Source organism: Protomyctophum parallelum (assembly GCF_964188405.1).
Source record: "Protomyctophum parallelum genome assembly, chromosome: 2".
Classification (NCBI taxonomy): domain Eukaryota; kingdom Metazoa; phylum Chordata; class Actinopteri; order Myctophiformes; family Myctophidae; genus Protomyctophum; species Protomyctophum parallelum.
This window is the reverse complement of record NC_139699.1, coordinates 28,566,948-28,639,036: the sequence shown is the minus strand read 5'-3', so window position 1 is coordinate 28,639,036 and position 72,089 is coordinate 28,566,948. Positions and strand designations below refer to the sequence as shown.

General features: G+C 41.6%; 3 protein-coding genes across 4 annotated transcripts; all 3 read left to right on the top strand.

The window, feature by feature from the left end:
- Positions 1–8,847: 8,847 nt before the first annotated feature.
- On the top strand, positions 8,848–20,786 carry LOC310854946 (cytochrome P450 1A1-like). Of its 2 annotated transcripts, none has more exons than XM_083759715.1 (7): positions 8,848–8,950; positions 15,306–16,170; positions 16,325–16,451; positions 16,556–16,645; positions 17,845–17,968; positions 19,091–19,177; positions 19,657–20,786. In XM_083759715.1, exons 2-7 carry the CDS (start codon positions 15,331–15,333, stop codon positions 19,952–19,954), a joined length of 1,566 nt encoding a protein of 521 aa, XP_083615841.1. In that variant the 5' UTR covers positions 8,848–8,950; positions 15,306–15,330; the 3' UTR covers positions 19,955–20,786. The 2 variants fall into 2 exon arrangements, with proteins under 2 accessions (XP_083615841.1, XP_083615842.1); XM_083759716.1 differs by lacking the exon at positions 8,848–8,950 and adding an exon at positions 14,938–15,043.
- cyp1a (cytochrome P450, family 1, subfamily A) lies at positions 8,862–13,976 on the top strand. The gene is made up of 7 exons (XM_083759714.1): positions 8,862–8,950; positions 9,262–10,126; positions 10,289–10,415; positions 10,516–10,605; positions 11,197–11,320; positions 12,135–12,221; positions 12,817–13,976. The coding sequence occupies exons 2-7, from the start codon at positions 9,287–9,289 to the stop codon at positions 13,112–13,114; spliced, it is 1,566 nt and encodes a 521-aa protein (XP_083615840.1). The 5' UTR covers positions 8,862–8,950; positions 9,262–9,286; the 3' UTR covers positions 13,115–13,976.
- A 3,639-nt stretch (positions 20,787–24,425) lies between the features above and the next one.
- On the top strand, positions 24,426–59,879 carry LOC310854962 (enhancer of mRNA-decapping protein 3-like). The gene is made up of 7 exons (XM_083759744.1): positions 24,426–24,589; positions 26,373–26,549; positions 27,667–27,857; positions 38,046–38,399; positions 48,488–48,641; positions 52,949–53,166; positions 54,559–59,879. The coding sequence occupies exons 2-7, from the start codon at positions 26,383–26,385 to the stop codon at positions 54,891–54,893; spliced, it is 1,419 nt and encodes a 472-aa protein (XP_083615870.1). The 5' UTR covers positions 24,426–24,589; positions 26,373–26,382; the 3' UTR covers positions 54,894–59,879.
- Positions 59,880–72,089: the final 12,210 nt, after the last annotated feature.

Genomic DNA, 72,089 nt, shown 5'->3' with positions numbered 1-72,089 from the left:
GTTTTGTAAACTGAATGTATTCATTTTGATGACATGTTGCCTTTATGTGATGTAATGCCAAGCCTTGACTTCTGTTTTATTGTATTGAAATGTGAACTGATTGAAAAACTTGTAGAAATTCAATAAAATACTTTAAAATGCAAACATGTATTGACACAACGTAGCGTGCTTCCTAAAAAAGGGGGGCAGTGATTGTTTTGATAAAAATGGGTGACCGATACCTCCCTCGGCTCTCTTCTGTACACAAGCTACCGACCCTTGGCACAGGCCTGAGCAAACACAGTCTGCACGCAACGCTGGGGCCGCGGCACAATGATTATTAACCCGTAGATGGGCTGTGTCCTGTCCACGGCATGCCTGCCTGGCTGTAGCTTACACACTGACTGACACTGGAGAATGAAAGCGAGTGGAAGAGGGGGCGGCGAGGTTAATTTGTTTCACGCATGCCTTGTTTTGCGTGTCAACCTTATCCGTCTCTCCATATTTCAACTTATCTTAAACACGCGCTTCACATATATCCCGACTCTCCCTCCTGCTTGCTCACAGTGGGAATCAAACATGCTTCTGTCCTATGATATGACACACAAGCCTCCATACCCCAGAGAGAGAGAGAGAGAGAGAGAGAGGTGAGGTGACAGAAAGATGGATATGGCCGGGCCGGGGTATTTCCGCACGCAACTATTGTTATTGCATGCAGAGAGGGCAATGCGTTTGCGTGTCTAGCTCTGTGTACGTGACTGCGCCTGTGTGTGTGTGTGTGTGTGTGTGTGTGTGTGTGTGTGTGTGTGTGTGTGTGTGTGTGTTGGGGGCGGGCGGGGAGTAGGACGTTAGCTCAATTACTAATCTGGCATTCACGCATGGCTTGGTCATGAGAGGATGGTGATACAATTGGCCCCCGAGCCTCCATCCCTCGAACCACCCCTCCTGGCTCCTGCATGTCTTTCCACATTGTGTGTTATTTGTTTGTTTTTGTTTGCAATGCGTGTCCGAAAGCTATTTATAAGTACATCATCATCACGACCCGAATAGGCCATTAAACACCGTAATGGTTTAAACATGACATATTAATTAATATATTGAGAGTGACAGTGACTGCGTGTGTAGCTTGTTTGAATGTTTGCAAAGCCATGCACTCTCCCATGGCGAGTGTCGCATTCTCTCCATCCCGGCCTCTTGAAGGGATGAACGAGCGAGGCGGGTCATTGGTCAATGGGGGGAGTTGCGTGTTGCTGAAAGATAACAAGAACAACTGCTCAGCTGGTCCTGACAACTACCGGTATCTAGCCTACTGATTCTCACGCTATTGACCGCATGCAATGCCCGCCATCATGGCTTATGATAGCTACCTTACCTATAGGCCTATCTACATACAACGGTAGATCTATAATATAATAGGCCAATCAATCACCTTATATCACTGTTAAAATAATAATATAACTTAAACTTTAAGAGACCCAAGCCAGGACCCTTCTCTTTATTCCCCCTGCAGATAAACGGTATGTTGATTCCTTGATTGCGATTAAAATTCACCCTCTTATTGGCCATGCAGGCAAGTATAATAATAATAATAATAATAACTAGAAAAGTCGCAATTTTGAACAAATGCAAACTGTGGTTACCGCAGTCACAGCCGCTTACATATATGTCTTTATAAACGATTTATGTCTTTATAAATTATTGTAAAACATAGATTGGTTACGTAACCAACAACAGCCAATTAGCTACTACAAACCTTATGCAAAGCTGGCCAATCACAGCAGAAGTTAGGTATAGGTAGCCGTAGGTTACTCAATGACAGTCCTTGAGGTTACTCCGAAGAAGAATAATAAAAAATGTGACAACTAGAACTGCACTCTGTCGAGTGCCTTTGCGTTGCACACAAGTAGGCCTAGGCCATAAATGTGCTACTATAGTGCACAAGCAGAGCGCCAAGTACTGTCGACTGTCAACTGGCTGTCAATGGTGACAATATTGTTTGGGTAACAGGTCTATGTATTCTATACATGTATGTAAGTTGAAAGTAGGCTACTATAATGCAGTGGTCGACTGGTTTTTCATGCTTGGTTGGTAAGGTCCACTGGTCCAGTATACTGGGCTACTCACGTGCATACGTCCCAACACGACCACAATTCTTGCGCGCTCTTAATTGCTGCTATGGACTTTCAAATCTCAGCCTCTCTGTAAAACATTGGAATCAAATACTAAAGTATTTAGTATTTAATTCCATTATTCCAGGCATTACCTTTAATACATGTATACATAGAGGCATTACCTTATGTATATTTGTATATGTAATTTGTAAGTTGATAAGTAGTATACTGTGGTTACTTGGGTTGTTTTATGCGTATGCTGTGGCTGTATGATTTGAGAGTGACGTAATGAAGACATGTACCAACCAATCACCAATGCCAGGTTATAACTGGCTCTTGATGGTGACGTAATAAAGATATGTTTCAGTATCGGTTGGATTAAAGGTAATGCCTATATGTATACATGTATGTAATCTGAAACCTACCTTTATTACATCACCATCGAGAGCCAGTTATACCCCATGGCATTGGTACATATCTTCATATATACAGTACAATTAACATACATACAGTTGTATATATGTACAGTATATGTAATTTGTAAGTTGATAAGTAGTATACTGTGCTTTTATGAGTATGCCGTGGCTGCATGATTTGAGAGTGATGTAATGAAGATATGTACCAATGCCAGGGAAGAGAGAGAAGAGAGCATAATATGACAATTGTGTGTGCATAATAAATAAAGGGCATGAATGAATAGTATAAAAATGAGTATAAAAAAGAAGTCCCTATACTAAAACATGTAATGATTCAGTTTAGTATGTGCATCATACTACTTAGCTCTTTTTCAGCAGTCTAATTGCAGATAAGTCTGGTAGTAGTCACTGCTCCTGTAACACTTGCCTGGCCGTGGGTGCGGCAGTGGCTTGAACAGGCTGTGGCTGGGGTGGTGAATGTCCCTGATGATACTTTTCGCCTTAGCCACGCAAACGTCTCTCATACAGTATTTCCTGGCGGGGGAAGCTCCGCTCCCACGATGCGCTGCACTGTTCGCAGACTTCGCATCACTCTCTGCAGTGCTCTGAGGATGCGGGGGCTCACTCTGAACTTCTTCAGGCGGGCCGACGGCAGAGGCAATAGAGTCTTTGTTGGGCCTTTTTTGTTCCACTGTAACGCTGTAGATAGATCAGCTCTTTGGTCTTACTGATGTTGAGAGGTTGTTTTCCTGACACCACTGTGTTAGTGTGCCAACCTTAGCTCTGTAGACCATCTCATCGTCGTCGATGAGGCCCATCACTGTACAGTAGTACCTTTATTCTTTTGTCTCTCTTGCATTTGTATTATTGTCCACTTCACTTGGCACCTATTGCTTCCCTTCCTTTGCTTCCCTGGAAGTGGGTGCTCCTCTTTTGTGATCCTTCTCAATGTATATTCCTTTTATTTTTTATTTCCACACCAAGAGTCTGTTCTTGGGAGTTTCTCCTTGCCTGATTTATTGTCGAAGATTAGGTATGTTGCTTAATTTTTCTATTTAATGTGGGTCTGTAAAGCCCTTTGACACTAACAGTGATGAATGAAAATATTGTACAATTGAGTTGAATTGGATGTGCACAGCACTGTTTGGCATCGGCACTACACACAATTCACTTTGAAGTGCCTACTTTAGGTAGATCTCAGACTTGATACATTCGTGAACACAGTCTATATAAAAAAAAATTTTAGAGCATGAAGATGGGCAAAAACTGTCAAAGGACTTTAGTAGCTACTTTTTCACTTCCCCCTGTAGAATTTTGGCCACGCTACAGTGAATGGGACATGATTGCCTGAGCTCACAGGCAACATTCATTAGGTGTCATGACCTGTAGCCCAGCTTAATCCTATTATGCTTGGCCCGATCAGTGCACACGCAAGCCCAGGAGTCGGTTCACTGCTGTCCTACTGATTAAGGGATCAATCTCCCTATATCATAGTATTATTAACTACTACTACTATTATTATATGGCAGTTTTTAAAACAGTAAATATACAATCAATGCACCAGAACATAACACATGACATAACACGTACACACAAATACGCAGGAACACATGCATGCATGGCGCACACATGCATCCATGCATGCATGTATGCACGCACGCACGCATGCACGCACGCACACACACACACACACACACACACACACACACAAATGGATACATTAAGTAGGCAGTATGTGCAATGAGTATGTGCAGACTCATAATAAACACACCTTTTTTCAGGCATACATACTTACAGGTATGTGTTGCAAGAATTTGCGTGTGAAGAATCTGACAGCCTTTGCACTCATTAGACTCATCTTTATCTCACTCTCACTCTCAGTGGACATAGCATGGTGAGGGATATATAGAGATCGTCTATTTTCCACTGAAATTACCCAACCACTCTTGAGCTCAATACCCAAAAGAGAAATTTGGTGTCTCTCCTAACTTACAAAAAAATCTGCTATTTTCACGGTGTGTCCGGCTTTGTCGATCGTCTATACGAACACAACTGGCCCGTGTTTTTCACTGGCAGGTGCATGAGCCAGGATAACAGCAGTAATAGCACATACAGTAGACATGTGTTTGGGGAGGCATTCATTTCGCCTGGCATTTTCAGACTGATCACATGGGATCACTCACAAGTTCCTCCATCCCACGTGATCAGTCTGACAATGCTTGGCTGGAATTAATTGGCATAATGACTAAATTGGGGAGAAAAGGAAAGTAAAAAAGAAAAACGGGTCCATGATGCAATGTTTGGGAAACACTCATGTTTAAACACATGTTCGCCAGGCTCTATAGGCGTCCTATTTTTCTCTACACACTAAATATATTTATAGCAGATCTACAAGCTCACAATGTATTGTATTGCCACCTGTTGTGAGCTTGTAGATCGGCTGTTTTCGCCACATGTTGGACAACAGGGTTTAATGTGGTTAATGTCACCCTTCTTGCTTATTGATTTCATTACATCAGGCACGTCACTGGCCATAAGCCAGTTAAGGAGGATGTAACCTGGCATCACCTCAACAACCTGCTCACAACCACTTGAAATCATCAACACATAAGGTTGAAGGTTCACATTCAGAATTTTTTCGACCGTGAGCTGAGGTGTCAAAGACCTCACGATTGAATTTGAAACGTTGTGTTTTTTGTCTGCTGTGTCGCTGAATAAAATCTTTGGAGCCTCATAAAGTGAGGTGCGAGCCCCTGCTTGTTTCTATGTTGTCTGGTTCAAACCGTTTGGCTCAGCACCAAGGATGGAGGATGTTGCGTTGCATATTTCATTTCACATTCAGAATTTCACATTACTCTAGGTACAATCAATAAACAGTCAGGAATTCACTTCTTTGTCCCAGTGATGAGGACATAATTTGTCACGTATGCCTTGCACAAAGGGACTGTGTGCAAGGCATACTGCGGACAACAAAGCATACATTCCATACATAGAGGCACACTGTTGGCCAAGTATTCTCATACCACATGCATGCACACAGACCTAATTGCAGTTGCATGAGTTTGGATTCAGCTCATGTAGTACACGCACATCGCCTCACTTATCTTTCCTACTATTCTCAGTTGTTCCGTCCTGCAGTAAAGCAGAGATCCCATGAAGATAATCTCAATAAGAGACATGCATACTCCTCAACAGATAGCTCAAGCTCAACATATAGAATCACTATCAGAAACAATACACTTCATTAAGTCTTATAAGTAACAGTAGGCCTATACGTGGGATAATAATAATAATATCTCAAACTTATATAGCGCTTTTCTCAGTACCCAAAGACGCTTTACATGGGGGGGCTTTACAGAGGTAATAACACAAATAAAAACAACTTTATTAGAAAAAGAAACACTAAAATATATATTTTTTTAAACTACTTTGAAATACTAAAATATCTAAAAACACATAACCCACATTAAAAACCACAGGAAAGTGTTTCTTGTCTCCCAATGCATCATTAAAATAGTTTATTGTCTCCCTAAGGCATGTAAGATCTGGTTGAAAAAGGGATGAAGTGGCCCTTTAACATCATTATACTTTTAGCATCATCATTGTATATTATTCAATTTATTACAATTATTAAACCACTGATGCATCGGTGCATCATGCGTGTGTTGTCCAAAAGCAATTGCAAGAAGTTCAGGATGCCTGAGTGGCAGATTGCATGACTCAAAAGCTCGAGAACGGAGAACCTCGCGCAAATATGCACCTCCGTGCCCAACAAGAAAAAAATGGTCTCACGTCCTGACCTGCACTTCTCTTTGTTCTGCTAGTTTAAGACCCTTGTCTTTCCAGAGAGGCCGTTGCCTTCGCGTGACTGACCAAGCAGATTTAGGATTGTCCCGAAGACCAGCCCACCCCTCTCTGTGCCGGAGCACCACTTTCTCACGCGAACTGCTAGAGCAGCGACGCGCTGCTGAAGCGCTCCGCGCCGAGCGGGCACCGAGGGCGAGGAGTCCGGGGAGACCTTAGATATAACTCTATGATCTACACTCTTTCTCTGTGTAAAATGCGCACCATTCTGTTTCTGTAACAATGCCAAGTCGCTCTGGCTATTCATACGATGATCCGATTCCGAGTTGTCGGACGAGTCTCCCCCATAGAGTTATATATACACAGAAAAACCAAATACATGCGCTGGCAATCACCTGGACTGCATGGATAACGCCGTCCATATAACTTCTAAACTGGAGTTTGCGTTGCTATGTTGCATTTTTCTTTAAATCAGGTGTCGTGTCATATAGTCATAATCATTTTGGACGTGTGACATGTCACATCCTGTGTGTGAAATTATATATAAAAAATCAAATAGGTTTGGCTTACGCAGATCAGGCAAAAATAAAGAATAGGAATCTGTGTGTTTCCATGGCATCATTCGATTCACGTTAACAAGCAGTGGCAGTGCATTAGCCTGCAGGGTTTTAATTGATTAACGAACAATATAATATCGCAGGGTGCGTTTTCCCATTTTGAATCTAAATATCCTACTTTATCCCTCAGTCATAAAGAGCCTAATATCTCTTGGGCGGTCGGAGAAATGCGAGAAGTGAAATGAATTGCCTATAGTCCGCATGCCTGCAGCCTAATTTGCATGGTCTATGATGTGTTCTAAAAGTGAAAAAGATTTACATTTTTTAAAGACAAAAATGTCACTCAATTGGTAGCCTATAGTTTGATTGAATTAATGGTGTTTTTCGTGCGTAAAATGCCGTGTGTATAGTACAAATCCCATGGTGGGTAGGACGGCCTAGCCTCTTCACAGAGATATCATTAGGATATACATCATTATCATTACAATTACACTATACAAATGCAATGATCAAAGCATATAATTATCTCCTGATTGTGTCATGATAAGAGCTTGTTTACATTGTAATTCAGATTGCGAAGCCATCTGGAAAGTAAAGCCCTGTCCGGTTGATTGAGCAGAGCAGCTTCTCGCGGTTACAAAGCATATCACGCATAATGACCAGTCCGTCCCAAAAGGTAATGAACTCATCTGCCCTGCACTCCCCAACTCTATGGCACTCCCGCAGCGTTTGAGAACCCCCCCTCCCCTTTCAAAGAGCTGCATGAGGGAGGCGAAGTCTCGATCACTTCGCTCTCACGCAACGTGGTCAATCTTTAACCCCAGTTGGAGAGTCAACAGGTATAAGCACGCCATCATGGCATTTGACATTTTTTATCGGGATTTAAATCTGACTGCACTTGTTAAGTAGGCTATCGTCATTGCATGCAAACGGTTAGTCTGCATTTAACACTGTTGATTAATAGATGAGAGGGCGATGAATCAATGAATGAACACGCACGCGGTTTCTTGGCTTTGAGAACGACACACATGATTGACTGTAATTAAAACATCATGAGAACTTACATAAACAAAAAGCATCGCCTAATTATGATACTTTAGCCGAATAAAGATATAATAGAATACAAATAAAATATATACGCCGGCTTTAGCCTACATATCATGACAATTATAAATTGAATATCTAAACTTTAGATATTCAGTTTAGATTCTAAAGGACACAGCAGGAATTAAGTGTAGGTCCATGGGCTATACAAAACAGTCAACCGTTTTATTTTATATTTTTTACAAAATATGGCGATTAATATAGGCCTATAAGTACAATAAAAAAGATATATAGGCTACCCTATATATATATATATATATATATATATATATATATATATAATTGTTTAGCTGCGGCCGGCACACAAACAAATAGCCTATCAAGCCTGAGAGAACTTGTGCCCTTAGGCAATTTAGGAGATTGGCGTACCTTCAAATTACCATGCGGTTATTGCGGTAGCCTGCCCTGAAGAAGTGATGGTCATAGCACTTTGATGTAGCTTATGTCTCAACAATCTCATAGCTTAGGCTACTAATACTAAAATTAAATTTTTTAACAGCCTTGGATTTTTTTATTTGTGAATTTAGACCATTTTAAACTAATGTCCTATAGGTCTTTTTACATTCTAACTTCATCATTTGTTGTTCAAATAGGACATATAGGCCTACTTTTGTATTCTGTTTAATTTTCACTCCACCTTCCGTAGCTTCTGTAGTTGCACGTCTTCGCTTTGAAATCTTTTATGGCACGGTTGGCACCTCTGAGTCTATCAACTACCGCAGAGTGAGCGTGTGTGCGTGACACTGTCACTGCGAGAGAGAGAGAGAGGAGAGAGAGAGAGAGAGAGAGAGAGAGAGAGCGTGTGTTACGTCATAGACAACAACAACCAATGAAACCAAGGAAGGCTGTATATAAGAAAGAAGTGCCCATTCTCTGTTTTGGAGACAGAAGGGGAGTTAACTGGGACAATACCTGTCCTAATATTATTAACTTCGCATGCCTTTGCTCATCTGAAAGGATTACTAACTTCCACTATAAGGTAGGCATACTTTGTGCACATCATTTCTGAATGCGTTTACAGAACACCCAATAGCTTGTTGTTTATGATGGGAAATATATTTTAGGAGTGTTTGTAATTATATTGAAAATAGTAGAAATAGTAGAAATAATATAATATATTTTATCAGTGTTTTATCTATATAATTCTGTGATATGTAGCCTATACTAGATGTTTGCATACTAATTGTATATTTTTGCAAATATATAGAGTCAAATGATTACTAAAACCTGAATGATTACTTTCTTAACCCTAACATCTCCTGCAGTAACATCCCGTCTGTCTACTTCCAGGTTGTATTGAAGTGGAATTATAATCATGGCACTCATGATCCTGCCCTTCATCGGTGCAGTGTCTATATGTGAGAGTTTGGTGGCTACTGCAACTGTTTGTCTGGTTTACCTGATGCTCAAGTGCTTCCACACCGAGATACCCAAGGGGCTCCGTCGGCTCCCAGGACCCAGGCCCCTGCCCATCATCGGAAACGTGCTGGAGGTGGGCAGCAAGCCTCACCTCAGCCTGACTGCAATGAGCAAGCGCTTCGGCCCCGTCTACCAGATACAAATTGGCATGCGTCCTGTGGTGGTCCTGAGCGGGAGTGAGACAGTGCGGCAAGCTCTCATCAAACAAGGGGAAGAGTTTGCTGGCAGGCCGGACCTGTACAGCTTCCAGTTCATCAACGACGGGAAGAGTCTGGCCTTCAGCACTGACCAGACCGGTGTGTGGCGTGCCCGCCGCAAGCTGGCCATGAGTGCCCTGCGTTCCTTCTCCAGCCTTGAGGGCACGACCCCCGAGCACTCCTGCATGTTGGAGGAACACGTCTGCAAAGAGGGAGAGTACCTCGTCAAGCAGCTACACAAGGTCATGAAGACCGACGGCAGCTTTGACCCCTTCCGTCTCATTGTGGTGTCTGTTGCCAATGTCATCTGTGGAATGTGCTTTGGCCGGCGCTACGACCACGATGACCAGGAGCTGGTCGGTTTAGTCAACATGAGTGATGAGTTTGGGAAGGTGGTCGCCAGCGGTAATCTTGCAGACTTTATACCCATTCTGCGCTTCCTCCCCAGTATTACCATGAAGAAATTTATAGCTATCAATGACCGTTTCAATAACTTTGTGCAGAAGATCGTCAGTGAGCACTATGCTACTCATAATAAGGTACATGGAACTCTAAATCCTTACCAAAATGCCCTTGATTCCATTAAACTATATTTTACATAAAAGAATAGTGCTGCAAGACATGGCTGACAAAACTGTCTCTGTAATATACATTAGCTTACCCGTTGCTGACAGTCTGTTGGTCTGTCGGTCTGTTTTCAGGACAATATTCGTGACATCACAGATTCCCTCATTGATCACTGTGATGACCGGAAGTTGGATGAAAACTCCAATATTCAGATGTCTGATGAGAAGATTGTCGGCATTGTCAATGACTTGTTCGGAGCTGGTAAGTTCAGTTCCTCCATTTGTGAATGATCATACACAAACATGACAAAACGCAAAGAAAGAATATATGGTGGCATCATAGAGTTCTGTTTCTTTCACAGGTTTTGACACAGTCAGTACTGCATTGTCTTGGTCTGTAATGTACCTGGTGGCTTATCCAGAGATCCAAGAAAGGCTTTACCAAGAACTGAGTAAGTGTAACTGTATTTTACTCAAGACTGAAAGAGACATCAATAGGATTGATGGTACACCTGTATTAGTCACCTATGCAACGTACAAACTGTCATTGGGGTCTAATTCTCATTCATTTGTCAACCATGATATGCTGCATGCATACCATTTCTGACATGAAAGTTGTTCTACATTCCACACACACACACACACACACACACACACACACACACACACACACACACACACACACACACACACACACACACACACACACACACACACACACACACACACACACACACACACACACACACACACACACACACACTTAGTTTAAGCTGCTCAACTGAATGACAATAATGTCCTAATAACATATCCTAATTAATATATGGTATAAATCTACTATTCAATTATTCCTAAGTGCCAAATAGATGAATTCTCAGCATGCAGCTCACACATTTGTCTTGAGTGCAAAAATACATTATTACAAGCCACTAATAGTTTAGTGTCAGATCACCTACAAATAGCACAATGTACACTTTACAGTTTACACAATGCATTTCCCACCTTGCCATGATATTCACTGTTATCTCATTGTTTCTCAACAGAGGATAAAGTGGGATTGAATCGCAGTCCTCGTATTTCTGACAGATCAGGTCTGCCTCTCCTGGATGCATTTATCCTTGAAACCTTCCGTCACTCTTCCTTCCTGCCTTTCACCATCCCACACTGGTAAGTTTAATCTACACTATGAAACGGGAATGGTCAACCACCTCTTTTTCATCTGCCAGGTGATCAGATTGAGTTGATCAAAAATACATGCAACATTTCTCCCTAGATAGTCAGAAGTTATCTTAACGTTTGATATTTAATTATTGACTCATTATTTTATTAGTTTGTTTGTTGTGTGGTTATTATTAACCACTTACAATCAACAGAAATAAATGTAGCTCACAATGCATTGCATTGTGGCACATTGAGCACTACCACAAAATGTAGATCTAATTTACACTATAGGGCCACCAGGGTATACATATGTGGTTAAATTGTAAACATGTATTCTATGATTGAACTATTGTAATGACCAGCCTTATATATAAGCTTAGGTGGTTTTCACTGTGATCACGGCAGTGTTGGAAAATGGCGATGATCATGGCTACCCTGCCTACCCTGACTTAAATTGTTATTAAGATGGGTGGCCCTAATGTGAATTGGAAACCAGTTAGTTAGTGCTATACCCATTCAGCTTTACAGAAACACATACAAACCCTTTCTGGGGTTGGGGTGGGGGTTGGGTGGGGGGGTTTGTTTTTACTGTTTTTTGTCTTTTCCTTTTTGAGTTTGTCTTGTCTTGTTTTAAAAAAAAAGAAAAATAAATCATGATTCTGTAATTCATTGTTGTAAATGATATCTGCATTATCAATAAATAAATATTTTAAAAAAAGAAACGCATACAAACACACACACAAGAATAATAACAAACCATCGCAAATATCAGAGAGAAAATATGGCATATGACTTTAAATGCTCATTCTTTTATTTTTAGCACCACTAAAGACACATCCCTCAATGGCTATTTCATCCCCAAAGATACCTGTGTCTTCATCAATCAGTGGCAGATCAATCATGACCCGTAAGTGTGATGTCTAGTACAGAGCTTCTAAGCTTCTCAGCTTCTCAGAAACGTGAGCTTGTTTTGTAGTAAGATCCACATTCTGTGTTAAACATAGAAGGTACATTCAGAGTACCTGGACATGATAAAAAAAACAAGTGAAGAACCTATACAAGTGACTGTACATGTAACTCAGTAAATGCTCACGCAATAACATAGTACTTGTTTCTCCATCTGGGTCCTGGACTAGATGCCACTATATTCGCTTTGGTGAAATACATGTACAGTACCACTTGAGTAAAAAAAGAAGAAGACATTTTTCAAATAGTCTCTGTTCATGCTGCTTGGAGCATAAACAAAGCGATATAATGTCAATTATATGTCACTTAATTTATATAGGATCTTTACATTGATTTATTGAATCGTCACACAATGACACAACTAACCTAATTACACAATAATCCCTTTTTCAAATTATTTATTTGAGACCCTATCAGAGCATCTCATTATCCAATGCTGAGTGTCAACCCCATCGGTTGAGAAATGAGTCATGACAGTCTCATGTCTGTGACTCTCTCATTTCTCGAGCTTACTGTAGTTATCAAATTCTTCACAGTGAGCTGTGGAAAGATCCATCCTCTTTCGACCCAGCCCGTTTCCTGAGTGCCGACGGCACAGAACTCAACAAGCTGGAGGGCGAGAAGGTGATGGTCTTCGGCCTGGGTAAGCGGCGCTGCATCGGCGAGGTCATCGCACGGAACGAATGCTACCTCTTCTTGGCCATACTCGTCCAGAGGATACACTTCTACGCTATGCCTGGTCAACTGCTGGACATGACTGCCGAGTATGGTCTCACTATGAAACACAAACGCTGCCACCTGAGGGCCACCCTACGAGCAAGGACTGAGGAATAATACTATTATACCACACTATGTTTGTAGGTGGTTTATTATGTAGACTCTGATGATATTAGTCCAGTTGTGATTAATAAGCCGGGGACAATGCTTCCTTCACAGAGGGAGGCTTTATTTATGATGCCGCTGTGGGCACTGACTGAGGCTATTCCATGGAAGGGGCATCTTTAGGAATGGCAGACATGAGAATCATGTTGAGAAGTTCACGTGAGGAGCTTTCCATGTTTCAGTTCCTACGGGTAGCTGGTGTTTCTAAATTCTACCAGCAGAGGCTAGACACAGATTAGCTTTCCTGTCCCCTAGTTAAATGCTTCCACTCAGTATTAAGTCCCAGCTCATGTAACACATCCTCTTGGCTCAACACCACTCAGTAGCAGTTATAAAACACTTAGCCGGCGGAGACTTGCTGTTGGCTCCGTGTCGGGGATCTGCACATGACAGGCATGTTTGTCCCAGCAAATTTGACATTTGTGTTTTTGTATTTAAGACAAAAATAAAAGTACAATTATATGTGCCTATAAACTGTCATTCAGGTGATACGATTCCACGTCTAAGCTAACTATATTTTATGTTACTGTATTATGTAATACACTGAAGCTATGATGGTATCCCAAAATGTGACATTATTTGTGTATTTGCATTTTTGTAAAGTCATTTTTATGTTCCTAAAATTTGTTTATATTTGTGATGATGATATTGTTTTACTGTGCAGCTGTATGAATTGTCTGATTATCAAAAGAGTTTTACTGAATATAGCAGTGAAGTTGTTTTTGTTATTATAATTGATTTTGTAACATGCACTGAAGGACTTGTAAAGTGCATCATTTAGTCATTCACAGGAATAAAAGAAGTGTGACACATTTCCTGTTGTTTCTGTTTTCTTGCTTCAGACATTTCTGGGGGTATAGGACAGTTAAACGGTTAACCGTCAATCTATGTTCCTCATATAATATTCTACAATACCTAATAAAGGTAAAAACATTTGAAGAGAAGAAAACAACCTTACAGAATGACTTGTTCCTTTGAGGTGCGCATCAAAAATGAAACTTGTTGAAATGAGTGAAGTAAAATATTTAGGAATTACAGTATCTTGGATAAAAACCTAAAAATTTGAAAAGCAGGTAAAGCACATATGCAAGAAGGTTAAACCAAATTGAAATTGTTTTCGTCACATTAGAAGGGACAAAACTGCACAGCTGTAGCCTATAGTACATGCACGCTATGATTTTCTCACATCTATCATACAGCCTTACAACATGGTCACAATACTCTCAAACCAAACATCATTATACAAACGGGCTATAAAAATCATGGATCAAAAAACGATGAGATTTGTGGTATTAAAAAAAAAAAAACCTTTTTACGTTTGGAAATGTCGTGTTTTTTTCTACCATCAAATATATTTTCTAAATGTTTACATGGTCATGTTTCACCTTTGTTCTCTGGACTGGTTGATAGTCTTCCGAGCTCTGGTAGAGCAACTACACAAGCCTCAATAAGTGGTGGTAACTGTATTGTTCCCTGGTGTAACAATTATTTCGTTCTTTCATTTGTTCGAATAGGACATAGGCCTACTTTTTATTCTGTCTAATTTTCACTGCACCTTCCCTTCTTGGCTGAAATCTTTTATGGCACCTCTGAGTCTTTCAACTACCGTAGAGTGAGCGAGAGGTGCATGCGTGACACTGTCACAGCGTATGTATGAGAGAGAGAGAGAGAGAGAGAGAGAGAGAGAGAGAGTGTTACGTCATAGACAACAACAACCAATGAAACCAAGGAAGGCTGTATATAAGAAGTGCCCATTCTCTGTTTTGGAGACAGAAAGAGAGTTAACTGGGACAATACATGTCCTATAGCTAATATTGTTATTAACTTGGCATGCCTTTGCTCATCTGAAAGGATTACTAATTTGTTATCTTCCACTATAAGGTAGGCATACTTTGTGCAGTGTTTGGAGTGTTTGGAAATTATATTGAAAATAGTACTACTATAATAGATAATATAATATAATATTTCATTAGTGTTTTATTTATTTAATTCTGTGATATGTAGCCTACTAGATGTAAACTGCAATGGTTTGCATACTAATTGTATATTCTTCAACATGCAATTATATCAAATGATTACTAAAACCTGAATGATTACTTAACCCTAACATCTCCACAGTAACATCCCGTCTGTCTACTTCCAGGTTGTATTGAAGTGGAATTATAGTCATGGCATTCATGATCCTGCCCTTCATCGGTGCAGTGTCTATATGTGAGAGTTTGGTGGCTACTGCAACTGTTTGTCTGGTTTACCTGATGCTCAAGTGCTTCCACACCGAGATCCCAGAGGGGCTCCGTCGGCTCCCAGGACCCAGGCCCCTGCCCATCATCGGAAACGTGCTGGAGGTGGGCAGCAAGCCTCACCTCAGCCTGACTGCAATGAGCAAGCGCTTCGGCCCCGTCTACCAGATACAAATTGGCATGCGTCCTGTGGTGGTCCTGAGCGGGAGTGAGACAGTGCGGCAAGCTCTCATCAAACAAGGGGAAGAGTTTGCTGGCAGGCCGGACCTGTACAGCTTCCAGTTCATCAACGACGGGAATAGTCTGACCTTCAGCACTGACCAGGCTGGAGTGTGGCGTGCCCGCCGCAAGCTGGCCATGAGTGCCCTGCGTTCCTTCTCCAGCCTTGAGGGCACGACCCCCGAGCACTCCTGCATGTTGGAGGAACACGTCTGCAAAGAGGGAGAGTACCTCGTCAAGCAGCTACACAAGGTCATGAAGACAGACGGCAGCTTTGACCCCTTCCGTCTCATTGTGGTGTCTGTTGCCAATGTCATCTGTGGAATGTGCTTTGGCCGGCGCTACGACCACGATGACCAGGAGCTGGTCGGTTTAGTCAACATGAGTGATGAGTTTGGGAAGGTGGTCGCCAGCGGTAATCTTGCAGACTTTATACCCATTCTGCGCTTCCTCCCCAGTATTACCATGAAGAAATTTATAGCTATCAATGACCGTTTCAATAACTTTGTGCAGAAGATCGTCAGTGAGCACTATGCTACTCATAATAAGGTACATCTAACTCTAAATCCATACCAAAATGCCCTTGATTCCATTAAACTATATTTTACATAAAAGAATAGTGCTGCAAGACATGGCTGACAAAACTGTCTCTGTAATATACATTAGCTTACCTGTTGCTGACAGTCTGTCGGTCTGTTTTCAGGACAATATTCGTGACATCACAGATTCCCTCATTGATCACTGTGATGACCGGAAGTTGGATGAAAACTCCAATATCCAGATGTCTGATGAGAAGATTGTCGGCATTGTCAATGACTTGTTCGGAGCTGGTAAGTTCAGTTCCTCCACTTGTGAATGATTATACACAAAGAAACATAACAAAAAGCAAAGAAAGAATATATGGTGGCATCATAGAGTTCTGTTTCTTTCACAGGTTTTGACACAGTCAGTACTGCATTGTCTTGGTCTGTAATGTACCTGGTGGCTTATCCAGAGATCCAAGAAAGGCTCTACCAAGAACTGAGTAAGTGTAACTGTATTTTACTCAAGACTGAAAGAGACATCAATAGGATGTTACACCAGTATTAGTCACATATGCAACCAAACTGTCATTGGGGTCTCATTCTCAATCCCTCCATGGACTAATTTAGAACTTGCCATGATGCATGATGATGCATGATGATGCATTCATTTGATATGCTGCATGCATACCATTTATAACATGAAAGTTGTTCTACTCAGTGCAATTGGCAAACATAAATATAAATTGACTCTTTAAATGAATTCTCTCTCACACAGACGCACGCACGCACGCACGCACGCACGCACGCACGCACGCACGCACGCACGCACGCACACACACACACACACACACACACACACACACACACACACACACACACACACACACACACACACACACACACACACACACACAGTATAACCTGTATTGTCAACTGAAGGACAATAATGTCCTAATTACTTAATATACTGTATAAGTTTACTATTCAATTAGGGAAGTTGTATTTATACAACGTAGTTTCGGGAGAAGAGACCTCCTTCCGCTTGACCTTAACCACTCCTCCCTCATTATCAACAACTCCTCCCTCCTCATCAACTCACCTGCCTTTAATTATCACCCAGCCAATCCCTGGTGTAATCACCACAGCATAAATACACCTGCGATCTCTCAACCAAGTTGTTTGTTCTGCTCCACGACAGACCAAACATGGGTTGTGAGTACTGCACTTGTAGATCGGCTATTTTCACTACTCTTCAAAATCGCCATCCTCCTCCACCCCAACCTCCTCCTTCCGCCTCGATTCTCTAGGAATCCAGGGGGGGCAGTGACGGAGCAGAGACGACCAGCCGCTCATTCCGAGTATAGAGCAAAGATGACCGTCAGCTCCAGAGACTACGCCCCCACCCTGAGTCTCGCCCTACCTTGGGTTCCTCACTCCACTCCATGCATTCATCTCATTCTGTTTCAATAAACTGTTAATCTTGAGCGAAGGTGTGGTCTCTTACTAAGTGAAATCCTAAATGCCAAATAGATGAATTCTCGGCATGCAGCTCACACATATTGTCTGAATGCAATATTATTACAAGCCACTAATTGTTTAGTGTCAGATCACTAACAAATATCATAGCACAATGTACACTTTACACAATGCATTTCCCACCCTGCCTGATATTCACTGTTATCTCATTGTTTCTCAACAGAGGATAAAGTGGGATTGAATCGCAGTCCTCGTATTTCTGACAGATCAGGTCTGCCTCTCCTGGAAGCATTTATCCTTGAAACCTTCCGTCACTCTTCCTTCCTGCCTTTCACCATCCCACACTGGTAAGTTTAATAGACTATGTGACAACCGGGTATAGTGACGGGTGACAGCCGGAATGTAGACGGCACCCGGGTGAGCAGTATGGGTTAGCGCCCCAGCCTGTGTCCTCTGTGAGGAGGAGGCCCCTTTTAGGAGGGCCATTATAATCCACCACTCCTGAATGAAGTGCCTGGTGCTGGGAGTCTGGTGCAACACACAGGTCCTGGGCCTGGTGAGAGCAGGAGTGGACCTGGTGAGACGTAGGAGGGGTCCGGACAGGAGTCAACCCACATAGAGCCTAGTCCTTCCACGTGCCAGAATTTGGTTCTCCCAGTCCCGGCAGAGTAGTTCCGGAGCAACGGATTGTGTGGCCTTGCTCATTCCCTGATGGACTGATCGAGGGTAGCTACTGGGACGTAAGTCGGGATTTGATCAACCCCGGCTGGGTCGCATGAGTGAGGGGTATGATGTTGGAAACCCCGTTGACCTCAGGATACATCACTGAGGATACGTCCCAGATGCATCCATGCAATGTATTTTTTGTTATAATCTACACTATGAAACAGGAATGGTCAACCACCTCTTTTTTATCTGCCAGGTGATTAGATTGAGTTGATCAAAAATACATGCAACATTTCTCCCCAGATAGTCATAACGTTTAATATTAAATTATTAACTCATAATCTTTCTTGTTTTTTTTGTTGTGTGGTTATTATTAACCACCACAATCAACGGAAATAAGTGTACAAACTCACAATGCATTGCATGGTGGCACATTGAGCACTACCACATTGAGCAATACATTTAGAACATGTAGATCTAATTTACACTATAGGGCCACCAGGGTATATGTGGTTAAATTATTCACTTATTCTATGCTTGAACTATTGTAATTACCAGCCTATAATAATATGTAATATATAATGTGGTTTTCACTGTCTGGCACTGGGTGATCACGGCAGTGTTGTGAAACGGCTAAGTGATCATGGGCCCGCAAAGGTTGCCCACCCCGACTGAAATTTGTTATGCGTGGTCCTAATGTGAATTGGAAACCAACCAGTTAGTTAGTACACAGTAGGCCTATCAGAGAGTATCAGAGAGAAAATATGTCATATGACAGTAAATGCTCTTTCTTGTATTTTTAGCACCACTAAAGACACATCCCTCAATGGCTATTTCATCCGCAAAGATACCTGTGTCTTCATCAATCAGTGGCAGATAAATCATGACCCGTAAGTATGATGTCTAGTACAGAGCTTCTAAGCTTCTCAGCTTCTCAGAAACGTGAGCTTGTTTTGCAGTACGATCCAAATTACAGTATGTGTTAAACATAGAAGGTACATTCAGACTGCCTGGACATGATAAAAATAAGTGCAGAACCTATAAAAGTGACATTTGGTGAATGTATTGTACTGTAACTCAGAAAATACACATGCACAAATGTACATGCACAAAAAACCAATCTTTTAAATTGTCTCTGTTCATGCTGCTTGGAGCACAAACAAAGCGATATAATATCACTTATATCATTATATGTCACATAATTTATATAGGATCTTTACATTGATTTATTGAATTGTCACACAATAACACAACTAACCTAAGTACACAGCAATCCCCCTTTTAAAGCTCTTAAAGACTGTCACAGACAGTCTCATGTCTGTGACTCCCTCGTTTCTCGAGCTTACGTTAGTTATCTAATTCTTCACAGTGAGCTGTGGAAAGATCCATCCTCTTTCGACCCAGCCCGTTTCCTGAGTGCCGACGGCACAGAACTCAACAAGCTGGAGGGCGAGAAGGTGATGGTTTTCGGACTGGGTAAGCGGCGCTGCATCGGCGAGGTCATCGCACGGAACGAATGCTACCTCTTCTTGGCCATACTCGTCCAGAGGATACACTTCTACGCTATGCCTGGTCAACCGCTGGACTTGACTCCTGAGTATGGTCTCACTATGAAACACAAACGCTGCCACCTGAGGGCCACCCTACGAGCAAGGACTGAGGAATGATACTATTGTACCACACTATGTTTGTAGGTGGTTTATTATGTAGACTCTGATGATATTAGTCCAGTTGTGATTAATATTGGCCGGGGTCGATGCTTCCTTCACAGACGGAGGGTTTATTTATAAAGCCGCTGTGGGCACTGAGGCATGCATGGAAGGGGCATGTTTAGGAATGGCAGACATGAGAATCATGTTGAGAAGTTCACATGGGAGCTTTCCATGTTTCAGTTCCTACAGGTAGCACCTACCAGCTACCTGGTACCAGCAAAGGCTAGACACAGATTAGCTTTCCTGTCCCCTAGTTAAATGCTTCCACTCAGTATTAAGTCCCAGCTCATGTAACACATCCTTTTGGCTCAACACCACTCAGTAGCAGTTATAAAACACTTAGCTGACTAGCTGTTGGCTCCGTGTCGGGGATGTTATATGATCTGCATAACAGGCATGTTTGTTCCAGCAAATTTGACATTTGTGTTTTTGCATTTAAGATCAAATAAAAGTAAAATGATATGTGCCTATATATAAAGCTGTCATTCAGGTGATACGATACCAATTCTAAGCTAAATATATTTCATTTCACTGTATTATGTAAGACACTGAAGCTATATATCCCAAAATGTGACTTTTTTGTGTATTTGCATTTTTACGTTCCTAACATTTGTATATATTTGTGATTTTACCCTGCAGCTGATTTGTCTGAATACCAAAAGAGTTTTACTGAATATAGCAGTGAAGTTGTTTTTGTTATTATAATTGATTTTGTAACATGCACTGAAGGACTTGTGTAAAGTGCATCATTTAGTCATTCATAGGAATAAAAGAAGTGTGACACATTTCCTGTTGTTTCTGTTGTCTTGCTTCATACATTTCTGGGGGTATAGGACAGTTAAACAGTTAACCGTAACTTTAAATATAATCTATAATTGTTCCTCATACAATATTTTACAATACCTAATAAAGAAAAAACATTTGAAGAGAAGAAATCAACCTTACAGAATGAGATATGTTTAGGTCCTATTTGAACTGGCCACATATAGGACTGCAACCTTATTTATTGATATGACGTTATCATAGACTGTTATCCGCGGTTAACTGCCCACAGTCCAAAGGTTAAATGTTTATGTTTATTTTGCTTACAGTGTGTTAGCACGATCGTTTTCACAACCTGTCCACAGGAGACTTCAAAAAATACGGTAACACTTTAGTTAAAAAACAAGTAGCCTACACAAAATGGAATATATACTAATAATATTTTACATAAAAATTACACACACACACACACACACACACACACGCACACACACACACACACACACACACACACACACACGCACACACACACACACACACACACACACACACACACACACATTGGGGCGGCAGGCAGTGGCTCAGGGGTAGAGTGACCGGTTGCAGGGAACCGCAAGCTTCCCAGTTCAAACCCGGGCTCCCCCAGAGTTAGTGTCGAAGTGTCCTTGAGCAAGACTCTGAACCTCTAATTGCTCCCGATGTGCAGGTTGGTGCCTTGCATGCATGGTTTCCTCCGGCATTGGTGTGAGAATGGGTGAATGTAATGCACAATCTCTATAAAGCGCCTTGGATAAAGGTGCTATATAAATGCACTATTTAATTATATAATATTATTAAACAGTGACATCATTAGATTATTTTCTCTACGAAAGCATCAGTGTGTATGCACTATGCATGTTACTGTAAGGTGGAGCTTGTTTGAATTATTTTTCATAGCTAATTTAGTGTGAGATTAGTTTTCTATTAGTTTACTAGATTATTAGATTAGTTTAGTGTGAGATTATCAATATGATTAGAAAAGAAAAGAAGAAAAGTTCTAATGCCCATTTTGTTTTCTGTTTTTGGGACTTTTTCTTTCATCTTAGATATTTGATTTAAAAAATGATTAAAACTTGTATTGAAATTAACATATTTGATTTGAATTAAATGCTATTATGTATGTTGAGCTGGACACAATATGTATCTTCAGTGAGAACAAGAAATACCCTTTATCACAACATCATTGATTAAATATTTCTGACATTGAAAATCTATGATTTATGATAGCATGTGCCTATTAAAAGACAGAAGTTAGATTTAGTGAAATTGCCACCTATCTCAATACTATCCGCACAGATTAGAAAAAGTTTGGTCGAATTTGATTATGCATTAGGATCAAACTATCAGACCCTTTGAATGGCACCTCTAAAACACCCCAGAACTGGGTAATGTTATCTGGTGAGGGGTTTCATCCCATGCAACATCAGTAATGATATTTAAAAACTTCCATTCAGACATTCTTATCCCAAATACCCCTGTTGTTGTTTATCAAGTTTACAACTTGCTCTCATCCCATATTTTTCCTTCACTTTTAGGGAATTGAACAAGTACTATAGGCCTACAATTTCCAAGATGAGGAAACATTAAACAATGACAAAAGACAGTGTCAAGATAACTATTTTGGATACACACACTGGGCCCATGGGCTTGAATGTTTGTGTCAAATACTGTCATGGAGTTTCTGTGAGAGTTCGTCTTCATCTGCACTTTTTGATTCCTTATTTGTAAACAAAATACGTGTTATGATAAAATATCATGAAAGGTTTTGGAATAGGCCTATCTGATGATGTTAAACCCCAGCAGTGTTTACTATCTTACTGTAGGAAAAACGATTAACCACAAAAATGTGTCTCAGTGCGCTTATAAACATATTGAAAGGATTAGGTAGGCCATGTATTGCCTCTTCTTGGGGTACAAGTCATATTTTGATAAAGTATGTGGTGGTTGCTTCTCAAACTTGCATACAATATACCTTGCATATCTGAACGGGTGAGTTTTTTTATATACCGGTATGGTACATACAATTTACAATTTACAATTTAGGCATTTAGCAGACGCTCTTAATCCAGAGCAATTTACATTAAGCAAGAACAAAAAAGCATGGGAATACATCACATAAAAACATTTATCAAGAAACATGCGTAAGCTAAGAAAGTAACAGTGGAATATCTATATAATGAAGCTATACATATAAACTATACATCTATACTACTATGCTATACAATATGTACTATGACGTGCTGTGACTACATACAATGCAATTATAGTCCTGTCTACATAACATGCTATAAGTCTGTATCAAATGCTATCTAAGTCTACAGAAATGCTATCTAAGGGGGTGGGGTAAGTGCTATGGGCCATGATCTCTATGGCCATGATGGAGTCTGAAAAGGTGGGTTTTCAGACTACGGCGGAAGATTGGGAGTGATGCTGCAGTTCTGACTGCAATGGAAAGTGCATTCCACAGTTTTGGAGCCAGAAGGGAGAAGAGTTTGGGACGTGTGGAGCGTTGTCCCGGCGTTTTTAGTGAGGGTACTTCCAGCTTCCCTGCGTTGGCTGATCTGAGTGCGCGGGAGGGTTTGTATGGTTCAATCATACTTGCAAGATATGGGGGAGCCATACCTTTGGTTGCTTTGAATCATGCCAGCATCAGAGTTTTGTATTCTGTGCGGGCAGCGACCGGGAGCCAGTGGAGGGAGCGGAGCAGGGGGGAGACATATGTGAGAATTTTGGCTGGTTGAAGACCAAGCGAGCTGCGGCATTTTGGATCAGCTGGAGAGGCTTAAGTGCACATGCTGGTAGGCCAGTAAGGAGGGAGTTACAATAGTCGAGTTTTGACAAGACTGTTGTCTGGAATAGGAGCTGGGCTGATTCCTGGGTGAGGAACGGTCTAATTCGTCGTATGTTATAGAGTGTGAACCTACAGGATCGAGTGACAGCTGTGATGTGAGCTTTGAACGAGAGCTGACTGTCCAGGACAACACCAAGATTCCTGGCTGTTGGGACAGACGTTACCAGGGCGTTGTCTACTGAAATAGTTAGCTCCCGCATAGGGCAGGACTTAGCTGGGAAGAAGAGAAGCTCAGTCTTGTCTGGGTTCAGCTTGAGGTGGTTGGAGGACATCCACTGTGAGATGTCAGCCAGGCATGCAGTGATGCGCTCTTCCACCTATCTTCCACCTATCATTACATCCGATGGATAGGTCAAGTTAAGTCAATTTTATTTATAAAGCACATTTAAAAACAACCAAGGTTGACCAATGTGCTGCACACTGCACGGCATATAGAAAAATGTCACATTAAAAATATACAACGCATTCATTGTATGATTCATTTAATCCCCTGCAAGTGATATGCTTGTTTGATTTCGCCTATGTTGTTTGTGATATGACTTTTTTGTATATTATTTAAAGATATATTAATATTTTATTATGTGTATTTCTCATATGATTTCTTTTTGATATAGGCTAGTCAGTGTGCAAAAAAACCACTCAATATTGCAGGTACATATTTTACATGTATTAGCCTACTGTTGTGTATTTTTGGCTACTGTCATGCAATTTGCTCAAAACAAACCCACGTGAGTCACTCACCGGAAGTGAGGTTTAAAACCCGGAAAACAACAAATAATCCTACAGCTCATCAGGCTAAATTGGAACCAGGAGATTGTTTTGGATTTGTTTTCCTCATTATCTGGGTGACTGACTGTTGATGGACTTTTGTCTGCGCTAAATCTAATGTGTTCAGTCTCCCTTTCGCTTGGAAGAAACATTTAACGCCTCTGCAACAGGTCAGTAACGCAGTGCAATAAACCAGCTAGCTAAGCTAATGTTAGCGGTATGTTTTGTTAACTCAAGTTATTATTATGAAGGTGGCTGACTGTTAAATGCTGTTTTATTGATGCTGAGCATTGACGTTTTTGTTTGTGACTTTAATAGAACATGTTCTTAACGGGATTTACAGCTCAGATCACGACAATACTGTCGACACTGGCAGGTCGTTGTGTTTACTGAGTAGCTATCCTTGGATCAAGACTATCATAGATGTATTTGATCGAGTCTTGACCTTTACTTTCGTATGATAAAGTATAAAAGTCAGACTTGATGAAGTACATTGATAGTCTGGTTGGTTGATTACTTTTCAGTTTGCATTAACAAGCACAGGGAAGTACAATACAATACAAAGTCTGCTAAAATGATTTATCCAAGAAAGCCTATGGCTTGTTGGTAGCCCAAACATTTAGACTCTGACAAACCTCTACGAGAGTCTAAATGCAGAGTCTAAATGTTTGGGCTAGCTTGTTGGGGTCTAGCCTAGCCCCATATGTGCCCTCTCAGAGTGAGCTAGCCCTCCAAGCAGAACCCAAATGCTACTGAAGTTCCTGACATTTTGACGACCCAGATAGCATTGGGTCCTGTTGCACTACTACCATGCCACCTGGTACGCACCCATTCTTAAACATAAACAACATGTTTAGCGCCTCTCCGCGCTCGGTGACGACATATTTCAGTGTGAGGCTTTCTGAGTATGTAAAGTATAAGTACCCATACATCCCGCTGCGAATATCTCCTGTGGCGCGGAAGCCTTTAAGTATTTTTAATATATGTTTGCCCGATTTGGAAGCTTGGATTCTTCTCTTCCTTCCTTGTTTATTGACACCTCATTGTACCGCCTATCTGGCTAGCTAGTGGCGCTATAGCTATGACACAGCAGATCAGAGGCAGGGACATAGCCGCACAAGCCAACCGCACACCGGGAGGCGGTACAATAAACGGTAAACAAACAAGAAGAAATAAAGCGACCAAATCGGTCAAACAAAGATTAAAAATACTTAACGGCTTCCGCGCCACAGGAGATATTCGCAGCGGGATGTATAGGTACTTAAAGTTACCGAATTCAGAATAACAAAGGCAAAAAAATGCCGTCACATGGCGCAGCTTCTATTTTAGAGAGAATGATTACTTCCGCGTTCTGGAATTTCCATACGAAAATATAGTTCTGACCAGGGACCCAACATAAAACTCATCAAAATTTCAGAAAAGCTTTATGTAGGGTCCCGAGAGGGGCTAAGAGTGAGGATAGAGGATGTAAAAAGGGAAAAAAACACAATAGTTAGGGGGAAAAGGGGGTGGGTGGGGGATTCAGATTACGGGGGCCAGTAGGGAGAATTGCAGCCATCCGTAGGTGCCCTTTGAGAGCTGTTTTGAAGGAGTCAAGGGATTTGCATGTTGGTAGGGCATTCCACATTTTGGTGGCATAGGACCGAAATGAATTTAGTCCCTTGTTTGTGCTGAATCTGGGTTGCATCTTGGTGGTGTCGTCGTCAACACTAAGCCATTCCAGCCTGTCAAAATGGGCACTCGGGGAGTGAGGCCAAGTTTAACCTGACCTGTGTGTGTTTTTTTTTATATTCCAGAAAAGGCTGTACAAATATGAACAGTATACAGATGGGGGGAGGGTACCCAACATATGGGCTCAAATGCACCAGGAGGAATTCTGTATTGTGGTAATCTTGTATCCTATCATATTCATGGCACATATTTTTCGACATCTTGTGTGTGTTCATGGTGTAGTGTGAAGAGAATGGCCTCAGCAGACTGGCTGGGTAGTGTGGTGTCTATATACTGCGGGCCAACCCTGGGAGTTTACCAGGGAGACGTGTCCAGCGTGGACCAGGCCAAACAGACCATCTCTCTGAGGGAGGCATACCACAATGGGGTGAAGTGTGCCGTTCCTGAGATTACTTTCAGGTAAGGGTCGCCCTATAACGATTCAAGAATATAGACATCCATGGTCCACCCTGAGTGAGTAATGCATGTGTCGTAGTAGCAACCCAAGTGTAAAACAGCAGGAATTAAATTATAACGTTTCATTGGCAGCAATTATATACAATAAATATGTAGTGGGTGGCCCTGCTTCATCTTTCTCGCAGCTAAGGGGTCCATTGATGCTAATGGGTGCATTTTGCATCCCAAAACGCAGATTTTGATAATAGACCCATCCGTGGACGTTTCTGGGGGTCCCATGGACGCACTACTGTACTCAGCACTGTACTGTAATTTGATGCTATTTAATTTACTTTGTTTGCATATACTTTTAAGTTGCTTGATTCAGTATTTAGATATTTGGTATTCCTTTTTGCTGTCCTGCCAACTTCCTATACAAACCCATTATAACGTCAAACTCTATTTTAACCATCATCGAAAACACCCGTCCTTTTTTCTGTTGACTGATATTGTCCTTCTAATCCGTGTGATTACTGTTTTCATTTATTTTTATAATTCTTTTTTACATTTTGGTCTCCTCCGGCCTCCTCTTGGAGGAAGTTCGCAAATATATTCTTCACCCTGGGCCTGTTTGCATGCCTGTAATCAACATGTATCTTTCTTTTGCAATGTCAAATAAAGTGTAGCTGCTTAAACTATATCATACTTTAACAAATTAAATAAAATGGCAAAAATAATGATTACTCTCACAATGTGTCATTGCACAATTTGCAATGTGCTTTGAGCTCATTTGAGTTTTTTTTTACCAGAATACCATAAAAGACTGTAAAAAACTCCATATATATATTGCACACCGTTTGGGAACCACAACTCTAGCATGTTGCAGTAATTTCTTAATTTTAATTTTTTTCCTTCTTGCTACTATCTTATTTTGGAAAGCAGGTAAAATCGGCTTATGTAAAAAAAAAAAGGAATACGCACATCACTTGGTAGAGGTGCTGCATTCAAAAGTAGCAGTAGGAGTTTGACCAGATGAAGAGCCTTGGCTCTAAACGTCATCAATATAAAGTATAACTTTTGGAGCAGATGAGTGTGCGGGTTCTCTTCTCTTTTTCAAATCGGCTTGTGTGTCTTGATGCAGTGCCATGGACATTAAGGAGCTAAAGTTCCTAGATGAGAGTAGTGCCAACAGGACCAATGATGTTTCCCAGCCAGCTACAACAGAACCTGGCCCCACATACTCCACACCTGCTGGCCAGAGCAATAGGACCAGTCACTCGGCCAACAACAGTGTTCCAGTTGCCAGCGTTCCAGTTGCCAGCCAACGTAAAGGTGAGTGGATGGGCAGCTTGCAGAGCAGGGGTTATGAAAACGGTGCTTATCAGAATGATGCTAAATTATTCTGTGCTGTGGCTGAATGTCATATTTTGGTTATTTTTGCTTGGGTAGCCTACCTCATAATAGAGACTAGAGAGTCCACACACTGGATCGGTGGATCGTCCATTTTTTATAAATTACCAAGTTGCGTGACGTTTTAATTATTTCTGTGCCGCTAGCTGTTAGCATAAATGTAGTTAACCTATGCTACCATCAGCGTTCTCTTAACCCATTTAGGCCTGAGGCCAACTCTAAAAACGCCTTCTAAATCCTGACCTAAGTTTTCTGTAAAAAGATATATTTATATAGCAGTAAAACACCAAAATGGGTTTATGAGAGGGAGTTTCCATCCCCATACACACACTCAATGCACACACTTTGAAGAAGATACACCATGGACAGCTTTCCTTATGGAGGTTTGAAAATCCAGCTTGTAACCGAGGCAAACTGACATCAGATTTAACGTCTCATAGCTGGTGGTGACGGAGGCCAGATCTATGTTAAAAGCTGCTGTGGAGTATACGTTGGGGTCCATTTTTATACACACACACACACACACACACACACACACACACACACACACACACACAGACTTGGCAAATAACATCCCCTAGCTGGGCGATATATATATATATATATATATATATATATATATATATACGGACATGGGAGAGAAAGAATTAAGCATATTGGCTCTTCCTCAGAGTCGGACAAAACCTTTTTTTTCCATTTGTCTGTAAAACTCACTATGGGAGAATAATTCAGTGTGTGGACTCTGTTTTTCTATTGCAGTTTGTTCTTCTGTCTAGCACCTGGAATTATTCTGATGTGCGTTTATGTTCACTTATGACAGATGTGTCATATCAGTACTTATTGTTGAACCCCCCACAGGGATAGTAAAGCTCATGAAATGACCAATACCGGGGTGCCCTATTTGTGGCATTGGCTATCGTTGTTGTCGGGCAAAACCTAACTCAATATTTCATCTTTTTATTCATACATGAATGCCCTATTTTATACTTCCATTGTATGACAGTGTCGCACAAATGGCAAAAATAGCTAATCTACAAATTACAAGACATATTAACCCTTTAGAACCTGAGGCCAATTCTACAAACTAGAGTTTCGGTCCGCTATTAGACCTCAGGCCGTATGATGTTTTCATCATGGTATGATGATTATTTTGTCTAAGAAAATAGTGCTTCTCCAGTCCACTTGTTGTTGGTAGCATGACTTTGTACAGTAAGTCAACACACTTGAACACAGCAGTGAAATTGAAATGCTTATGCACGGGTTGGTGTGCATCTGCGGCCGCTGACATGGTAGGCTGTTACGGCGCGTCGGCGCATATAGTTAGTCATCCGAAAGCTTGCATCCACACTGTCATGCGCCTCTTCCTGGTTTTTAAACAGCTGGTGGATGGGAAAGCGTTTACATTTTTTTGCCGACTTCAATCCCAAAATACTTTGTTCCAGGGAGCCCCAGACGCAAAGAGCATGCATCAGATATGTCACATGGGTCACAAATTATTTGCACACATTTTCACCATTTTTGAATATCCAAAGTAATGAAATAATGGTTTAAATTGGTTAAAATCTAAAATGACACGGATGCTTTCCTTGTCTTGATGGGTTGAAAAACTAGTCCAGATTTGGGGCTGAAGTGAAATTGCTGTATTATGTTATACTAACTAGACCCTTTCAGCACTTTCCCTATTGGCACTTGCCAATGCCAATTATCACAGAGCGAAGACTAGTGTGAAATTGCATAGTGTCATAGAGTATTTGCCCAATCATGGTCATAACAGCTTTCATCTGTTGACCAAGCAAAACATGTATATTCTGTGGTGTATGTGTTTCAAAGGAAATGTAGCCTACTACTGTAACCTAAGCTCACACATTATCTAACACTCTTCCTCATCCCATGTCCCTGCACATTATGCAAATGCCACTGTGAACCTAAAGATGGGTGCACACATGCACGCACGCCACGTCATGAAGCAACTATTTTAATTACCAAACGCATAATGGTGATTAACATTATATGGATGGAGCAGACTGTTTGCCGATGCCATGAAGACTCATTGAGATTCTATATGGTTATGGCTTAGTCATCGGATATCGGATCTTTGGTGTGTCGGATCTGCGTGTGCATCCCAACCTGGTCACTATAAGCATCTCGTGAGGAAGTCTGCTTGGACAATTTCGGATTACGACCCTGTCTGCATAGTTTCCTTGCTTTCATACGTGTGTTTGACGATCAATGGAGAGGGGAGAGCCCCACATGACTGAATCGCTTGAAGCATTGTAATGTATACACTGTACATTTCATTTCACATCACTAAGTTGTGTATGTGTACTGTAGCTAGCATCTGGTTGAATCTGTCGGAATCGGTTTTATTTACCAAGGGAAATGTACATTAATTTTATGTGGCAGTAAAAGATGCTCAACAGTATAATATATATATTATATAATATAACGATGCATTGCCAATTGGCTAAACAAAACCCCAAACCCTCAAAATGTTGTAGTGTGCAAAGGCTTAAACAGGCGGGGAGTAGTCCAAGATTGCGCAAGTGACACTTTAGTAGTAGTAGTAAATAGCACGCAGTAGTAATAAATGGCACGCTAACTGCCAGTAACAATCATAACATCTATCTACAGTATATTCCTCTTATGTCACCAGTTCCTGATAACAAACCAGAGCGTGGAACCAGCCGCTGTTTGCTATGACTTCCCTCATATTCCCATAGCGTGCTAAAGGGTTGTACCAAAGTTCCTCTTTACAATATGTGTGTGACTAAGATCAATAAACACCCCCCCAGCCCACCACCACACACACCCACCACATACACCACTCTGTTTCTGCTCCTAAAGAGGAGGTTATGTAAAGGCTGGCTTATGAGCAATAGTGCCCTGGTTCTCCCCTCTCTGCTCCCTCCGTCCCTCACTGCTTCGTAGCACAGGAAACACCCCCCCACCCCCAATCACCATCCCCAGGAAGCTGTGTTGTGTCCCAGTGTGCTTGGAATGCCGAGGCGATATCAAATGTGGAAGGACTGTTTACCTTGTGATTTGGGAAAAGTCTTGCACTTTCTTTTGGGCTGCTGGCCCAGGAGCTGAGGCACAAATTGCAAGGGGCCAAAGTGCTGAGTAGTGTGGGCTGTGCTGACCCCTTTCACACGCAACGCCATGCATGCATGCATCCTCTGGCCACAAAGCTAGTGGAGATGAGGACACTTAATGAAGTTGCGGACTGCACAAGTTTCTCCTGATTATTCTACAGTATTTGACATATTTGGAAAATGGAGAGCTTTCATGAATGAGCAAACAACCCATGGACCCAGAAAGACCTCATTAATAATTGCACTTTTGGTGAAGGACTTCATCTGCCCTTTTGAAAATAGTTCACGGCTGTAACAGATTCACAGGCATTTGGACACAGGAGCCCAGTCAATGGTTAACTATTTATCTTTTCTTTTCTTTTTTTTACCCGCATTGTGATTTTTGAAAATGTTTGCCTTTTAATGACTGAACAAAGTTTGTGTAGTCATGGAACTGATGGCCCTCTGTTCACAAGCCAGCCAGCCAGCTCAAATCCAACATAGCTTCTTTGTAAAGGATAATTTGCTTGCTTGCCTAAAATGCACATTTTCAACTTAAGTGTTGAGGGAATTGAAAGTATTTAGTTTTTGTTGATAAACAAAAGTATAAATGAAACACTCATTTGTTGCAGGCTACGTATTGTGAGCTTGTAGATGGATTTATTTTTGTTGTACGATGAATATTATATAGACCCTCCAGAAAAACGTGATTATGCGATCGCATAATTCATTGCATAATCAGCCAAATGGAGATTACGCAGGGGTAAATTTCTTTCAAGAAAGTGCGCATTTTGAGTCATATTGGAACCACACTGTCTGCCACGATACTTGGAGGTTTTCCGTACCAACCTTAGATATCTTATGAGTGGATTTGAGTGGAGCATGCATGGGTCTGCTCTTGTTGTAATGATTTGGTGCCTATGATAACTGTTGTCTGCCTTTTTAATATATGTATTAATGTACTGTATGGATGTATTCCCTGATTGGGAGTCTATGAAAATTCGAAAGTCACTTATATGGTTCATTGTCCTTGTCATGTCTTTGTATATTCAATCTTTTTATTTATAATAGTGTTGTGCCTGAGCTGTTTTTCTTTTATTTTCTTTTGTTTGTTATTATGTTCTTGTTGTGTAATGTCTGTTTGTCTTTAAAAAACCAATAAATATACTTTATAAAAAATAAAATGTGCATATTCACTGCAAATATACTGCATATTTCCACGCAAAATATGCGGGCTCGTTTGATTTCACTTTTTGTCCCCATAAGGTTTACAAATACAGTTTACAAATAAAGTCATGGCCTTACCAATTCTTTCACGTTCACACACAGAAGCAAAACAAACCATGTTGGTGCTGTGAAAAAACAGCCGTGTGTGTGTGTCTCAATGTAGCCTAAATTAATCTGCTCCGCCAAAATTAAGAAACCTTCATAATAATGACAATTTTAAGTGTATCCTACTTGATGAGATGTCCATTGTACTCTTTGTTAACCGAGTTTGAAACCTTGAACCACGTTCAAAAAAGTATCCAGCAAACCATCTCCTCCTCAAGTTGTAGTATTCCATGGAAACAGATGGGACATAACCACATCATTGTAAATTATTTCATGAGTACATCACTGCAAATTATTTCGTGAGTACCTCACTACACAACATCTACACAACATGAATTTTATGCTGTGATAAAGATCACTCAGGTAGATGTTTCCACCACCATTAAAAGCATCAGCCTGTATTGAATAGTTTCCATATCATTCATAGGAGTTAAGATGTGTAAAGGCCCTGCTCTATCCCTCACCCCATACAGCTGTTCATGACCCGTTGCTGTGCATTCCTTTAGCTTCCTCTCCTAGATTTAACATCAGTCACACAGGTTTTTCTCAGGTTTTTGCATTGCATGTGAACACATTTCCCCCCCAGGGCCATGTGATGACAGTCCTCACACACCATCTCAATGTCCCGCTACTCCGGCCGCCCCTGCCTCCTGTCTCTCGCCATCGACTTTTTGTCTGCACCAGGCCGAAGGCATGGGGGAGAGAGTAGGTTTTGCACTCTGTCCGTCCGTCAGTTCGTGTGTCCGTCAGTCTGTGTACAGCTAATCTCTGGCACCATTGGCCGGGTCGATGCCAAACTCTGTGCACACACTCCCTAGATGCCAACGACTAACCTCTACCCCAAATTATTCAGAACACCCTGTTATAGGGCCACCATGAGGCAGATTTTTTACTAATCTGCTCCAGAGACCACATCACACCCGTCCTCCACGACCTACACTGGCTTCCCGTCAAACAAAGAATTCACTACAAAATCCTGCTCACCACCTACAAAGCTCTCAATAACCTGGCTCCCCCCTACCTCTCCGATCTTCTTGAACCATATGTCCCTCCCCGCTCCCTCAGGTCCAGTGAAGCTAACCTCCTGAAGGTCCGCAAGGCCAAGTACCGTACCTGGGGGGACAGGGCCTTTTATGTTTCGGCCCCCAAACTCTGGAATGAACTCCCCAACCATCTCAGAGCTGCTCCCTCTCTCCTCTCCTTCAAAACCTCGCTCAAAACACACCTTTTCAGAATAGCCTTCCCCAGTTGAGGTCTCGTTTATCCTTTTATCTTTTTAACTGTATCTGTTATGTTTTAGCTTTGATCTTTTTTTTTCTTAATAAAGTCTGTTCCTGGTGTTCCCATGTAAAGCGCTTTGGGTATTTAGAAAAGCGCTATATAAATCTGAGCTATTATTAAATGCATTTCATCACAAACTTTATCCATAAATCACGCAAATCGGTATACACGATCTCTATACTCATGTGATCAACACGAATCTGTCCAATTTTCCATATTCCATCCCGATTGGCTAAGATTGGCTTCCAAAGCTCGCAGGATTGGTCAGTTTTTAACAAAATGCCACAAATCATGAACACGGCGTGCAATTTCCGTGAAATTATACACACACATTCCCACTAGGCTGAGGACGAAATGCCACTTAAAAAATGTCATAACAGCCTCACGGTGGTGCTATATTAACCAGGCCAACTCCTGTTTTACCTAGAACTGCACCGATCTGTGTACAACGTTGTATGCAGTGCACACTCACAGATTTCATCCAAATCTCACGCAAATCAGTACACATTATATAGTCATGTAAATGGTAAATGGTGCATATATATAGCGCCTTTATCCAAGGCGCTTTACATTAGATTAGATTGTGCATTACATTCACCCATTCATACACAGATTGCGGCGGAAACCATGCAAGGCAGTGGCACCAACCATCACATCTGGAGCAATTAGGGGTAGAGTGTCTTGCTCAAGGACACTTAGACACTAACTCTGGGTTCGAACTGGCAACCTTGCGGTTACCATCCAGCCACTCTACCCCTGAGCCACCGCCACCCCCTGAGCCACCCCCATGTGATCAAGACGTTTGATTCTCATATTCCACCCTGATTGGCTATGATTCCCTTCCAAGGTTTTCAGGAGTGTCCATTTTCGTACTATGCCAGCCATTTATTGAAAACTCAACATGCATTCATCTTCATAACAATAAGCATTATGAATATACTGATACGTCACAATCTATCCTATCCTTGAGACTTGTGCCCCGAGGGGCACTTTTTCTAGCTCCCTCTGAGACTTGACTCATTTAATAGATCCTTGAGAGTACAGTTCAAGAAAGCCAAAACGGGTCAGGCCAGTGGCGTTTCCAGGAATTACATTTTGGGCAGGCAAGATGTGTTAATTGTCGTCTCCCCGCGCACAATCGTAGCACTAAAGATTTTCAAAGAGATATACCTGCCAGACGAGTAGGATACAAAGGCTGAAAGGCATGCAGATTGGTTGATTGATTTCTTTGATTGATTTAAGTGTCATGCTTCCGAAGAAGCCCAGCCCATATGGACTTACAGGACACTTTTTACAGTTTACATAAACAATGACAATAAACCGACATTTACATTCCAATCAGCTGTCTACTAATAGTTCTCAGGTCTTGTTTTTGTCCTCTCACTGTATGGATTTTGGCCAGGCAGAAATGGATTTGGACAGGTGGACGCCTGTCCTCGCCCTCATTGTAGATACGCCTCTGGGTCAGGCAAACCTTCAGACTTGGAGATTTATGGATAATTTGCTGCTTAAGCAATATTGCATGAGGGCAGTGCTTTGTCGCCATTATTGGCACCACAGTGATTAATAACCTGTAAAATGATCATGTTGAGCTTGGCTTCTGTTGATCTAAACCAGCCTGTGGCCTAATGCAATAGGGTCCTTGAAATTTAAAAGGTTCTCTATTTCTTTTGTCCCATTAGGTCGTTTCTCTTGTCTTGTCCTAATTAGATTTTATTTTTGTGTCTATAGCATTTTGCTTTGTCTTTGTGAAAGTCTTACTCAATACTTTGTTTCTTCTACTGTTTTGATCACTTTCATCTTTTCATGTTTTCTTTTTTTTTTTTAATCTGAAAAGATCAATATCACGGATTGTTTAAAACAATCACACCTGTGTGAACTGAGTGGTGCAACTCCCCTCTCCCCTGCCTCTCTCTCTGTAATTAGCACTAGGCAACAGTGCAACACAATCTCTCTGTTTCTGGCACAACAGCGCCACTTTTGCCCCTACTAGTACTCATAGTCACATAGCATAGCCACACACACAGCCAAATTGGCTTCTAAATTTCAGTGGTTCTCAAACTATTTCATGTCGAGGACCCCAAAAATTATATGTAATTGGCCCCTGTTTGCTCTGAAAGAATATATATTCAAATATTTGCGTGAATCAAGCTTGTAGCTTGTAGATCTGTAGCTTGTAGATTCAGGTAGATGCTGAGCTTGTATATTCCGGAGCCTCTGTTTTCTGTCTGCATAAAATGTTTGTGTTGTAAGTAAAATGATTTACACAGCTTTTATTACAAGTTACAACATTGCTGTCGATCATCTCCAAATTTCTATGTCGTTTCAGAACTAAGATTTCCATTATAAAAGTTCAGATAAAAAATAAAAGCCTGCTTTGCAAAAATAAGGAGAAGGCTTTCCTTGATTGTTAAGCTGCATGTCAAGTAAAAATAATTCACACTGCAGTTTAGACTAGTTATTTAGCCTCCTAGTTTGTCCATGGTTCATCCTTGAGCCTGACATCCACTTGTGTCATCAGTCCTGTATCCTCAGCAAACCACTGACACATTGCATGTCGACGTTGCAGCCACCAGTTACATTTAGGGTTAGTTATGTAGTTTGAATTAAAATCTACGTTTGAGTCAACATGGTCCGCATCTAGGCACGTTCTCACGCAATACGCACTTCTTTGCGTTTAGCTGAAGCATACAATGACAATGTTTTCTCTGGCATCCAGACTGATCCTTGGTGTCCTCATAAATCTCACAACTTTATTACTGCTATTCACTAGTTTGCTTGACTTGGAAAGCTGCCCAGTTCATTCAGACGTCTGGTTCAACCATTGACAAAAAGGTTTGTTGATGAATAGTCGGTGACATACATCCCTTTAAAAAAAGAAAAAAAAGCTTTTGTATGTATCATGGATGTTTTGTTTTGGTCATCTGTGATGTTTTGGTTAGTGGCGTTGCAGTGTTAAATGGTTCTTTGGGTATATTTCAATTGCAAAAAATGTGTGGCTACCTGTATTTTCATCTCACTTCTGACTGGATGCTGTAGAACATGGATCCGTTGTCTGTCATTTAAGACCGGGAGTTAGGTCAGGCTATTGTTGTTGTGTAGTTGTGACACAGTGGCAGGTTATAGATGTATAGTCTGATTGGCTAGTTTCTTTTGTATGAATGGCAGTCTATTTTGACTGAGAGTCGTCCCTGTGTCTTGCGTGACAGGGCCGAGAGCACCTTAGCTGTCACTGTGACATTAGCGTGCGACCGTGGCTTTCTTGTCTGTAGCTTAGCGTGAGAGCTCATTCACTGCGGCCTGTGTTGAATGCCAGGTTTTTCCAGTTTTGTCTTCCCATCTTGGTTCATTTTGTTTTATTTTTGTGCATGTATGTAAACTGTGAAAGTGGCACACTGTGTTGAGTGGCACATAGGAAAAAAGCACTACAGACACAAACACAAAACAATTATCCAACTATGTATGGGGACAAGCTAGCTGTTAAAAGGTATTTTTAATTACTAATATTTCTAACACCTTTACTGTGTGTCATTGACTGACAAATAGTCAATGACACACAGTAAAGGAGTTAGAAATATTAGTAATTTGAAAATGCCAACTGCTATTGTAGTTTATCCCATTCGTAATTAAATATGATGTAAGGAATGTGTAACTCTTTGATGCTTCCTTTCTTGGAAGGATGTGATTACTAGGAATGGCTTTCCAGGAAATGTTCATGTTTTGTGCTTGATATGACCACCAAGATGAGAAAGTAAAATTATGTGTATTATTAAGTGAAGTGGGGACCAGAAGGATTAAGGGGCCGTTTTGGTGGCTCACTGCAGCTTTATAAAACACTTTTCCTCCTACATGTTTTAATCTTATTTACATGGCTTAGAGTTCAGGCAACCATAAAAGCGCAACTAATTATTTACAACTACAGCATGTCCTATCGATTATCTATTTGCGATTTATATGAATAACTTTTTTGTATATCAATTAATCGGCACGAATACATTTGAATGGATTTTATTTTTTACTAAATCAATTAGTCTGATTAACCACTTAAGTTTTATACTTCATTGTTTAACAGTGTCATAAGTGTTCTACTGTCCACTGAGCAGCGCTGCTAGAGTAGATCACCCATTTTAAATCCAATATTCTTTTCAAATCTCTCTCTCTCACACACACATTGTGGTTTGTAGACTGTATTTTTGAAGAATTTAATAATAATAATGAGGCCATAAGTGGTTAAATAAATTTTTTTTTTAATTCAAAAGTTTAAAAAAAAAATTAATTGCTCATTTTGACCGAGTATTCTTCAAAACATCGGTAATCTGTCTCGACCCCTCCAAAATCAGGATCGGCATGGGACCGAAATAATCTAGCATGGGTCGGTCTGTATTCCCAAGACTCCCCAACGCCTCAGTTGTGTTCTTTCATGCAGGTTCCTCTACTAGCCGAGGAACAACGGCACAGGCCACGGCCAAGAAGAACGGTGTGAGGAACGGCAGCAGCACACACACGAGGCCCAAGAATTACGAGTGCTTCGGAGATGCCGTGTTCGAGGACCTGGATGAGGACTTTGACTTTGAGGGGAACCTCGCCCTGTTCGACAAAGCCGCTGTATTCTCGGAGATTGACGAAGCGGGTCAGAACAGCAACGGGGCGCGCCTACGCAGCACGACAAGCGAGCGGACCCCTGCCCGCTACCGCCACGACGAGAACATTCTGGCTGCTAAACCCGTCGTCTATCGGCAAATTACTGTGCCACAGCACAGAGGCAAGGAGTACTGTACAGGTAAGGACACACTCACACGTTGTACACATGAACATTTCACACAAGACCCACTCCGACAATATTGGCTTGTATTCATAGCGCGCGCGCGCACACACACACACACACACACACATACACACCCTAACCCCAATGGGTCCCAAAAGATTATTGGATTTCAGGTCAGCTTTTCATCTAGCCTACATCTCTGAGGGGGTGATTTTTGGCCTATTCTATGCCATGCAGGTGGGAAGTGAGAGGGAGATCCCATTAGCAGGCAGAGCCTAGCAGTCTAGCTAAACTAACTGGTCCATATGGAATAAAAAAAAATCATTCATCATTGAAATTTGCTGCCAGCGGGGACTGATCACATTAGTCATAACTTTGTTTGCCAGCATACTCCCCCTGGATAGCCATCTGACTTCATTGTGTCAGAAGGAGTTTGCTCAAACCTATGCGAGTTAAGCCAAGGGCGTGTGCTTTGATGTGGTAGATAACTTCTTATAACGTTCAATATGCTGTTAGATTCAGGCGAAATGTTTTGGCTAGCCAGCATGTGCGTAATATCACATTCAAGTCAAGTGAACAGCCTCTCGGAGCCAGGGACTCGGGTATCACACACCGCCGGTTCGTCTTGCCTAGTTAACCCTTTACTGGTTGTATTTGATACATTTTTTACAAGAGTTGGATTGAAACAAATTAAAAAATAAACAATATATGTACAACGACATGGGAAGATGGATCTACAATGCAGAAACACAGAGCTTTGAATCACACCTTCCCCTGTGCGTTCAAGCTAGTTTGTTGTGGTGTTTGGACAAAACCACTGCCTCTGTGTACGTGATGACCCTTGGTCTTTGAGTATGCGTGAGCCTGCGGACAGTGCTGACAATCCAATAATAGACCCCAGAACAAACATAGCGGAGTAAATTGCCGTAGTAATCAAACTTTGTGGATATTTTCAGCGATGCCCATCGGTCTAAGATGGAGAGATTTGGGGTCGGTCAACACACAGATTGAGAGGGAGGTATCGCCTCACCCCTTTCGTTCTAATCACTGCTACCCTCTCCCTAAGGTCAGACACACCCATCCCTGCTAGCTCACAGGGACAGCAGTGTACTGTACTGTAGATTAGAAGACCACCTCCATTCATGTAGTCAGTGCAATGCTGGATGGCAGACGTATGTCTTTTATTACACCAGAATTACCTCTCCACCTGACCTCACACAGCCCAGTGGGCCCACCCACCTTGAACAACGGCCAATCTGCCTTGTTGCTGCTTTACACACACGTGTGTGTGTGTGTGTGTGTGTGTGTGTGTGTGTGTGTGTGTGTGTGTGTGTGTGTGTGTGTGTGTGTGTGTGTGTGTGTGTGTGTGTGTGTGTGTGTGTGTGTGTGTGTGTGTGTGTGTGTGTGTGTGTGTGTGTGTGTGTGTGTGTGTGTGTGTGTGTGTAAAACTTATTTTTGTTTGTTACCTTTGGCACATCACTGACCTTTGTTCTTCAGGTCCATAATGTGTATTAAATACAACCTAGCAAACGGGCCATCAACAGGGAAGGCCCTGAGCCCGTTCTCTCTATACTAAAAGTGCACTGAGCAAGTATTGCATAACTGGTTAAAACGGGCACAAGATAAGGGAATGGCACGCTAGCCTTGCTACTGGAGTCCGGGGGAATGAGAACAATAAGTCAGCCTTTAGGTCTTTAAAACACTCCTGAGGGTGTTTGTGTACGTGCGGTGGGGGTCTTATGGAAAGTACTTTTGCGAAGGTGCTCGTTAGGCGGTCCAGTTGAGTCTGTGAATTCATATAAATTCTGCATTTACTGGTATATTTGAAGTAGCTAACTCATGATGAGAGTCCCAAGGGTCAATGTCTTTTTGCACATAGCTGGAGTGAGTCACATTAACAGTAGCTGAGATCAAACTAGCTAGCTTTATCATCAAAGGATGATCGCTGTACCCACAAGGCCTCGCCTGACACCTTCTAGCCCCATGTGAAAAGCACAGGAATGTAGGTTAAGTTACTTACTAAACCAGTTGACCGTTTTGGACCATACATAACCACTTTTTATTGTTACGTGATGGCATGTTATGTGAAGCATGTTTGTATGACTTGTTTTTATTGTCCAGTTTTGTACCTGTGCTTTGGCAGTTTTATTTATTTTATTGACTCAATACTTATTACCGGTAGTCAGAAATGTAAACGGCATGGTACAGTAAGACATTAAGCTAGTGGCTCAGGGGTAGAGTGTCCGGATGGGTACCACGAGGATATACTACACCTCATTGATAGTTTTGATCCCCATGTACCTACCTTACTCTCTACCCCCCCCCCCCCCCCCCCCCCATTTAATATTTTACTACAAATTAAATTGAATCAAATGGAACAGAATTGTATCAAACGGTACCATCCCCCTTGACGAGGCCCAGCTGCTTGCCGTGCAGAAGCATTCACCCCCTCCTACTGGGATGGGTAGATGTGCTTCTCATGGTTGTCATCTTAATCCTCATCCTGTGTACTCTGTAATTAACATGCCGCTCTGCAGCCTTTACATAAACATCACCTCTAGCAGCAGGAACACGCAGCAGCACTAGTGTTAACCTAGAAAACCTTGCCTGGAAACGCATACGACACCTCCAGACACCAGAACAGTGCTGCAACAACAACAGAAGGGGAGGGGGTGGCATAAATGGGTTATAGCTTATCCATGGAAGTTGACGCTATTGTGGAGTTATTTCTGCCATTGTTTTCCTACAGTTTGATTGGCACCAGTGTGTACTCAAATCTCCTCTATGCAAACAACCTGGGGCGCACCATGAATCAAAGCCAAGTTTGTAGTCTGTATGGGAGCAAGGACAATGTATGTAAATTACAATGAAAATGTATGCTGCAGGTATTGTATGAAATAATTATGCCTGCACACGTAGTTCACAATGACATAAATATGTATGTGATAAGGAGAATTCCATACTAGAAGCCATTCTTACCTTTATTTGTAGTTGTTACGTCCCCACCAAAGAGGTTCAGGTGTTATTTCGTGCAAAAGTGCATTATTGGCTATTTCCCCTTCCATAAGCCCTCAAAGGGGGTTGGGTTTTTGTGCTAATTCGCTTATTTCCATCGAAATAAGTAGTGAAGTGTGCCGCTTGGGATACTATTTACATGAAGAGAGGATATATAGATTTTTTTTTTGAGAGACGGAAATAAGCAAATTAGCACAACACCCCATAGCCCCATTCAATGCAATTCATTGAGGGCTTATGGTAGGGGAAATTGCCAATAATGCGCTTTTGCACAAAATAACACCTGGACCTCTTTGGTGGAGACGTAACAACTACAAATAAAGGTAAGAAAGCCTTCTAGCATGGAATTCTCCTTTAAGTGTGATTATGGTAACAGAAGACAAAGTGTATGTTTGCATGATCACTTCCAGTGGCACACCATTTTCAATACATGAAATCTTCATTTATGAGCAACTTTACTTTTTTTATACTGTACTTCCACATTTTATACTTTGTGTTGTGAAGAGAGAACTGCAGATCTACCTATTGGCAAAAAATCGTCTGAAGGGTTTACAAATATTTGAATACACATTTTCTCTTCTGCACAAAAACATTCAAATGGGGGTCTATATCAATTTGGGGGTCCTTTGAGGACTACTGATTTAGAAGGCATTTGTAGATTCATCGTCAAGTATTTATATCCACAGCGGCTAAAAGGAGTGAGCAGGTAGTCTTGCACAACACAGGTTCAATGCCTATTGTGCAGCCTCATGTGTACATATACTGAGTGCTTGGAGGTGATGGAATGGGCCTTTGGGTTTGGGGCTACAGCACAGCCTCTACCAGCCCCCAACCCCCTGCAGACACACATGGCCTGCATCCAGCCAGCATGTATTGGTTTCTGCCCTGTGGTTCCCCTCGTCATGCTTGAGGGATTGCTTCCACTTCAGTTTATTTTACTGCCGCCGCATGCTCCTCTTGGCTACCCAGTTGAGCAAGTTGTGTTGCGTGCGTTTGTGTGAGAGAGAAACACTGTGGCGTGTGTGTGTGTGTGTATGTGACAGAACAGTGAAGGGTTTTGAGTGGGCCAGTAGCTGCCGTTTCAGTGAGTGAGTTATTAAAACCGTTGCACCTGGTGTGATGGTTGAAAAGCAATTAGTGCATAACTTGTACAACACCCCACTTCCCCCCCCAGCTTGGTACTTTTAGGCAGCAGGTTGCATGACAAGAGGCAGTTGACTTTGCAGTGCTTATCGCCTTGCGTGATTGGATGCGGACCGGCACGTCCCATATTTCTCTCACCCCACTGTAATATATTACCTGTCTTTGCACAGTGCCAACAAAATAATGGTGGGAGGGGAATTAGACCCAGCCAAAAGATAAGGAGCATTTCAGTTCAGGCACAACATCAATCACTGTCTGTTTGCATGAATCACTGTGCTAGTTGCGTGTGTGTGTGCGTGCATGCGTGCGCGTGTGTGTGAGGAGTGGGGTGTATTGCATCTACAGTATACACATGCATGCGTGTGAATATGTGTATCCCCACTGAGGCCACTGTGTACTTCATTTCCAGGCCAGATATCTGTAGGAGACCATTAAAGACTTAAGTGCCTCTTGGTAGCTTTATTTGTCAAAGGGACCCTGAGCCCTGCAGTTTCCCCTGCTTGGCTTTGATCCCCCCCCTCTGTTTCTGTCTCTCCTCTCTAATGCGCCATGGGCAAATGGAGATTAGGTTGGGCTCTTTAAGGGCTCCACACTCCAAACTTTGGAGAACAGAGGCACATGGAAGTTGGGAAATTTTGAGGTTATGAGATTATTTAAGTGTCATGCTACCGGAAGGCTTATCTCGCGAGGCATATCTGAACATTCACCATTTTAACAACCCAAAAGTATTGATTAGGGTGAGCATATTTTCAGACCCTCAAACCGGAACCTTAATGAACGGGCTCATGCACTGCATGCACATAATCCGCACATGTGCTGTATGCGTACATATACGCGCACAATGTGTTCATCAGGATGCAGGACGATTGTTTTTGGCGCAAGAGCACACCACTGGCGTCTAGCCAATTGAGCCAGGAGGAGCACGGGTTCCAGCATTTCATCAGATGGGTCATGCCCTGCCAGACGTGCAAGAGTATAAGTACACAGATGCTAGTCCACACTCCCTCCCATGTTAATGAATGCAGCAGTTCTCACTGGCCATGCATGGACACACTCCACTCGTGCACATGAAGCAACATTTTGCTTCATTTGTGTCGTTTATTGATGGCGCAATAGCCTACTACAGGGGTAGGCAATTAGGTTTTCGCCTGGGGCCAAGTTCCGTCCAGGACTTGTTTTGGGGGGCCGGCATGCGACTACAGTGCTGTGATTTTTTTATAAAAAAAATGTAACGTCAATTTATATAATATCTCAATTTAAATTAACATTCCAGACTATTTTTACCCCGATGCCATGATCTCCCTGCTCTGTATCCTTGTGCTCTCTCTCTACATTACTTTGAATGTAATGTGTTTTTATTGTTTCATTAATTCTTTCAGCACCATTGCCTTAGATGTTGGTCAATTGAAGCCTATTTTTTGATACAACGCTTGCCGCCATTGCCGTTGATTAATGTCAATTGCGCTTTTATAGTGCATTTGATCGATCGAGCCATAATGCTACTTACGTTAGCCGGTTAGCTACCTAACCAGCACTGGATCGCCCATCTTAGATCGTCGTCGCCAAACTCGCCATAATAATCCATTCTATCTGTTTCTTTCAATCGCCTGTATCTCCTATTCCTTGTCCCAGATGGCATTCTTTGACGGCACAGAGCCGACGATGTGGAGCTCTCCAGTGCCCCGGCTTGGATTCATATTGTAAACGAGGCCTGTCCAGGCTCCGTTCAGCTTCCTAGGTTAATACTACTTCCGATAGACTGGAAATGTGGCTTTTCAAAATATGAGCTTGACTGGAAAAAATGCTGGCGTGAATTAGATCCTAATTCTTCAAAAAATGCTAGTGCTGTAAGTGTTTATTAATTAAGCTTAGAATGGATGTAGAACAGTCGTTCTCAACCAGTGGTCCGGGGACCACCAGTGGTCCTTGAGGGGGTTCCAGGTTAACCTGACGCTGCCAGATCCAAGAAGCTTGCTACACAAATTTGTTTCACAGCTTATTGGGATCTGGGATCGCGGAAGCAAATTCGATGACGGGGCTGTTCCTTTTTTTCAAGATACTTGGTAGATGATTGGATGGGACCGTCTGTCTATCACCGTGTGGGCGTGCAAACACAACCAATCATATTGACGTGTCTAGATAGCTTCACATCCGGTTTCGCACATATCCCGCCCTTAGCTCACGCTGATTGGTCCGGTACGGAACGGATTTTTGTCAGCTCAACTCCCTGAGAGATCCCAGATGAAGGCTGTGTTGGGGAACATGGTTACCCAATACCGCCCTCATCTGGCAGCGTCAGGTTAGTTCCAGGTAGTCTCCAGCTAAATTATGTTTGTAAGCAAATGCACCCTTATAAATCTTTAACTCTTTGAGAGTGTAAAATTGAAATATATGGCAGTGATTCTCATTTTAATTTGAAGGATGCCCAGTTTGACATGCATAGGCTACTGACCCCCATTTTATGCCTTTTTATATCTGGGACCTCAATTTATTTATAACTTTTATTTGTTTATTCAATCAATGTCAACTGGAACCAAATGGACCTGATCCATTTGGTTCCATTGTACACTACATTTGTACACCATCTTATCCCACACACCATACCTGCTTTTCATTAGCCATACAACAAAAAAAAGAAATTCTTCCAGGGGCCATTATAATCGATTATAATCGAAAATGTATTCTGAATTTGACGTGTAGGCCTACCTTTTTATTAACCTGTTAAGTTAGTCCGATTGATTATCCATTTAAATTAGTTTCATGTATTGTCTCCACAATCATGATGGTTAGACTGTTTATGACATGCACAAACAGTTTCCAGAATATAAGCTACTTCCGCACTTACTGTGTTGTTAAAAATTGTACATGGTACAAAGAGTCCAGGATGAATACATCAAAATGCATCACGGAATGTCCGAAGGCAGAGCTTACCGTTCCAAAAAGCTCCATAAATTATAGCCTTACCAATTGAACCATCATAGAATGGAGAATAATTTCAGTATCTGTAAAATGGTACTTCCCCTTGTCAGTGACTTATTCTGTTGAATAACAGAATAAGTCACCCGGCCCGTGACTCCAGGGGGCTCGGGGGCTGTCAGATGATCGATCGACGTCCACACAGCGTTACACAGACACTCGACAGATACCCAGTCAAAGCATTATCTCTCAGGACTGAGGGCGCTACAAATATCTACACATCCTGTAAGTTCACTTAAGAAATAAAACTAGTGTTGACTAATCATTACAAGTATATCTCTTATTTTGAAGAGGGAGAGTAAGTCTGTTTAGGTTGTAGCCTACTTCCATAACAGACAGTTGTTTATTTTATTGTTATTTTTTTTGTGCTTTAGTAAAATATTCTAATTCATTGAGATAGGATTTTTTGATTTTCATGAGCTGTACGCCATAATAAAGACACACTTTTTGAATTATATTATGGAAGAAAATTTACTTTTACAAAATATTCAAATTTCATGAGATGGACCTGTACATCTGAATTATGTTTTGTTTTACAATACATTCATTTTAGAGTAGTCATTATTATATTTTCGTAATGACCTGTGACGGAAGTCAGTCAGTCAGACAGACACGCAGGTACCAACCCACCTCTGACCTCTTCTGTCTTCCTACCTGTGTAGTCAACTTGGCAAAAGTACAAACCCGCCCCCCCGGGGGGATCATGAAAAACATGGTTGTCCAAAGCAGCCTATTTTACAGGAATTCCCCACAGTCATTTGGAAAAACCAAACGTTTTCCGTTTTATTTTATTACAAGAAGCATGCGTGGATGGAATATTCAGTTTTAAAGGATGCAGTCTTTTGCATGCTGACACTTCCAGAATGACAGCAAGTCAGTTAAAAAACATGAAACCCCCGTAGTGCTGCAAGCCTGGAGCAGGCTTGTGTGTGTACGTATGTGTGCTGCTGTAGGCCTACTACCTAAATAACTAATTTCTTCGGGTTAGGGCATTGTAAAAAACGCAAAAATAATAAAATAAAGGTAAAAAAAATTATCCTTCCCGACGTATCTCCCCCCTGGGGGTTAACTTAAGTTCAAACTACGCCCATGGTGTGTGTCCTCTCTCTGTACGTACTCTCGGAAGTCGGAAGCACATCTCTTAGTTTTTTTTCTGCCGTTTTCCAATCACCCCCACACAGCAGGTGGGCATACACCCCCACACAGCAGGTGGGCATACACCCCCACACAGCAGGTGGGCATACACCCCCACACAGCAGGTGGGCATACACCCCCACACAGCAGGTGGGCATACACCTGTACATCCCTATACCATACATCACATGGTTAGTTTGTTTTCCCCATCCTGTCCTGTAGAGCACATCGAGTTCATCTTAGCCTAAGCCAGCACACACACACACGCGGTCGCACGCACACCTCTCACCCCTAGCCATTAGAATACAGGCACAGGTGTTTATCTCCCATTTGTCATAGCAACAGTGTTTTGACTTGAGACGCTGGGTGTCGTGGGGGGGCCCGGCCCTGCAGGGACCACTCCCTCAGCCCTAGAGCTCTGGATCCACAGGGTTGACCAGAACATTGGCATGATATGGTGCGTGTGAACGCGGTCTCCGCGGGGAATAGGAGGCTTAACAGTGTCCGTCTCATGTTTGTCATGTTTTGTAAAGGCTGCCAATCTCTTTTGTTGGCCTTGGACAACAGTGACAGTGGACAGATACAGGAGAAATAACAAGAATCTTCTGTGATGAGAGAGAGCTCAGGTTGAAGAAAAAAGAGGGAGGAAGGGGGATTGGGAGCGGGGGGGGGGGGGGGGGGGCTGCATTTCCCAGGGGAACTAGTTCCTCGCGTGAGGATGTGTGTTGCTTATACATAAACTACCGTCTCCTGAGAGAGTCTCTTTGCGTGCGTTTGGAGGCCTGTGTTTGTCCTTATGCTGGAGGTCAGAGCTGCGCACTGTATTTTTACTACTGCTCCTCTAGACTCCTACTTTGTTTGCCCCCGAGGAGGTTCTGCTCCAATGAAGATATACTGCTGCTGATGAGGATCTTTTTATTGAATTCAGCTGTATTTTTAGAAATCCAACATATTTTATTCGTGAGCTCATTTCTGGAACATATCAAACTATTGAAAGAGGCTTTTCATGGCATCTTTAGGGAGAACAGATAGTCTTTATGATTTTCCTCTATGACCAAAACATTGCATTAAACATTGGAAGTTTATAAGCTATGGTAGTGTGTGGAATTATTTTATGCTTTAACATAATGTCTGTCAGGTAGAAACCTTGTATATGCAAAACGGTTACTTTTCAGCAAATAATTATAATATATTTTTTAATGAGGATCCAATGTAGTTTCAATGTAGTCTTGTTAGTTGTTTTCATTGGTTAAATATGTTAGCCTGTCACTCAGTCTGAATTTTCATTTAGTTTCACTTCATTAATCTGAGATATTTTTAATGGTAGCGATTCAGGGCTGGAGCCAGGCTATAAATATGGACATTAACCACTTCTAACCTTACCTGGCATCCCTATTCTGTGCATATGATTATTGCTGTAAATGTCAAAACGCATAAAAAACATTTTCTTTTGAAAATAGGAGATCTACAAGCTTGCTTGTTGTGACACGTTGTGCACTTTAACTACTAGTGTTTCCTGCAGGAAGCTTTGGCATGGTGCTGGGCACGAGGGGGACCTTCTGGCGTGCGGCCGAAGGTCTGCTCTGAAGAAGGCTCTGCTGAAACGCGTCAGCGTTCGCAAATAAGAGAAATGCATCCGAGTCAGTCTTGCATCTTTTATTTTGGATTTTCCGTTTAGTTGGCTTATGAGTCAAGTTATTTTCAAAGCTGAGCACCCACCACTGCCTGCCCTCAACCAAGGTCATTTTCCAGAGGAAGTGCACCTTTTTGTTTCTTTATTGACTCTTTTATAAACCACAGCACTCTCACAATCTCGCTCCATGTTTTCTCCTCAGACTCGGGGCTGGTGGTTCCAAGTGTGTCCTATGAGCTCCACCAGCGTGTTCTTGCAGCAGCGGAGCGGCACGGCCTGTCGTTGGAGCGCAGACTAGAGATGACAGGGGTGTGTGCCAGTCAAATGGCTCTCACACTGCTGGGAGGGCCCAACAGGTGAGTGACAGGGCTGTGTGCCAGTAACAGGCCAGGGGTGGCCGGGTGGGGGTGGAGCCCGCTGCTCGGAGCATGTTTTCTGACGGACTCACAAACTGTAATGAATGATATGCTGCTTGCATCTGCCATAGCGGCATCATGATCTGCATGTGCCCTGCCGCCGGCCGCTCCATTGGAAAAAACCTTCCATTTGTGTGGACGCGGCGCCAACAAGTGCACTACTTGCTGCTAATTACTCAATTTCTGATTAATCGGTGACTCGTATCATATACAAACGACACGTTAAGTAACTTTCCTCAAGAATGCCATCAGGGTCATTTTCTGAAGGTTTTATTTCCATTTGGGAACCAGACATGTCAGAAGTGTCCTTGCATGGTTTCCTTTGCCATCGGTTTATGAATGTGTGTGAATGGCTGAATATGAAATACATTGTAAAGCGCTGTGGAGAGAATCGCTGTATAAATACAGTCCTGTCCATTTACCATTATGACCACTACTCTGCTCTAAAAGAAGGAAAGAAATTAGTTTTCACCTCATGCTCACAATAGGGATGCCAGGTTGACGGTAGTTAACTGTGGAAGGCCAAGGATGTAAGATGATTGGTCCTTCTGTGCAGTATTTCCCAAGCATTTTGTTGTGTGTAATATGAGCTAGGGCTGCGCAATTAATCAAGTGTTTCATGTTTCACAATTATATAATCGTGTTACTTTGATTTTCACATACAAGTGAAGTATACATTTCTCCTCCCCGTTAATTGCAGACACTTTTACGTTGGCTATTAAAAAAGAACACGTATACAATCTCACAGCGTGTCACTTTGTACAGTGCTGCAAGCTTGTACATCTGCTATTTCTTTTACATTTTCTTTAATTAATTTTAAGTGTGAGAACTACTGATTTTAAAAGGCATTTGTAGAATCTTTCTCAGAGTAACACCTTCCGTTGTGTTCGGTCACTGTGTGCAGAGAGCTTGAGCTGGAAATTTCGCCAACCAGCCTACAGTACGTAAAAGTCATCAACAAGCATCACTTTACATAGGCTGAAGGAGTTTTCCCAAAGCTTAATTTCATGCCTGTCACTCGACATACATGTCATATTTTCAACTGGAAAAATGTTTTGATGAAAGTTGTCGAGTCTTTTTTTTTTTTTTTTACCCGTATTACAGGAACAAGTGCTTGAATTGTATTTTATTTATTCCTTCTATATTGAATTAAGTGCAGACTACAGTGTAATATTGCTCAATTGAACAACATAATTATGCATAAATGAGATCGATCCCTCTAGTACTAATCTACCATGCTTGAATGTGTTAATGGAAGACACTTCTTACTCTGCGGTTTCATTTTCAGACTGAACGTCACAATTTTTTTAAGATATTCTTTTGCGGCTTACGCCTTTTTATTGGTTTTTGAAGGGACAGACAGTAGGCTGACAGGAAACGGGGGAGAGAGATGGGGGAAGACATGCAGTAAAGGCTGTGTTGGGCTCGGGAGTCGAATTGAATACAGAATACAGTACATTTCAAGCACAAACTCAATACAAAGACTGTTAACTGTGAGTGGACGACCCAATTAAGCATTACACTTGTTTACAACAGGGTCCACCATGTTCAATTCATCAAAACATTTAGAGACGTACAAATAGACACTTCTTAGAACAGAACAGGAATTCATCGACAACACAATGTGTCAGTATTGGGAGACAAATTTGGGTTACCGGCATTTTACAGATAGTACAGATGTCTTCAGCAGACGAGCACAAACTGCTGACCCTAATCAGAGTTTATCTGGAAGGCTTTAGTATTGTTTAAATCCACCTTTGGAGTTGGGCACTGTAGTTTTCTGAGATCAAAGCACTCTAGCACCTATTGTCGTATAACAAACAGGTTTGTTTTTGTCCTCAGTTAACGCTGTGATCCTGCTATCGAAGCCCAGTAGTATTACTGTCTCCACTATTGGAGACTCAATGGCTGTGAACTCATGGAGTTAATTAAAAGGGATATTTCACTTTCAAACAAGTTTGGGGTCATGTACATGTCCACTTTGGTTTTTGTGAGCACTCCAGACAGTTCTATAGATAACATTTTATTATCTTATATAAACCTGAATATTTAATTGCATTATATTATACTCTTTTTATGTGTTTTTCAAATATATTTGAACACAGAATTGTATGATCATTCATGATTCACCAGGTGCCTACTGCCTAGATGGCTTTATTTCATTAATATAGATATTTTTGGAACTCCAAAAACAAAATAACATCATGCCATGGATGGTGTATGTATTGTATACTGTCATTAATTCCATTTATGGGTAATGGGCAGTCTAGAATTAAGCAGTCTTGTGAGATAAATTACAGTTTCCATATCAGATTGTCAACTTATCCTGTCAATTCAGGGCCTTTGTGAACCTCTAATAGACATTTAGACTGAGGATTGTTAAAAAGATAAATGGTCGTCTACTTGGATTGTTAAAAAGATAAATGGTCGTCTACTTGGCTATCAGACAAACCCTGGAGGCTGCTGGCGGTCTTGGAAGTGACCTTTTTGGGTGTTGGCCTGACATTTTTAAACCAGATGTTGTGGTACTTCCAGCTTTACTGGTGACCTCTGTCACTAGCAAATAAGTCAAACTGTGAGGCTGTGGGGCACTTCTAGGCCCAGGAAACTTGACGTGGAACTAAGATTATTTCATATACACACTACAAAACAAAAGTGTCCTTAGTTAGGTATTTATCCAACTGGAGATATGAAACACCATTTTACAAAATATAACAAATGTCGTTTTGATGACGGTATAGGGAGCGCTGTCTTAACACGCCAGTTCAAAACCTCATGTGTTCATTTGGGTAGAGATCTGGCGACTGCACATTGTGCACAGCCTATAGCATATGATTCACATGATTTATATTCATACTCGCCAAACCATTTAGCCAACCTAAATGGTTGGCTAACTGTGACCTGTGTATGAATGCATGAACTACTCCCATCAGGAAAGTGTTACAATAAAGGATAATGGTCACAGAAACGTAGAACTTACAACATAAGAGCCACCAGACACCCTAACGTACGTAGCATAAATAAGACTTGAGCTGATGCATCAAAGCGACCAAGACGTGATCTTTTTTTTGTTTAGTTTTTTCCTAATGACAGCGACTGGATGTGGAGTGTGTAGGACAACTACTTTGAATCACTATTGTTTACACACAACAGAAACCAAGGATTATATATTTCAAGAGCTGGGAATCACAGTAAACGTCCTAAGCATTCTTCCTCCACTGGGATGAAAATGGGATCTGAATATTTGATGGGATGCATTTTTTACTGTGACCTCTTTTACATTACATCAATTTATAGCCATTCTGCCGACGCTCTTAATCCAGAGCGATTTAACAGTAAACAAGAACAAAACATGGTAATACATCAAATACATATCTATAGTCATGAGTCATACATAAGCTAAGAACCTAACAGTGGAATATCTATATAATATAAGTGGTCGGGTTGTTTGTCCCCGGCCTGTGGTCTCATAATGCGTCTATATAGACGAATTCACAGAGGGGTGCCCTGGGCGCGGCCATTACTGAGGGGTAATCCATGGAGCAGGTGCTCCGTAGGCCAGGTGTAGCTAATCAGTGCTGCTGCGCTTAATGGTACACATCAGTAATGGCCGCACCCAGGAAAGCCTCTGTGAATTTGTCTATACTGATGTCTTTGAAAATGCAGATGCGACTGTAGGCATTGTTCCTATTGACCAGTTGAGCAGTGTACTGTATGTGACTGAAGCTCCTGCCATCCGTGCTCCAATAATGAACCCTCTTTCATAGTCACTTAGATATATCTTGATCCAAACTTGAGGCAAATTCGGCCTTACATGCCACAGAGCATTGTGGGACTATAGATCATCTACTGATAAATTATGATGATTTTGGAAAGGTTTTGAGCAATGTTTGAAAACATTTTATTTCTCTTTAGGGCTGTATTTAGGGTTGTATTTAGGGCTGTATTTTCTGGTGACCCATTTAAAACGGGTCCGTGGCCCAGAATGGATCACAACCCTATGTTTGGGAAACACTGCATCAGCAGAGCCCTCTCCTATTAATTCACTCGGTATGTACAATAAGTCACTGTGGACGAGAGTGTCTGCTAGATATTTGAATGTGAATGTCCTTCTCACTGCCCTCGCCACCACGACCTATTGTGCTCTCTGTCCCTGCTCTAAGCTATCATTATAAGATTTGTAAACTGATACCCGTTTATTTCACACAGTGACTAAGGTGTCTTTTGAAAAACAAACTTGTCCGCAGGCTCACCCCTAAGAATGTGCACCAGAAGCCCACGGTGGCTCTGCTGTGCGGGCCACACATCCAGGGAGCCCAGGGCATCAGCTGTGGGCGACACCTGGCCAATCGAGAGGTGGACGTCATTCTGTTCCTGCCCAACTATATCAAGATACAGGATCCTGTCACCAACGAGCTCAGCCTCTACAGCCAGACCAGTGGCAAGCAAGTGTCCAATGTCAAAGGTAACACTTAGCCAAAAGGCATACTATGATTAGTAACTTGTGTGTGTGGTCTAATTCAGTGTTTAACTTTATGTCCAGCTAAATTGCTGGTACTGTACAATTTAGATTCAGATTTACATTTTAGTAGCCAGATCTAACACAAATATTCTCTTCTGGGGGTCCCTGTGGCTCCTTTACATGAAAAAGTTGAGACCCTCTGCTCTAGAGAAGTAGAATGCAGCTGGAGACAATAACGATAACTTAATGAACACATTACACCAATTCTAACATCATTCGCAGAATTGATCTAAAATTTCTGTGGCTTTGTCCGTAACTCGTTAAAACTGGGAAAGTCTGTCATTTTAGATTTTTTCATTGGCTATTCAAAAATAGCAGCTCATGTCCACTTTGGACATTTTTGAAAAATCTTGAAAGTGAGAACTACTGATTTAGAAGCAGATGCAGATGTCTTAACAAATCATGTTGAGTTATCGTTTATCCAGAGGATCTGAGACCAACTCTGATTACTTTTAAATCCAGGCTAAAAACATTTGTTATCCACTTTTATTAAAATGTTCTAATATTTCCACTTTGACCTTTACTCTTTCTATGCGGTTTTATTTCTCCATTTAAAGTTTAATGTTTTAATTTGTTATTTCTACTCATGTAAAGCATTTTGAACTGTCACTGGGTATGAAATGTGCTGCTTTATAAAATGTCTTTGGTGTGAGTGCAACTGTGTGGAGTTGTTGGAACTTGGAAGAGTTGCACAATGAGACAACCCTGCCCTCTACTGGAGATGAAACTGTAAAAAAACAAGAACAAATCTAACTTAAAATCAAGTTGATCAGAACTTATCATCACAGGTCCATGGTTCGCACTGTTTGCGTCACAGCAGGAAAGGTCCTGGCTTTGAGGCTGCATGGGTTATTTCTGCATGTTCTCCTGGGACTGCTCTGGGTGCTACATTTGGAAACCATGGATTCACCATGACTTATTTCAGTAATTTGGATTCCATAGGACCCTCAGGCCACACATGTGCAGAACGTTTTTGATGAATTATTAAATTAGATTGATCTTGATTTTATATCTTGACCCTCATTTGACTATTTGGACTACATCTGTATCTGCAATGTATGCAGATATTGCCACAAACTGACACCCCTGTTTTGGGCACTATAGGAAACATTTAAAAAATATCTACAAGCTTACAACATGTTGTGTGGCCCATCGTGAGTCTGTAAATTGGCTAGTTTTGAAATCTTTAAGTTAAACAAGTACCTAACAGGTGTTAGCCTGTTAGGTATTGGCATAAGGCCTCCATGCGAGTTCCTCTACAGCTACTATAACTTCACAAACTTAGCCAACATCAAATTTGTGTTCTTGTTCCTCTCCTCATGTCCTCTCCCCCAGATCTGCCTACAAGTCCTGTGGACCTAGTCATCAACTGCCTGGACTGCCATGAAAACCCTCTGAGAGAGCAGAGCTGGTACCAGGCCGCTGCCCAGTGGGCCAACAGAAACCGAGCCCCGGTCCTCAGCATCGACCCTCCTCCGGACGCAGAGCATCAGCCGGCCATCCAGGCCAAGTGGACACTCTCCCTGGGCCTGCCCCTGCCTCTGGCCCCGGGTGAGGGCAGAGTTTACCTCTGTGACATCGGCATTCCCAAGCTGGTTTTCCAGGAAGTGGGCATCGACTACCACTCTCCCTTCGCAAGCAAATTTGTCATCCCACTTCACTCTGCATAGCAGGGGGTGGCTGGTTAACTCCGCAAGGCCACAGTTTAGCCCGATTTATACTTGAGTTACTCGTCAGTGTCAGTATTTTTCGTCGTGCGACACTAGCGTGCAGCGCAGTTCAATTCAGGCTTATGAGGCACGTTCAGACTCGGGTTTTGATACACAAAGGGACAATGGGAGGGGAATGGTTTGTTTCCACAAGGGGTGTACCAGGCACCGCAGTGCTATAGTTCAAGAGCAACATTATGGTCCAAGACAAAGGCAAATTGGGAGGGGGGCATTGCAGCAACTGGGCAGTGGGCACGCAGTACAAGTATGAGTGTTCATTTAACTCTGAGTGTACAAATGGTCAGTCTGCTAAACCAGTGCAGCTTTTGCAGACACCATCCCACAACAGGTCATTGTGCTGGTGCTGTATGTTTTCTTATGTGTTTTTCTTCTAACTACAAATCCCCCAGGGGGTCTTTAGTTTTTACATGTTGCGTGCGATAGCTGTTGTTTTTATGAAAGGGAAAAGCTTCCTGTTCTTTGGGGTGTTTTGATAAGGGCTCTGCGTTGCCCTCTCGCTCACCCACAGTGTGTCAGAATGCTTATAAATGCTGACCACTGTGACTCTATATCTATGACCTCTGACCAAGAGACACACTTCCTGTTTCCTCCTTTAGATTGTGCATGGAGCCTGAGCCTGACCTATGAACCAAGCACAGCATTGCTCGGCTCAAAGCGTTATCCTATTCGAGGGGTATGGCCGTCCCAAATCTGCCACTCATCTGCCCCCATAGTGGCCTGGCCCAGTGGTTCTCACAATGTTTTACAGACCTTGTTGGAACCCTCGCCCCATTGTAGAATTAATTGTAGCAAAAACATGGATATCAATTCAGAAATATATTTTTATTATGTTTCTGGCAGTTATAGCTCAGGTAAAACGATATTTCAGCCCATTTGGGGCGATGCACAACACTCCGCTTAAGACCTGTTGTCAAATATGTGTAATTATTGTAAAATATAGCAAATATCAGTTCTACAAGCTTTTCAACTATTTTCACCTTATCTAGGGACGCCAGGTTGAAACTTGTTGTAGATCTGTACACATTTATCATCTTTGTTGCTATTGGCTTTACTGATAATGTGAATGTTATCCATTCATTCAGAAGTTGTTTCAATCGTTTCTTTAAGATAAGTGCCACCTGACAGACTCTATCAAACAATCACCAATCTCATTATGTCCAAAACTGTTACTTTTCAGGATTGTAATTAAAAAAACGGCATAAGTAGCAGATCCACAATTATTGTGTGACTCTGTAGTGTGATCAAGTACGCCGTTAATTTAAAAAAATACGTTAAAATATGGAGTTGAGAGGTTTCTGACCGACAACAACAATATGGTTTTATTATAACAAAACACACACACAACCACCACACAACTACTGACTGTCTGCAAGCTGTTTCCAGCATAATGATACTCTTTGAAGTGTCAAACAATTCAGCTGTGCAAAACAGCCTAGTCATTCCCAATGCAAGTGTTTCAGTACAGTGTTTCTCAAACCTTTTCACGTCAAGCCGGTCGCCCCAAATTAATGCGTTTTATTTGGCCCCTGGGAGGTCCCCCCCCCCCCGGACCCCACTTAAAGAACCCATGTTTGTTTCAGAAGAATCATGCAGGAGATAATGTTACTGATAGTTGTAATCATGTGTGGTTTCACCACAACATATTTAGGGGTTTGGAAAGCTAATTCATTTTTATTCCGAACATGATTGCAGGAAGGAACGCAGCTAAACATTTTGTAATTGACAATCTTATTTTTTTTTCTTTAAATCCACTGAGTTTCATTTTGAGTTTTTAATTTATTTTTGTGTATTTTCTTTTTAAGAGGGAGAAGTATGTCATGGATTTGACCTAACCAGGGGTAAAACCTACATATGCTTAAATACAGATTCATTATGAGCCATTCACCATTTTGAAAGATGCAATATGTAAAGTTGCTTTGTTTAGTTTAGTACTATAAATATACACTTTTACTAGGTGGCGGTTACCATTACAGAGCCTTTTACTGTTGATGTCATCAGCTACATTGAGCTTTTGACTTACAAAACTGTTGTACAGGTTGAGCAATGAACATTTTTAAATCAAACTTAGTGGAAAAACATTTTTGGCCAATTGCCTGAATTTGTACCATCAAATGAGCGATTTAGCCACCTTGTCAAATCCATGATCATGATGCATCACGGCGAAGCATTGTGAGTTTGTAGATGTGTTATTTCTCTTTTGAGGACTTTTTTTGTTGTTGACCATTTTAACCTACAGTGACCAGAATTGGGGTCACCAGGTTGTGGCTAATTTCTTGCTCTCATTCTGTTGTTGGGCTTGTGCATGGCCAATCTGTTTTCTCAAGTGTGTGTCCAAACTAGCAAGTCATTACTCGAATGTTTGCAATCTGTGCACACTTTGCTCCCATAGACATTTTATTTCATCTCGAGGTAGCTATAGAGAAAAATTGTATTTTGCATCTCATTTTCCTGACTTGACTTATTCATTTTTTCATTTGCCTGGGCTCTATTGAGTATTTGTAATAGAGCACTATAATGGCCAATGATGAGCCAAGTCAGCATGGTATTCTATTTCAATGTACATGCAGTCTATGTGATTGGATTTTGTGATTAACCACTTAAGCCCTATTTTATACTCCGTCATATGATGGTGTCGCGTGGCCAGAATAGGTGAACAACGTTGTTGGTTTATAGATCTATACTATTCCTTTTCTTTTACATTTCCATGCTTTTATGCATTTCATGTAGGGATGCACGATATAATCAGTAGCATAATTGGAATAGGCCATATCAGCCATAGAAATGCCATATCGGTATCAGATCGGTCTAAAAATAATGCACTGCAGATTATTTAATCTGTTTTCACCAGCAAAACTTGGAAGGGCCTAGGCTTGTTTCCATTGTGGTCCTCTTTATAATATCGGAATCAGTCAGAATCCTGCAAGTTCATAATCGTGCACCCCTAATTTCATGTGAACCTTTTTTTATATTGTGTGTGTGTGTGTCGCACGCTCACGCACCTTTTTCCTGGCTGAATTTTGAAGGTCCATGTTACTTTGTTGTACAGAATGTGCCTTATGTTGACAAAGCATGAATAAGCAATCTATCCTCAAACTTGTTGGCAAAAAGGTTATCTACATCTGGTTTTCTTAATGTAGTCCTCTTTCAAAGCCAACATTTTGTCTAGGTCAAATAGTTCCTTAGACAGCTGGGCCTTATTGACATGTCATCTTATAGTAACACGTTTTAGTGGAAAGCTTTGTGATACAGCATTTGTTCTCATTCAATTTAGCTGTCACCTTCAACTTCTAATCCAAGGCTACGAAATCAGACAGTCTCAAGTCTCTTAACACAGTCTTTAAATGTAGAGGTCACCAGACATAAAATGACTGGCTGGCTCATCCGAGGACTGTGGAGACTGGAGAGGCATATCACATTATCAGCAGATCTCTGATTGTCTGACTAGAAATTTAGAAAATGGAAAAGGCTTTCCAAGTTTCCATACCTGGAGCTCCAAGATGATTAGGGTAAGCTTACATTTCATATCACAAACACCATGTAGTGAAAACTCCTGTAACTGTATCCAGAAGAAAAAAAATAACAATCGATTTTTGGAAATTATGAATTAAAAACGGGATTTTGTTTTTGCCACCCCTAGTAAACACTGTAGCATTTGAAGTTGCTGTTGGAGTAGTAGTTACAGAGATGGTCCACCATGTGGCAGTGTCCTGTTTCACACAAGTCCAGAAGTTTGAATACATTTGATAATTTCCAACTTTTGGAACGGCTTTAGTTGGGCTCAAAGTCTAGAAAGGTGTTATAGGTGTGATGATGCGTCGTTCCTGACACACATTTGACATGATTTTCTGTTTAAAAGCATGTCTTTCCAACCATTGTGAGCTTTGTGCTCTGTATGCTTAAGTTGGCAAAATATGGTGGTCCTCAAAAGATAAGCATACAATCAATCATACAATATTGGACACCTGCCCAAATGTCTAGAAAAAGAGCAACATTTTGAAACTGAGTAAAGATTTAAATGTAAATATGTTGTGTGTAAATTGGCCACTGGTCAACCTGCACACACTAGTATGACGAAGACCATGTTTTAATACCACAAGGTACAAAGGGAATTTAAGTTGATACATTTCGCTTTGAACTGCAACTGTATGTTCATGTTCTTTTCATTGTTTACATTTCTATGCAAAGTAATTTGTATTAAGGAAACAATGTATTAAATGCAGTACCAGTACTGGCATTGATCATTTGACCTGTCTTTGAGCAATAATTACCTGCTCACTCATTGCCAGAGTGTTATAGTTAACCACTTAAGCCCCACAACCAATGGCGTAAATGTATACAAATCACAAAACGTGGCATCGGGACATGTGAGCTTCTATCGACTATTTTAGCTATTTATGCCTCCCGGTGGGGGCTCCTCAATGACAGCCAGGTGAGTCTGTAGCATAGGATACAACAGCAGTAACAACACACAAATGTGTGTGCATGGGAGAGGAATTAATTTTCAATTCTACCAGCTAATAAACTTGTTTCTCTGGTCCTGAAACTTAGTAGTTTAGGGTTCTGCCAGGATGTGACCGGAGTCCCTCAGGGGCAGGGCTCTATACTAGACTCTAGTGTCTTTTCTGTTATTGTGGGGAAGGCTTTCGCAGTGGCGGAAAATATCAGTTTGACAAGCGCACAGCTTGACACCTCTTTTGCTAAATCCTTCCCGACAAGGTTGCTGCGGTTTAAGTGGTTAACTCAATTCTCCCAGGCCCAAAATTACTCTCTAAATACACTGTAAAATCCAGTGTTAAAATCTGGGAGTGTACAAATGGTACCAGAATATAGACCACATACTACAGTATTAAAATGTTTGCGATGATGAGCGTGGTGAACGTATGTTTACATGTTATTAAAGGTGATAATCCTATAAATTGTGGTTTGTATGGGGAATAAAAGCATTTCAAAATGTCTTGCGTTTCTGTCATTACTCTCGCACTGGTTATACAATGTAGGTAAATGTCCTATTGCAGGGGTTCTCAAACCTGAACCTTACTTTGAGAACCACTGTCCTAAATTCCAAAACAGACCTCCACCCAGAATCACATGCAGTATAAAACCTTTATTGAAAATGTAACATTTACCACCGTTGTGCAACCACTAATGGTGGTAAAACATGAGTCTTAACGGAATCAAAACAATTTGTCTTCAGAACCAACAGGATTCATAACCCGACAACATACCCACACTCCCTGATCACAATACCCTCTTCTCTCCACTTTGTTTTTGAACACCCTCAATTACTAATCAAGTAACGAACAAGCAATTATCCAAAACGTAACGTTTTTAAACACCCTCAATTACTAATCAAGTAACAATTACCTAAAACCTAACAAAACATGCCGTCTCTGCCGGGTGGAAACCTCATGTCCAAAACTGTCACTTTTCAAATTCAAAAGTAGCAGAAGTAGTCTGATCGACACTAGAATGATCATGTTGGGTGTTCATTTATGAAGAAACTCAATGAATTAAAATATGTAGATGGGAGGTTTCTGCCCGATAGGGATGATATGAAAGAAAATAAAGGGTTTGTGATCAAATCTCCATCCCATCTCTTCACCAGGAGTCTGAGGAGAAGTCTGTCTCCTTTCCTCCCTCGCTTTCCTCTTGGTCTCGGTCTGTCCGCTCCATCTCTCTCTCCTCTTGGTCTCCTATGCTCCCATATGGTGCTGCAGGATTACAAGTACATGGATTTAAGTTCTCAGTTGCAACAACTGATTTCAGTCATTTGGATTTGATTTAATACTTTTAACAGTTTGTTAAAGGTGCAGGTATACAATAATGCTAAAAAGATAACACCAAAAGCTGGTTTCCATTGTGATACTGTGTATTCAATTCATTATTCTACATAAGTCTTTTGTTGAATCATGTTGTGGACTGAAAATAGACGATACATAAGTCACAATGATGTCATCGAGTTTAGTTTATCCATTGATACGTTGGCTGTTCAAAAATAGCAGATCTACAAGCTTTTTTTGAAAATATTTGAAAAATATCAAAGATGTTTGGATATGTTTTTACATAAATCTTCTCTTCTCTGGGTCCATGGCACAAAACATTTTCTGATTTGGGTCTGTGCCTAAATATATATCAAGGCTGAACCCAGGCTGTTCTAGATCACTTGGGGGTCCTTGAGAACCCCAGGCTGTTCTAGATCACTTGGGGGTCCTTGAGAACCCCAGGCTGTTCTAGATCACAGGTATTTCCAAATTCCAATGTAACCATCATGACATTTTACTTGACCATTCATTTTCAAACAAACTATTAACAAACTATTAACAATTTAATTGTGTTTTTGATATTCAACATTGGAACAGTTGGCTTTTTAAACTAAATTGCACAAGGCAGATATGACAAATAACTAAACTTTGGGGGTCTTCTATTTTTGAAAAATCATGAAAATGTGTCGCAAATTAGGAATATATATTCTTTCAGAGTGAACTTTTTAACTCAAATCTTTGCTTGTGGTGTCCCTGGAACAAGCTCTGAGGCCTGGCAGCAAGTCCTGGGTTCAATTCCCCAGCCTGCAGCACATTTGCTGCATCTCTGTCTCTCTACACCGTGAAACTATCAATAAAGGCAAGAAAAAACCCAACAAAAACCTCCATCCACTGTCTAAACAGTTCCATCCTCTAGTCAGAATACAGCAATCTGTTCCTCACTTTCTTTTGGATGTTTCTATGTTGCATTTCCAGAAATCTTACAATGAAACAACACTGATTAACCACTTAAACCCCAGCATCCGTATTGTGGGGAAATGGCAGATCGAACAGCTTATGACGCATTGTGAGCTTGTTGATCGGCTATTTTCAGTAAAAGCTTTCATCACAATAACATAAAGGATACTTTCATAGAGCCCTTAGGGACTCCGCTCAACTATAATGGGGTTTAAAGGGTGCATGACACGGCCTGACTATATCATGATACTGTACATCAAGTACATGTTGTGTATGTCAACTCACGCAGCAGTCTGACTGGGACATTGTATTTATGCCTACTGTACTGATGCTCCCACCTCTCCCTGCCTGTCTCCCCTCGCTCGCACTCAGCCTCGCACCACTAAACCAGGAAGTGACTTTACACAGATAATCTATTTCAATTTGCAGTGCATATCAAATATATGTTTCCCCTCAAATATCTTAGTTTTACCAACATTGTTCATGTGAAATAGTTTGTTTATGCTTATGGGGGGCTGAGCCTGAATTCTGTCCGAGGACAAGGCACCTGAAGGAGACTGTGGGACTGGGACTCCAGTGTGATTTAGCCATTATGCAGATTAACAGCTACCCTAAAAAAACCACACACAGCAACTCAATTAGCCCTTCACTAAAAAGCGATTGTCCAATGCCAATCCAAATAGTTTAGCAACGGTTGCTATGCAGGTCAAGCTTTCTTCGCTGCTAACGTGCCTATTGGACAAGGATGGGTTGGGGGAGGGACTTAGTGAAGGGCTAATTGCATTGTAATTAAGATATTCGATAGAAATGTATACATTTTTAATGCCATATTTAGCCTAGTACAGCAAATCTGCCATCCAAATGACTAGACTAACCTGACTGTTTCCACTGAGACCACAGTACAGTATCATAATGATATTTTCGGAGCATGTCATTGGACCTTTAAGTAGTACCTTGGTAGTACCTACCAAATTTATATTGAGCCTTCCAAAGACCTTGTGAAGTGTCAGCCAATCACAATCTTCTCTCTGACACTTCCTGATCCCATGATCTAAATGTAGAACAATGTATTCTCACCGTTAGCTTGAAGTGTGATGACAAGTTGACAACACTGCTGGGCCACCCATAGCTAGTGGTGGAAAGTAACTTAGGTACTGTACTTAAGTAAAGATTTGAGGTACTTTTCGTTTACTGGAGTATTTCCAATTGTTTATACTTTTACTTTTACTCCACTAAATCTCAGTCAAATATTGTACTTTTTACTCCACTACAATTATTAGAAAACGCTAGTTACTAGTTACTTAAATTTCAAAAATCTGCTATTTTTCAATAGCTAAAGTATAACATAATGCTTAGTTAAAACACCAAAAGGGGTTCCCGTCCAGAAAGGGTTAATCAAGTAATTGAGATGTGCAGTTTTTTTTTTTAATAAAATAAAATAAATGTATACCGGTATATCAATGAATCACCAATCCATTTTTCAGGTCCCAGACCAAATTGATTTTGCATTTTGCCAAGAACAATCTGAAAAGGTTTTGTGCCAGGGACCCCCAGAAGAGAAGATTTGTGAAAATTACATTATTAAAAATGTGCAGATTCAGAACAGACACACTTTGAGCTTGTAGATATGCTATTTTTGAATAGCCAAAATATAAATGGATGTCCTGCTACATTAACTACTTATTTGCCAGGGACCCCCTAGAACCCCCCTCCAATGACCGCATGGGGGTCCCCAGACCCCACTTTGAGAACCAATGCTCTACAAACCAACACTATTGCACTTGGGTGAATACTTACTGTATTATAGATAAACACGGGTCATATGCCAAATCGACTGGCTTCATCTGGAATTGAGTGCTTGCATTTTCTTAAGCGATAGTTTTATATCTTAATATACATTTATTAGTGAATACAAGTTTCCCAATGACGTGAATGGGAATATGTAGGCCAGAGCCGAAGAGTTTGATCAACCGTTCCCCCCCCCCCCCCCCCCCCCGCAGCCCCGCCTCCCCCAACCCGCCCCCCCGCCACAGCGGGGAAAAACGATTGCACTGTAGTGTAGTTGGAAACAATTGCTCTCAGCGAGGCTGCTCTCACGGTCCAACGCGTGGGGCACAGCGGTTTGAAAGACGAGTCTCTTTGGTGAATTCTTGATCAGTGTTATTATGTCACGACTCAAGAACAACTACCATGAAATTATGACACGCTTTGATGTTGTGGACATCTGGCTAGGTGAAAACAAAAGAAACCCGATTAGCATTTGAGTACTTGGGGGCCGCACCCAACACTTTTAACACCTCTTGGACGGCCGGCGGAGTAGTCTCTCAAGACAGACTGTTGCCTCGCAACAGTTGAGGAACAACCGGGGAGGCGCTGTTTTCCCGAATATTTGACGATGGGATTCTCAGATTGCCGGCGGAGAGGTCCAAAATGTTCGGAATTCCCAGAAAATCTGTAATGTAAATGTAAAATGTCCACGAAAATCTTCATGGGGGCCTAAAGGGGCCCTGAGAGTCTTCATGGGGGGTGTGGCCCCGTGGCCCCCACAGACTCTACGTGGTTGATGTAGGCGGCGGTGGCTCAGAGGTAGAGTGGATGGTAACTGCAAGGTTGCCAGTTCGAACCTGGGCTCCCCCAGAGTTAGTGTCGAAGTGTCCTTGAGCAAGACACTGAACCCCTAATTGCTCCTGATGTGCTGGTTGGTGCCTTGCATGGTTTCCACTGCCATCGGTGTATGAATGTGTGTGTGAACGGGTGAATGTAATGCACAATCTATGTAAAAGCGCCTTGGATAAAGGCGCTATATAAATGCACCATTTACCAAGATGTAACAACATAGTATGAAAACACTTTTCACCGGTGAGAAGTTCCACATTCTGTAACAAATGTTTCTTTCACCTGGTTTCGCCACCCTCTTCTCCTTCTTCTTCAATCCTCCAATCCTCTTCTTTGGCTTGGTGTCCGCTGCTCTCTTCTTCGCCTTTCTCTTTCCTTTCTTGTGTCCCTCTAAAAGAGAGAGAGATAGAGAGAGGGAGGGAGAGGGAAGGAGAGAGAGAGAGAGAGAGAGAGAGAGAGAGAGCGAGAGATGAAGCACAGAATTCATGTTCGTTTCTGTCAGGCAGAAACCTAAGTAAACCTTTTGTGTTGTTTTGTGAATGCCCGACTTGATAAGTAGCAGATCCACAGTAGATCTGCTACTTTTTCATTTGAATCCTGAAAAGTAGCAGTTTTGGATATGAGGTTTCCACCCGACAGAGACAACATGGAACTAACATAACAGGACGTCACATGATAAGCAACGCACGGTAAGGGCTGATTGCACGCCAGTGTCGTACACTGAAAATGTGGCTATTTTCGGTTGACATACCTAAGTATAAATAAGTCACACTCACTACTATAGTATAAATCAGGGGTAGGCAACCTTTGGCACCGGTGCCAACATTGGCACTAAGGAGGGTGATCACTGGCACACTGGCATAAGTGTGAGAGAGAGAGAGAGAGGACTTTTTGGTTTAAAATAAACTATTTAAACTTAGTTAAATAAGTCCCTCACATTTGTATGTATACAGTAAATTACATCCTGCACATACTGTAATTATACATTCATTAAAACTCTGAACTCTGACTGGGGAGGGAGTCTGGGAGATGCGTGGATCATTGCTCTGAGACTAATGATCATCATAACAATGTGAAAATAAATATAAAAAATAAGGATATTTCCGTGGACAATCAAAATGTGTTGGAAATGTTGATGTGGTGTCATTCAAATTAATGTTGACATGGCACACTGACTATCCAGAAAATAAAAACATGGCACTTAATTCCAAAAAGTTTGCAGACCCCTGGTATAAATCACCCTAACCTAAATAATATATAATATAACCCACTTACCTTTATTTGGATGCTTCTACACACACACACACACACACACACACACACACACACACACACACACACACACACACACACACACACACACACACACTACATATCATTTTGGGGGTCCTTGACTGCATGAAAACAATAACTATAAGATCTGAACAGAGGTGTTATGAATCTTATAGTCATGCTCACTGAACAAGTTCAAATGTGTGTTTGTTTCTGTGCGTTGTGTTTATTTATACTGTATGCGAAGCGACTCGTTTTGAGTTTGTTTAAGATTTGACATTTTTTATGGGTGCAACAATTATTCCAACTACTCTATTTAATCAATTATAAATTAAGATTTGACCTTTCTTATGGGTGCAACAATTATTCCAACTATTCAATTTAATCAATTATAAAGAGTTATAATCGACAAAAAATAATAATCGTTATCGGGCATGTCAAAGTTTACATGCACGCACCGCACACACACATTATGAGTGTTTCATGGTGTGGAGAGAGACTTTGCTTTTTTTTTAAATAGCTTTTAAAAAAATTGAATTATTTTACTAGTACTTTTCTGGGTGTTTTATTGTATTTGTATAATTATTTATTGTCCTGAATGTATGCATTGACCTGAGCAAAACAAATTTCCATTGTGGATAATAAAGACATCTAATCTAATCTACATAGCTACATAGCCGATCTATTAACTAACAATACATTGCGAATAGATTGTAGATCGTGACACTGATGCACGTCAAAGTATAAAATTGGTCGTTAATCGACTAGTTGATATTTAAAAAAGCTTCTTGATTCATCGGAAAGGTGATCGATAGAATAATCATTAAGAAATTGATAGTTGCAGCCCTAGTATGCCTGTAAGTGTGCACTTGTTTGGTGTGTGTTTTGTTTGTGTATAATGTGTTATTTTTGTATGTTTAATCCTACCTTCTTGTGAGCCTTCTTCATTTTCTCAACCATTGTTGAATCTATTGTTTCTACAGACAGACAGACACAGTTATTACAGTTTTGTATTTTTATAAAAAAAAATTGTAGTTCCGTTTTGTGTAGATCTGTTTTTATTGTAAAAAGAAAATAATAATAATAAAGAAAAAAGGAAAGCTCGGGTTGCGAGGCGTTGTGAGCTTGTGGATCGGCTATTTTCATTACTTTAAATCGTAATAAAAAAGTACCAAATCAATGTATGGTTTTTGATATGCAATTGTATTGCTTGCGCGCTCGCGTGTGTGTGGTGTGAGAGAGTGTGTTGGGGGTGGGTGGGGTACCTTTCAGTTCGCTGTCACAAGTAGACAGCGAAAGATCTGACTCTCCATGAAATATTTTCTGTTTTGCCTGGCTAGGCAAAAACCCAAACTCCTCTAGCCTTCTCTGGTAGAGATACACCAACACAGAAAGAGAGATAGACAGAGAGACGGGGTGAATGTTTGAATTTTCACTTATAATTCATGTCCAGGGGGTGTACTTGTACATCAAGCAAGACGTTACTTATAATGACATGCCCAGAACTGGGATGCCATGGGTTCAAGTGGTTAACTGACCCTGGGAGTTAGGCCTGCACAATTATTCACAATCGTCATAATCATTGGAAATGATTTGTCACTCAGTCACATCCTCCATTATTCTGAAGTGACTCCAGGTAGTGTAGGGCTGTCACCATTAGGACATTTGTCTTGACTATTAATTGTCGCTCAAATAATTGTGTGATAACTGGCATGTAGACAGACAGACACATAGACAGACAGGCAAAGAATGCAGGCATGAATGTTGACTAGGTCTTAATAAACACGACGTTTATACAGTTGTAAAAGATTTTATTTTCCGTACACCGGCTGAACATGTAAACATGGTTCCCTCCACAATTCACATCTGAAAACCTGCTCCCACTGCGCATGCGTATAGCACCTAGTTTCCGTTGCCGTAAAGGAAACTATAGAGAACTGTCGTAAAGTGTACAATAGAGAACAACACAAGTTAACAATCTCCCTCTTCTTTCTTTAAAATAAAAAATAGATTCAGTCATCCCATAAACCAAGTGCAAAGAAGAAAAGTCAAATAGAAAAACATACAAGAAAAATAACAAAATACAAACTTCTCCACTCTGTCTTTTTTTTTTTTTTTTTTTTTTTTTAGGCTGGATGCCATAGTCCTTCACAGAGTGCTTTCAAGAGCACTAGAGGTGACGCTCCCTTTTTAGTCAGACAGTCAGCGAGTTGGGCTTTCGTCACTGACCAGAGCACCTTTTTGATTGTTTTACTCTGAACGAGCTCTTTGATGCCGCTTATGTCTAAACGAAGTCTCTTCTCTGTGACCTGTTTAGTGGACTTAAGGGCATCGTAAAGGGAGTGATTGTCAGTCACACAGACCAACCCGGGAGCATTCAATTCGGCAGTCCCAGTAGTGAGCTCAGAAAAGAGGGTGGCAAGGAAAATTGCATTGTCAATTCCATCCGACATGGCAAGAGTCTCTCCCGCAAGTGTGCTCCGCACTACACGTCTGATCCTCTTCGATTGCCAACAGAGAGGAGAAAACTTTCCGCTTTCCCCCATGAGTGTGATCAATGTCCCCCCTTGTGTACCTCCATCTGGCAAGTTCCCCAGCGAAGCATCACTGAAAACAGTCAAGTTCAAAGCATCATTATTACCCAAATGCTGAAATTTCAGAGTAACCTTTTCAGCTTTAAGTTTACGAATCACCTTATTTGCATCATGAATGGACTGTACAGTAGAATTTTTTAGAATGGATGCCAAAATACAGGCATCAAACATAACATCAGGTCTGGTTTGCCTTGCAACCCAAAGAATTTGTCCTATTTTTGATCTCAGCTGCTCTCTTTCAGTTTCACTAAGAGCTGAATCTCTTTGTATAGCACGTGCTGGCTGCATGTGGATGGGTTGCATGTTGTCAATATAACTCTGCTGATGCATCTCTATGACACCATTTACAGTGACAATATCCAGTCCCACATAGCAGAAATTCCCATGTTCCTCGCGTCCCACATGGAACGCAGACTTCAGTCGAGGAATCACATCAGTTACAAAGTGTTGCGAGCCGGCCCAGAGAAAATCATCTACATGACATGCCAGTACACCTTTAACTTTGCATTGGCCATCTAACCAATAAAAGACTGCAGGATCCACTTTTGACACTTTAGCACCTGTGCTCAGCATGATTTCTTTCACTCTATTATACCAATAAAGTGATGCATCAGCAAGACCATATACACATTTCTTTAGTTTCCATAGAATCCCTTTACTGTTTGCTTCCGGGGGTGGGCGGACATGAATGTCCCTTGACAACTCCATGCCCTGCAAAAAGGCAGATTTAATGTCCATAGAATGGACTTCCCACTGATTTTGGCAAATCACTGCTAGCAATAACCTCAGGGATTCAGAGGCACAGGTCGGTGAATCTTTCTGCAGCTGTTGAGTATTAAACTCTTCAAACCCCCTGGCTACAAGCCTAGCTTTAGGTACAATACCCTTGTCAGTTTCTTTTAGACTACAGACCCAACGGGTGGAAACACATTTCTGGCCTGCATCTTCAACCTCTTCAAAAACATCATTATTGTTCCAGTTGTCAATCTCTACTTGTTTTGCTTCATCAAATGATATGTCTTTTGTTATAAGAACATCAGCATCCCTGACTTCTGAATCGGATTCAATGTTGAGACTATTCACACGTGACAGATCAACCGCCTCCTTTTGACCATGACCCCCATCATTTTCAATAAATTGCAGGTTATACCAATTTTTGTACCCTCCTGTGGCTTTGCCTGCCCTATTAAGGACTTTAGCTCTACATAGAACACTTTCATCTCTTTTCATAAAAGTTACAGTCTGTCCTGCTTTTACCTTGACACTTGCAGAAATCACAGGGTTATCATCACAGACATTGTGCTCCATTCCAGTTTGTGTTACATCATTTTGAGTCACTAAAGTATGAGCTCCCTCTCCTGCATTGGACTCCCTGTCACTTTCCTGTTCGTTGTCTGTGTTTTGTTCAGTAAATGAGCTACCTGTGGCTCTGTTCACCACACCTGTGTTTTCACTATCTGCTGCTTGGTTCTGTACAATTGACTCACTGTTTGTGTCATTGAGGACCTCATCTTGAACACGTGTGTGTATCTTATTAAGCCTTAAGTGATGTACTCTAACAAGGATACCACCATGTCGTACAAATACAACAGCCCCATCCTGACCAATAACTACCCCTGGTCCCTTCCACTCTGTACTGTCAGCTCGTTTGTAATAGACTTTGTCTCCTGTCTCATACTTTTCATCTGTGGGTCTGAGCTGCTTACGTAGTGCTCTCCTTATCCTCTCTGAACATTCAGATTCAGTGAAAGCTTTCCTAGAAGCATGCAACGCTGATATGTGTTGCCCTACCCTTGCACTTACTGTAGTGCCTTCTAGTGCAGGTAGTTTATCAATTAATACAGAAGGAAGGTTAGGGTTTTGACCAAATACCAGTTGATGTGGGCTATAACCATGAACACTGTGCATACAGTTCTTAGCCATAAGGGCCCAGTCTAGGGCAGTGTGCCAGTCACATCCGTTTTCCTGTCTCACCTTCAGGAGGATGTCGGTGAGAGTCTGATTATGTCTTTCCAACAGCCCGTTGCTCCAGGGACTGTATCCTGCTGTTGTCCTCGTCTCGATGTTGAAGTTTTCCGCCATATCTCTGAACTCTGCGTTATTGAACTCTCCACCGTTGTCGCTGTACAGAATACGAGGGGGACCGTGAACACTTATCCATGTGTGGATAAGGGAGTTGACTATTTCAGAGGCTTTCTTCGTTTTCACAATAATTCCTGCGCTGAAGCGTGTGAATTGGTCAATCACATGTAGATACCATACTCCTGGCTCCAACTCGTGCAGGTCCACCGCCACTGTTTCATTATACTCTGAAGCTAGAGGCAGACCAACAGCTGGCTTCGGCTTAGTTTTGCTGTATCTCTGACATATGTCACAATCATGCACTATTTGTTGCAAAATAGTGAGGCAGTCCTTGTCTTTGTTTCCCGAGCTCTGGATTAGCCTCTGCAGCCTGTCTGCAGATGCATGGCCAAACTGTTTGTGTAGCTTGAGAAGGACTTTACGCTTTTCGGCTGAGGACATGTTTTCTGTCACTGTCAGGGCTTCATCTTCAGCTGTCGCTGCAAGTATCACGTCATCTTTCATTCGCTGTGTTGTGTTGTCTTTGTCTCTTATGTCTACACAGTAGTGTCCTGAGCTAGTGAACTCAAGAGGAATCTGCTGCTTAAACATTACTGCTCTGTCATTCTCCATGTCTAAAACAGTTCCTGCCTTCTTCAGTGAAGATTTACTCAGTAACAGTGGAATGTCAGCATTGACCACTTCTGCCTCAATGTGACATTTTGTGTGTCCTATTTTAGCAGGTAGTTTCACTTTTCTGGTGGAATATACCAAGTTGCCATCTCCAAAACGAAATGGTCTGGAACTGGAATTTTCTGTCTTCATCATTTTGTCTGCCTGCTCTTGACTAAGACCATTAACAAAACTGACAAGCCATTTCTCCCCACATACAGTACGAGTGCATGCAGTGTCTATGATGGCGGATCCTACTGATTCAGTTATGAAAATCTCTGCGTCAGACATAGGGTTATTTGTCAACAACGTGATGTTAACTTCATCTACATTTTCGTCTTCAGTTAATCTTACTTGTTCGTTCTTCTTGTGGGGACAGTCCTTGGCCCAATGAAATGTGCTTTGACACACAGCACATCTTGACCGTTTACCGAACTTATCCAATGGGTTGGTGCCCGGCAACAATGTCCTTTCACTCCTTTGTTGAAATGTCGTGTTCCGTCTTCCTTGTCCTTGTCCTTGTCGTTGTCGTTGTTCAGTGAAGAAAGCTGCATCCTGATTTAGTTGTATCCCGCGTGACGATCCTAGCGCCGTCTTCCCTCCAAAAATCCGCTTGAGTGCCGACTTCATCGATGCAAACTTTAAGTCGGGGCACGCCGTTAGTGCTAGTTGTCTGTCTTTTTCATCGAGGCAGGCCGTGTCTAACAGCTTGAAGGCTAACACCGCATCTGGAAGCGCCATGTCGTACCTTTTGATTCGGTTGTAACGCTGCTCAAAGTCGATTATGTAATCTGCCATGGAAACCGAACTGTCTTTCATTAAACGATCAAACTGAGAATACGCTTCGTACGCGCGGTCCTTTTCTTCTTGCTGAAACACGCCGTCCAGTTTAGCTAATAATGTCTCCATACCAGTATCATTGTCCAAGTCTTCTGCTGATATCTCCATCGCGATTTCCCTGGCTCGTCCTTCCAGACCCAAAGCCACTGCAAGCGCCTGTTTCTTCTTGTCGAGTTCGGTAACTCGCGACCATATGTTGACTTCATTTTTCCAACCTTCATACGGCTTGGTTTCGTCAAACTTCGGCGGTACTCTGTAGTTTGCAGCCATCTTCAAACCATCCTCTGCTACCAATGTTGACTAGGTCTTAATAAACACGACGTTTATACAGTTGTAAAAGATTTTATTTTCCGTACACCGGC

Excerpts from the sequence above, each read along its gene's own strand:
- LOC310854962 (XM_083759744.1), top strand. The coding sequence starts at position 26,383 with ATGGCCTCAGCAGACTGGCTGGGTAGTGTGGTGTCTATATACTGCGGG. Across the intron at positions 26,550-27,666 it reads GTTCCTGAGATTACTTTCAG|TGCCATGGACATTAAGGAGC; the intron begins GTAAGGGTCGCC and ends GTCTTGATGCAG. Across the intron at positions 27,858-38,045 it reads AGTTGCCAGCCAACGTAAAG|GTTCCTCTACTAGCCGAGGA; the intron begins GTGAGTGGATGG and ends TCTTTCATGCAG.
- cyp1a (XM_083759714.1), top strand. The coding sequence starts at position 9,287 with ATGGCACTCATGATCCTGCCCTTCATCGGTGCAGTGTCTATATGTGAG. Across the intron at positions 10,127-10,288 it reads ACTATGCTACTCATAATAAG|GACAATATTCGTGACATCAC; the intron begins GTACATGGAACT and ends GTCTGTTTTCAG. Across the intron at positions 10,416-10,515 it reads CAATGACTTGTTCGGAGCTG|GTTTTGACACAGTCAGTACT; the intron begins GTAAGTTCAGTT and ends TTTCTTTCACAG.
- LOC310854946 (XM_083759715.1), top strand. The coding sequence starts at position 15,331 with ATGGCATTCATGATCCTGCCCTTCATCGGTGCAGTGTCTATATGTGAG. Across the intron at positions 17,969-19,090 it reads CCTTTCACCATCCCACACTG|CACCACTAAAGACACATCCC; the intron begins GTAAGTTTAATA and ends TTGTATTTTTAG. Across the intron at positions 19,178-19,656 it reads TGGCAGATAAATCATGACCC|TGAGCTGTGGAAAGATCCAT; the intron begins GTAAGTATGATG and ends AATTCTTCACAG.